General features: G+C 41.6%; 4 protein-coding genes across 4 annotated transcripts in view; 1 reads left to right on the forward strand and 3 right to left on the reverse strand.

The window, feature by feature from the left end:
- Window positions 1-20,380: 20,380 nt before the first annotated feature.
- On the reverse strand, window positions 20,381-44,253 carry LOC121317649 (ADP-dependent glucokinase-like). The gene is made up of 6 exons (XM_041253815.1): window positions 43,928-44,253; window positions 38,199-38,358; window positions 34,218-34,408; window positions 31,903-31,999; window positions 31,265-31,401; window positions 20,381-21,415 (listed from the first exon to the last, which is right to left on the reverse strand). Exons 1-6 carry the CDS (start codon window positions 44,127-44,129, stop codon window positions 20,745-20,747), a joined length of 1,458 nt encoding a protein of 485 aa, XP_041109749.1. The 5' UTR covers window positions 44,130-44,253; the 3' UTR covers window positions 20,381-20,744.
- A 5,579-nt stretch (window positions 44,254-49,832) lies between these two features.
- On the reverse strand, window positions 49,833-67,925 carry LOC121317651 (heterogeneous nuclear ribonucleoprotein U-like). Its single transcript, XM_041253817.1, has 14 exons — window positions 67,293-67,925; window positions 66,164-66,275; window positions 65,479-65,552; window positions 62,059-62,198; window positions 61,782-61,881; window positions 61,460-61,572; window positions 60,945-61,208; window positions 60,581-60,700; window positions 59,821-59,949; window positions 57,267-57,435; window positions 54,814-55,089; window positions 53,427-53,641; window positions 53,134-53,229; window positions 49,833-51,051 (listed from the first exon to the last, which is right to left on the reverse strand). Exons 1-14 carry the CDS (start codon window positions 67,771-67,773, stop codon window positions 51,001-51,003), a joined length of 2,340 nt encoding a protein of 779 aa, XP_041109751.1. The 5' UTR covers window positions 67,774-67,925; the 3' UTR covers window positions 49,833-51,000.
- A 1,133-nt stretch (window positions 67,926-69,058) lies between these two features.
- Window positions 69,059-70,276, reverse strand: LOC121317748 (extensin-3-like). Its single transcript, XM_041253892.1, has one exon. It carries the CDS (start codon window positions 70,274-70,276, stop codon window positions 69,059-69,061), a length of 1,218 nt encoding a protein of 405 aa, XP_041109826.1.
- An 849-nt stretch (window positions 70,277-71,125) lies between these two features.
- Window positions 71,126-72,089, forward strand: part of efcab2 (EF-hand calcium binding domain 2) — a 16,450-nt gene continuing 15,486 nt past the window's right edge. The window contains exon 1 of the mRNA XM_041253819.1: window positions 71,126-71,274. Coding sequence (XP_041109753.1) covers window positions 71,130-71,274 — 145 coding nt within the window. The 5' untranslated portion in view covers window positions 71,126-71,129. The remainder of the gene's footprint in view (window positions 71,275-72,089) is intronic.

The raw sequence follows: 72,089 nt of genomic DNA on the forward strand, positions 1-72,089 counted from the left end.
GAACACCGTATGTGCCCTACAAGCTGGAGCAAAGGACTATTCAATTAGCAGCAAGCAATCCCAGAATCAATGGAAATGCAAGATTGATACCTCCTCGTAAATAGATGCATTGTTTTTTCTCCACTAATAGAACTGTTTACAGGTATGTTTACAAACAGGCCAAGGAAATACAAGTTTGACCTGAAATCTATATTGGTGGCTGACACATACTGTGATTTCTGATGTCCTGTATTTTATAGATTTGAAAATATCCTAAACAATGGTAAGATCTGTGCAGCAGGACTATTATTAACATTACACAGATCAATGCTGATAATCACAGTGCTGTGTGTTCAATGTGATAGAACTTGCATGAACGAACACAAACACACTGCAGCATCAACCACAATGAACACAATCACACTGCAGCATGAACCACAATGCACACAATCACACAATCACACTGCAGCATGAACCACAATCACACTGCAGCATGAACCACAATGAACACAATCACACTGCAGCATGAACCACAATGAACACAATCACACTGCAGCATGAACCACAATGAACACAATCACACTGCAGCATGAACCACAATGCACACAATCACACTGCAGCATGAACCACAATGAACACAATCACACTGCAGCATGAACCACAATGAACACAATCACACTGCAGCATGAACCACAATGAACACAATCACACTGCAGCATGAACCACAATGCACACAATCACACTGCAGCATGAACCACAATGAACACAATCACACTGCAGCATGAACCACAATGAACACAATCACACTGCAGCATGAACCACAATGAACACAATCACACTGCAGCATGAACCACAATGCACACAATCACACTGCAGCATGAACCACAATGAACACAATCACACTGCAGCATGAACCACAATGAACACAATCACACTGCAGCATGAACCACAATGCACACAAACACACTGCAGCATGAACCACAATGAACACAATCACACTGCAGCATGAACCACAATGCACACAATCACACTGCAGCATGAACCACAATGAACACAATCACACTGCAGCATGAACCACAATGAACACAATCACACTGCAGCATGAACCACAATGAACACAATCACACTGCAGCATGAACCACAATGAACACAATCACACTGCAGCATGAACCACAATGAACACAATCACACTGCAGCATGAACCACAATGAACACAATCACACTGCAGCATGAACCACAATGAACACAATCACACTGCAGCATGAACCACAATGAACACAATCACACTGCAGCATGAACCACAATGAACACAATCACACTGCAGCATGAACCACAATGAACACAATCACACTGCAGCATGAACCACAATGAACACAATCACACTGCAGCATGAACCACAATGAACACAATCACACTGCAGCATGAACCACAATGAACACAATCACACTGCAGCATGAACCACAATGAACACAATCACACTGCAGCATGAACCACAATGAACACAATCACACTGCAGCATGAACCACAATGAACACAATCACACTGCAGCATGAACCACAATGAACACAATCACACTGCAGCATGAACCACAATGAACACAATCACACTGCAGCATGAACCACAATGAACACAATCACACTGCAGCATGAACCACAATGAACACAATCACACTGCAGCATGAACCACAATGAACACAATCACACTGCAGCATGAACCACAATGAACACAATCACACTGCAGCATGAACCACAATGAACACAATCACACTGCAGCATGAACCACAATGAACACAATCACACTGCAGCATGAACCACAATGAACACAATCACACTGCAGCATGAACCACAATGAACACAATCACACTGCAGCATGAACCACAATGAACACAATCACACTGCAGCATGAACCACAATGAACACAATCACACTGCAGCATGAACCACAATGAACACAATCACACTGCAGCATGAACCACAATGAACACAATCACACTGCAGCATGAACCACAATGAACACAATCACACTGCAGCATGAACCACAATGCACACAATCACACTGCAGCATGAACCACAATGAACACAATCACACTGCAGCATGAACCACAATGCACACAATCACACTGCAGCATGAACCACAATGAACACAATCACACTGCAGCATGAACCACAATGAACACAATCACACTGCAGCATGAACCACAACAAACACAAACACACTGCAGCATGAACCACAATGAACACAATCACACTGCAGCATGAACCACAATGAACACAATCACACTGCAGCATGAACCACAATGCACACAATCACACTGCAGCATGAACCACAATGAACACAATCACACTGCAGCATGAACCACAATGAACACAATCACACTGCAGCATGAACCACAATGAACACAAAACACACTGCAGCATGAACCACAATGAACACAATCACACTGCAGCATGAACCACAACGAACACAAAACACACTGCAGCATGAACCACAACAACACAAACACACTGCAGCATGAACCACAACAAACACAAACACACTGCAGCATGAACCACAACAAACACAAACACACTGCAGCATGAACCACAATGAACACAATCACACTGCAGCATGAACCACAATGAACACAATCACACTGCAGCATGAACCACAATGAACACAATCACACTGCAGCATGAACCACAATGAACACAATCACACTGCAGCATGAACCACAATGAACACAATCACACTGCAGCATGAACCACAATGCACACAATCACACTGCAGCATGAACCACAATGAACACAATCACACTGCAGCATGAACCACAATGCACACAATCACACTGCAGCATGAACCACAATGAACACAATCACACTGCAGCATGAACCACAATGCACACAATCACACTGCAGCATGAACCACAATGAACAACAGAAACACACTGCAGCATGACCCACAACAAACACAAACACACTGCAGCATGAACCACAATGAACAACACAAACACACTGCAGCATGAACCACAACGAACAACACAAACACACTGCAGCATGAACCACAACGAACAACACAAACAGACTGCAGTATGAACCACAATGAACACAAACACACTGCAGCATGAACCACAATGAACACAAACACACTGCAGCATGAACCACAACGAACACAAACACACTGCAGCATGAACCACAACAAACACAAACACACTGCAGCATGAACCACAATGCACACAATCACACTGCAGCATGAACCACAATGAACACAATCACACTGCAGCATGAACCACAACAAACACAAACACACTGCAGCATGAACCACAACGAACACAAACACACTGCAGCATGAACCACAATGAACACAATCAACACTGCAGCATGAACCACAATGAACACAATCACACTGCAGCATGAACCACAATGAACACAATCACACTGCAGCATGAACCACAATGAACACAATCACACTGCAGCATGAACCACAATGAACACAATCACACTGCAGCATGAACCACAATGCACACAATCACACTGCAGCATGAACCACAATGAACACAATCACACTGCAGCATGAACCACAATGAACACAATCACACTGCAGCATGAACCACAATGAACACAATCACACTGCAGCATGAACCACAATGAACACAATCACACTGCAGCATGAACCACAATGAACACAATCACACTGCAGCATGAACCACAATGAACACAATCACACTGCAGCATGAACCACAATGCACACAATCACACTGCAGCATGAACCACAATGAACACAATCACACTGCAGCATGAACCACAATGAACACAATCACACTGCAGCATGAACCACAATGAACACAAAACACACTGCAGCATGAACCACAATGAACACAAAACACACTGCAGCATGAACCACAATGAACACAAAACACACTGCAGCATGAACCACAATGAACACACAAACACACTGCAGCATGAACCACAACGAACACAAAACACACTGCAGCATGAACCACAATGAACACAAACACACTGCAGCATGAACCACAATGAACACAATCACACTGCAGCATGAACCACAATGAACACAATCACACTGCAGCATGAACCACAATGAACACAATCACACTGCAGCATGAACCACAATGAACACAAACACACTGCAGCATGAACCACAACGAACACAAACACACTGCAGCATGAACCACAATGAACACAATCACACTGCAGCATGAACCACAATGAACACAATCACACTGCAGCATGAACCACAATGAACACAATCACACTGCAGCATGAACCACAATGAACACAATCACACTGCAGCATGAACCACAATGAACACAATCACACTGCAGCATGAACCACAATGAACACAATCACACTGCAGCATGAACCACAATGAACACAATCACACTGCAGCATGAACCACAATGAACACAATCACACTGCAGCATGAACCACAATGCACACAATCACACTGCAGCATGAACCACAATGAACACAATCACACTGCAGCATGAACCACAATGAACACAAACACACTGCAGCATGAACCACAATGAACACAATCACACTGCAGCATGAACCACAATGAACACAAACACACTGCAGCATGAACCACAATGAACACAAAACACACTGCAGCATGAACCACAATGAACACAAACACACTGCAGCATGAACCACAATGAACACAAACACACTGCAGCATGAACCACAATGAACACAAAACACACTGCAGCATGAACCACAATGAACACAAAACACACTGCAGCATGAACCACAATGAACACAAAACACACTGCAGCATGAACCACAATGAACACAATCACACTGCAGCATGAACCACAATGAACACAATCACACTGCAGCATGAACCACAATGAACACAATCACACTGCAGCATGAACCACAATGAACACAATCACACTGCAGCATGAACCACAATGAACACAAACACACTGCAGCATGAACCACAATGAACACAATCACACTGCAGCATGAACCACAATGCACACAATCAACACTGCAGCATGAACCACAATGAACACAATCACACTGCAGCATGAACCACAATGCACACAATCACACTGTAGCATGAACCACAATGCACACAATCACACTGCAGCATGAACCACAATGAACACAATCACACTGTAGCATGAACCACAATCACACTGTAGCATGAACCACAATGAACACAATCACACTGCAGCATGAACCACAATGCACACAAACACACTGCAGCATGAACCACAACGAACACAAACACACTGCAGCATGAACCACAATGAACACAATCACACTGCAGCATGAACCACAATGAACACAATCACACTGCAGCATGAACCACAATGCACACAATCACACTGCAGCATGAACCACAATGAACACAATCACACTGCAGCATGAACCACAATGAACACAATCACACTGCAGCATGAACCACAATGAACACAATCACACTGCAGCATGAACCACAATGAACACAATCACACTGCAGCATGAACCACAATGAACACAATCACACTGCAGCATGAACCACAATGAACACAAACACACTGCAGCATGAACCACAATGAACACAAAACACACTGCAGCATGAACCACAATGAACACAATCACACTGCAGCATGAACCACAATGAACACAATCACACTGCAGCATGAACCACAATGAACACAATCACACTGCAGCATGAACCACAATGAACACAATCACACTGCAGCATGAACCACAATGAACACAATCACACTGCAGCATGAACCACAATGAACACAATCACACTGCAGCATGAACCACAATGAACACAATCACACTGCAGCATGAACCACAATGAACACAATCACACTGCAGCATGAACCACAATCACACTGCAGCATGAACCACAATGAACACAATCACACTGCAGCATGAACCACAATGAACACAATCACACTGCAGCATGAACCACAATGCACACAAACACACTGCAGCATGAACCACAACGAACAACACAAACACACTGCAGCATGAACCACAATGAACACAAACACACTGCAGCATGAACCACAATGCACACAATCACACTGCAGCATGAACCACAACGAACACAAACACACTGCAGCATGAACCACAATGAACACAATCACACTGCAGCATGAACCACAACAAACACAAACACACTGCAGCATGAACCACAATGAACACAAACACACTGCAGCATGAACCACAATGAACACAAACACACTGCAGCATGAACCACAATGCACACAATCACACTGCAGCATGAACCACAACGAACACAAACACACTGCAGCATGAACCACAATGAACACAATCACACTGCAGCATGAACCACAATGAACACAATCACACTGCAGCATGAACCACAATGAACACAATCACACTGCAGCATGAACCACAATGAACACAAAACACACTGCAGCATGACCCACAACAAACACAAACACACTGCAGCATGAACCACAATGAACACAATCACACTGCAGCATGAACCACAATGAACACAAACACACTGCAGCATGAACCACAACGAACACAAACACACTGCAGCATGAACCACAATGAACACAAACACACTGCAGCATGAACCACAATGAACACAATCACACTGCAGCATGAACCACAATGAACACAATCACACTGCAGCATGAACCACAATGAACACAATCACACTGCAGCATGAACCACAATGCACACAATCACACTGCAGCATGAACCACAATGAACAACAAAACACACTGCAGCATGACCCACAACAAACACAAACACACTGCAGCATGAACCACAATGAACACAATCACACTGCAGCATGAACCACAATGCACACAATCACACTGCAGCATGAACCACAATGAACACAATCACACTGCAGCATGAACCACAACGAACACAAAACACACTGCAGCATGAACCACAATGAACACAATCACACTGCAGCATGAACCACAATGAACACAATCACACTGCAGCATGAACCACAATGAACACAAAACACACTGCAGCATGAACCACAACAAACACAAACACACTGCAGCATGAACCACAACGAACAACACAAACACACTGCAGCATGAACCACAACGAACACAAACACACTGCAGCATGAACCACAACGAACAACACAAACACACTGCAGCATGAACCACAATGAACACAAACACACTGCAGCATGAACCACAATGAACACAATCACACTGCAGCATGAACCACAATGAACACAATCACACTGCAGCATGAACCACAATGAACACAATCACACTGCAGCATGAACCACAATGAACACAAACACACTGCAGCATGAACCACAATGAACACAATCACACTGCAGCATGAACCACAATGAACACAATCACACTGCAGCATGAACCACAATGAACACAATCACACTGCAGCATGAACCACAATGAACACAATCACACTGCAGCATGAACCACAATGAACACAATCACACTGCAGCATGAACCACAATGAACACAATCACACTGCAGCATGAACCACAATGAACACAATCACACTGCAGCATGAACCACAATGAACACAATCACACTGCAGCATGAACCACAATGAACACAATCACACTGCAGCATGAACCACAATGAACACAATCACACTGCAGCATGAACCACAATGAACACAATCACACTGCAGCATGAACCACAATGAACACAATCACACTGCAGCATGAACCACAATGAACACAATCACACTGCAGCATGAACCACAATGAACACAATCACACTGCAGCATGAACCACAATGAACACAATCACACTGCAGCATGAACCACAACGAACACAAAACACACTGCAGCATGAACCACAATGAACACAATCACACTGCAGCATGAACCACAATGAACACAATCACACTGCAGCATGAACCACAATGAACACAATCACACTGCAGCATGAACCACAATGAACACAAAACACACTGCAGCATGAACCACAACAAACACAAACACACTGCAGCATGAACCACAATGAACACAATCACACTGCAGCATGAACCACAATGCACACAATCACACTGCAGCATGAACCACAATGAACACAATCACACTGCAGCATGAACCACAATGAACACAAACACACTGCAGCATGAACCACAATGAACACAATCACACTGCAGCATGAACCACAATGAACACAATCACACTGCAGCATGAACCACAATGAACACAATCACACTGCAGCATGAACCACAATGAACACAATCACACTGCAGCATGAACCACAACGAACACAAAACACACTGCAGCATGAACCACAATGAACACAATCACACTGCAGCATGAACCACAACGAACACAAAACACACTGCAGCATGAACCACAATGAACACAAACACACTGCAGCATGAACCACAATGAACACAAACACACTGCAGCATGAACCACAATGAACACAATCACACTGCAGCATGAACCACAATGAACACAATCACACTGCAGCATGAACCACAATGAACACAAACACACTGCAGCATGAACCACAATGAACAACAAAACACACTGCAGCATGAACCACAACGAACACAAACACACTGCAGCATGAACCACAATGAACACAATCAACACTGCAGCATGAACCACAATGAACACAATCACACTGCAGCATGAACCACAATGAACACAATCACACTGCAGCATGAACCACAATGAACACAATCACACTGCAGCATGAACCACAATGCACACAATCAACACTGCAGCATGAACCACAATGAACACAATCACACTGCAGCATGAACCACAATGCACACAATCACACTGCAGCATGAACCACAATGAACACAATCACACTGCAGCATGAACCACAATGAACACAATCACACTGCAGCATGAACCACAATGCACACAATCACACTGCAGCATGAACCACAATGAACACAATCACACTGCAGCATGAACCACAACGAACACAAACACACTGCAGCATGAACCACAATGAACACAATCACACTGCAGCATGAACCACAATGAACACAATCACACTGCAGCATGAACCACAATGAACACAATCACACTGCAGCATGAACCACAATGAACACAATCACACTGCAGCATGAACCACAATGAACACAATCACACTGCAGCATGAACCACAATGAACACAATCACACTGCAGCATGAACCACAATGCACACAAACACACTGCAGCATGAACCACAATGCACACAATCAACACTGCAGCATGAACCACAATGAACACAATCACACTGTAGCATGAACCACAATCACACTGCAGCATGAACCACAATGCACACAAACACACTGCAGCATGAACCACAACGAACACAAACACACTGCAGCATGAACCACAATGCACACAAACACACTGCAGCATGAACCACAACGCACACAAACACACTGCAGCATGAACCACAACAAACAAAAACACACTGCAGCATGAACCACAATGCACACAAACACACTGCAGCATGAACCACAATGCACACAAACACACTGCAGCATGAACCACAATGCACACAATCACACTGCAGCATGAACCACAACGCACACCGAGATATCTGGCCCGACTCCTTCACCTTGAAGGGTTTTATGCACCAGCAATTTACATTGTTTTTCAAATTGCATTCATAATTTAAACAGTGTGTGTAATTTACAAAGAACTTCTTACTGACAGAACCTGTTCTCTGTGCATGTTCCCTTTGTTTCAGTTTAGAAACCTTCAAGACACCTTAGTTCTGTATACGATTCGCAACAAAGAGCTCGCGATTCACAGGTACGGAGGCGAAAAGAAAAGCTGTTTAAAGAGACGCAACAGGCAGTTTTACTAACTGCACTGAACAAAGATTACCCAGCCCTACCCGGAAGAAGCAGTGGCTGTCTGCTTATCAACTTTGACCTTTCTCACACATTGCTACAGGATAGGTCATTTGCCTTGATAAATAAAGAGAAATGTGATGAGCTGTCACGTCTGCTGCGTTAACAGATTCTCATCTACTCTTTTTATTTGGTCTTATTTATTTTCTGTTCACTCTGCACACACTCTTAACTCAGGGGAGACGTTAGGAGGACAGAGATGTTATAAACTCCTAGTGGTTTATGTTTGAGCACTGGACGAGCTGTAAGTATGTCCATATAACCTTTATTTAATCAAGAAAAAAACACTCAAGACTCATTCATTTTAAGTTTTACGAATCAGAGCAATGCTCTTTTGCTTTATTAAAATGCTTTTAATATTAGAAAGGTAGTTTGCGAATACCACCAAAATCCATAAACATGCCATAACAATTAGCATTTCTAAGTTATTTGCAAGTTCAGCATTAATACTTCAATTGGCAGGATACACCTCCGTGCATCAGTGCAGCCACCGGGTCTAAAAAAGAAAAAGCACCCACTTCTATATTTCAGTTCATTCAATATAACACTCTCTCAAAAACTAAAACATAGTTTCAATACCTTACAGCAATGCAACCAATACATGTGAGATATAATATTGTAGATAATATGCTTACCTCCTATTGTAAGGAAAAGTAGCGTGAACAAAGGAATCAGAATTGTCTTGTGGAGATCTACAAATGATGGACCGCGTCACTCTGACAAGCTGAGTCTTGATTGTGGTGCCTCATTGTAAAAGACATGAGTTTTTATATATTTTTGTATCCATTGAAATACATGGAGAGACTTAATCAAGTCCAATTATTAATTTGTTTAGACACTTCTTATCTTTCTTTGGCACGCATCAGCCTAAACATTTAGAGCCATAGGTCAACAACTTTTCAAGATAGGACACCTGCTCCAAACACTCGACCATGATCTCATCCGCTCATGTCTCCACCCCTCCTAAAAAGTTAGGTGAAATATAGTTCACAAGATTCTTGCTATCCCTCTATTTTATATGTGTATACAAAAAGAATAATGTTACTTTGAGTATATGAGTATTGTTTAAAATATATACAACACTATCAGTTATAATTATATTGATTATTTGTATTAATGTCTAAGTACATCTTCCCTTACACCATTTTATTTTTCAAATTAGTTTTCCTTCTCTCTTTACAGGCGTGTGCTTAGCAGATATTATAGGGAGCTTCCATCTTATGTTTTTCTAATATAGCGTTTCTCTTCATGGATAATCTATTTGTTTTTTATTTAACTGTAAGATTGTAATGTCTCTGTCCTATGAGTTTCTTAACAGCATGAACTCAGCTGAACTGCGGCCGACCTCCTATTTTTTCAGCAGCACACAAGCCAGCTAAAACTGGTTCGCTAGTGGCACACCAATCTTCCCAATTTCCAGCGATGAGCAATGTTCCCCCTTCTTCTAGGGTGAGAAGATAAATTCCCTCGTTAAATTCTAACCTTGACGTTATAATCTTTTTGATAAAAGAATTCTCGCTCTGCGTGCCAACTATGCCTCCCTTTACCTTTATGGTTTTCTCTAAAAAGCAGGCTCACAGAAAATTTGGGAAGAAAGTTCACATGAAGCTTACCTTCTCAAAACCTATCCTCTACTTTTAAAATTACTTTTTATTATTTAAGCTTCTTATTTTATATTTCAAACAACATCCCTTGATGTTGCATCATCTTTTAACTCAGAGTCAAACCAAACAGTTTATTCCCTATGGCACACAATTACTAACTATTTTAAATGTAAACTTATCTTGATGAGAAACAATTTCATGTATATTATTATAACAGGCAGTGTTAAGCATATGGTCTTACACACACAAATAGTTTTTAGTAAAAAGCAAGCATGTTAAACCTTATTTCAACATTTAACAACATGTTCTTAGGCTAAAAAGAGTGCTGTAAAGACTTAGCATTCAATTCTGGGAATCAAGCCTATCTTGATAAGAAACTGCCTAAAAACTGGCCACTTGTATCAAACTATACCAGTTTCTACTGCATGATTTTATATAAAGAAAATACATAAGTCTCGCATCACAGGTGTGAGTCGCCATGGCCTTGACTTCGTACCTACAAGACACTTGTACACGCTTAGCAGGGACACCTTCCTCACATTCTAATTTTCTCAGATGTGTCCATTTTACTAAGTGACCCTTTCACAACTCATGCATTCAATCCCCTTAATATCTTTTTGGTTACATTTAAATGAGAGAAAGAAACTCCTACAGAATCATTGCATTCAAACAAGATTCTACAGTGTTTAGCCAAATGACTGCATGTCAGACAAAGTCTGAGCCCAGTCACTGATGACTTGCTTTAGCACATATTACATGCACAATTAACAAGAGGATTATGTTTTAATTTATGTGTCAGGGTTACTTCTGCACCATGTACAATAGTTCTGGATCTGTACACATTGTTACTATACATTTCTTTGTGCTCACACAAGGTCACTTTAGAAGGGATGCCATTCATCCAGAATACAGCAGGGGGCCAAAACTCACTGTTATTCATATTTTCTGGTATCCAATTACTGTTCTGCCTCACATCATCAGTTGGCAGACACAATACAACTGAATCTGAATCAGCTGATGAACCATGAGCCTTAGCTACTGAAATTCTCCATACAAAAGGATTCAATGTTTTACTGACCAGCCTAGCTGATTCAGCGTTACTTGCGACAGAGGGAATGCTTTCAATTCAAGGGTTCCCAGTGACTCACCTAGTAAAATGCTCACGGGTTGCAAATGCAGGGCAAGGTTATGCGAGTGTCTCTTAAATTAAATTGTCTTAAATTATTGATCTTTTTTTTTTTACCTGCAGGAGGCAGTGTGCACATGCGGATGACTAGTGGAAATGTTTTGGGGGTTGTGCAACCTAACCTATTCCAGGTCTACTGCATTTGAAAGATAGTGAATAGTGAACCAGTCTACTGGTAGTGTATAGGATGTTCAGACTGGCAGCAAGCATCCAGATCTTGTCAATGGAATTGCTCACTGGCTTGTATGTACAGTGCCTATATATTCCACCCCCCCCCCCCCCCCTTGGATGTTTTCACAATTTGTTGTGTTATAATCTGAAATCTCGATGCATTTAAATGGGATTTTTTTCCCTTTGATTTAGACAACCTACTCAACACTTGGAAGAGGCAAGAGAATTTTTATTGTGAAACAACAGTTAATTAAAAATAAAAAAACCTGAAATGTCTTTGGTAAGATAAGTATTCACCCCCCCTGAGTCAATACTTGGTAGAACCACCTTTGGCAGCAATTACAGCTGTGAGTCTTTTGGGGTAAGTCTCTACCAGGTTTTCACATCTGGATCGTGCAATATTCGTCCATTCTTCTTGGCAAAATTGTTCAAACTCTGTCAAGTTGGATGGGGATCATTGGTGGACAGCAATCTTCAAGTCTTGCAACAGATTCTCAATCGGATTCAAGTCCGGATTTTGACTGGGCCACTCTAAGACATTCAGTTTCTTGTTTTTAAGCCACTCCAGTGTCTCTTTGGCTGTGTGCTTGGGGTCATTGTCCTGTTGAAAGGTGAATCTCCGTCCCAGTTTTAGATCTTTTGCAGAATGAAGCTGGTTTTCCTCAAGGATTTACCTGTATTTAGCTCCATCCATTTTGCCCTCTACCCTGACAAGCTTCCCAGTCCCTGATGATAAAAAGCATCTCCATAGCATGATGCTGCCACCACCATGCTTCACAGAAGGGATGGTGTTACCTGGGTGATGTGCTGTGTTGGGTTTGTGCCAGATATAACACTTTGCATTTAGGCCAAATAGTTACATTTTTGTTTCATCAGACCACAGAATCTATTGCCATGTCTTTCATAGTCTCCGACGTAACCTTTTACAAATTCCGAGCAGGCTTTTACATGGGCTTTTTTCAGAAATGGCTTCCTTCTTGCATACAGGCCAGATTTGTGGAGTACCTCAGCTAATGTTGACACACGGACAATTTCTCCCATCTCAGCCATGGAACTCTGTAGGTCTGTCAGAGTTGTCATTGGCCTCTTGATGGCTTCTCTGACCAATGCCCTTCTTACCCGGATGCTCAGTTCGGGAGGATGACCTGCTCTAAGCAGATTCTGGGTGGTGCCGTATACCTTCCACTTCTTAACAATCAACTTGATTGTCCTCCATGGGATATTCAATGCACAGAGTACAATTAAAGAGAACACGAGCAGTGGCTCTGTAGTGCTCTGAGCATCGAGACAGGAGCACAGAGTACAATTAAAGGGAACACGAGCAGTGCTCGATATTCTAAGTGTAGTTTAATGTAATCTATTGTAGTACCGTATTGTCATTTTTGTTCCACCTCTGTAAAACTCTTAACAGCAAGGAGAAAAGAATTAAGGCACAGAAATCCATAGTAATGTAACAGTCATATAGCAATATGAATATTTTATAGTCGTATAGCTATATCAATATTTTGGAGCAACAATAAAGTTGTCATATAACTGGAATCAAATAGTCTATGTTTTGTTTTTTCTCTTTATCCCAGAAAAAAACAAGCACTGGACTTATCTGTCCTTCAGGCTCATAAAATGAAATTAGGTAGGTTAAGCTATCACTCCTTCATGTCTGCTTCAAGGTTGAGCTCCAGGCTCGTGTGAAAGCAGTCCAGATGCAAGCCCAGTTTAATGAGCAGGTTCATGTGTTTGTTTGGAATTGAAGGTTGAGCTCCAGGCTCTTATGAAAGTAGATCAGATGAAAGCCCAGCTGAATGAGCAGGTTCATGTGTTTGTTTATAATTGAAGGACGAGCTCCGGGCTCGTGTGAAAGCAGTCCAGATGCAAGCCCAGTTTAATGAGCAGGTTCATGTGTTTGTTTATAATTGAAGGATGAGCTCCGGGCTCGTGTGAAAGCAGTCCAGATGCAAGCCCAGTTTAATGAGCAGGTTCATGTGTTTGTTTATAATTGAAGGATGAGCTCCGAGCTCGTATGAAAGCAGTCCAGATGCAAGCCCAGCTGAATGAGCAGGTTCATGTGTTTGTTTATAATTGAAGGTTGAGCTCCAGGCTCTTATGAAAGCAGTCCAGATGCAAGCCCAGCTGAATGAGCAGGTTCATGTGTTTGTTTATAATTGAAGGTTGAGCTCCAGGCTCGTATGAAAGCAGTCCAGATGCAAGCCCAGCTGAATGAGCAGGTTCATGTGTTTGTTTATAATTGAAGGTTGAGCTCCAGGCTCTTATGAAAGCAGTCCAGATGCAAGCCCAGCTGAATGAGCAGGTTCATGTGTTTGTTTAGAATTGAAGGTTGAGCTCCAGGCTCTTATGAAAGCAGTCCAGATGCAAGCCCAGCTGAATGAGCAGGTTCATGTGTTTGTTTAGAATTGAAGGTTGAGCTCCAGGCTCTTATGAAAGCAGTCCAGATGCAAGCCCAGCTGAATGAGCAGGTTCATGTGTTTGTTTAGAATTGAAGGTTGAGCTCCAGGCTCTTATGAAAGCAGTCCAGATGCAAGCCCAGCTGTATGAGCAGGTTCATGTGTTTGTTTGGAATTGAAGGTTGAGCTCCAGGCTCTTATGAAAGCAGTCCAGATGCAAGCCCAGCTGAATGAGCAGGTTCATGTGTTTGTTTAGAATTGAAGGTTGAGCTCCAGGCTCTTATGAAAGCAGTCCAGATGCAAGCCCAGCTGAATGAGCAGGTTCTGCAGTTCACAGCTGGCACTGAAGATGCAGGCAAAGCTCTCCTGGAGCAGCATTCCAATGTGCTGATCCTGACTCAGGAAGTGTTCTGGGTAAATCCATTACGGCTCTTTTAATTTGACATTTTCTCCTTAAACGCTTTGTTTACTGAAATTTTAAATGAAACCAATAGATATGCGGGTGTAAAACTAACAGGACTGCTGCATCATAATTCTATTTGGAACTCCTGGAAACCTGTCCCATTACCAGAGATGAAGGCATTTCTTTGTGTTCTGCTGAATATGGGACTGAATGTAAAAACGGACATAAAAAAATATTTCTCAGAGGAATGGGCCGACAGAATGCCATTTTTCAAAGATGTATTCAAGAGATCACGTTTCTTGCAGATCTTTTCGGTGCTATACCTTTGCCCTCCCCCACCCAGGTGCCTCAGGCTGCTTCTGTTAGCAGAGGACAAAAGGTCAGGAATGTGGTCAGCTACATAGACACAAAATGACGTGCGCGATTTATCCCAGGTAGAGACATTTGCATTGATGAGAGCACCACTGGCTTCAAAGGAAGGATTATCTTCAAGTGCTACAATCCTCAGAAGCCTACCAAGTGGGGGATGCGTGTGTTTGTTTTAGCTGACTGTGAAGTAGCAATTGTGAACAGTGCTGTCCTGTTCAATTTGATGAAGGTGGAATCAGGACAGCTACCTGATCACCATAAAACCTTCAGGAAAGCCTTACTGGTACAACTGGTGGGAGATGTGCGCAACCCTAACTCAAGAAAACATGGTCGTCCGTCATCAACAGACAGAGAAGAAAGGCTGAATGGAAAGCCACATTTCATTGCCAAAAATGAATAGAAGAGCACCAAAGACTGGGCAGTGTGCAGTGACAGAAACACAAAAGGGGGGAGAAGAGAGACTGTATGGTTCTGCAAAACCTGCTCAAGGCAGCCAGGGTTACACCCAGGTGACTGTTTTGAAAGATACCATACCATGGACACATACAGATCATTTCTGTCACTAAAGGCCTTTTTTGTTTGCAAACCTCGCCTGATGTAAATAGTTATAACATTGATGAAAAAGTTTTTAGTTAATTTTTTTGTTTGTAGTAGTGTGTAATTGACATTTTTGTAGAATGATTATTCTAAAGGTAATATAATCAAGCAAAAACTCAAATTTTGTGACATTTTGTGACATTTTTTTTCAATATTCGTATGATATATATAAAACAATTTGTTCAAAATTTTGGTCCTGTTGTCTTTGGATAGGGTACCCGTTGGACTTGCACTGCTTTGTTACTTGTTTTAAGCAAATAAAGTCACTTTATTTCAATTTAAACAGCACGTGGTCAAATTTTATTTTGTTCACAAAAATTAATTGGACCAGACCAGCCTGACAGCCACAGACTAAATGGACTGGTTAATAAACACCCTTGCACCTAGATGTCGTTGTCTGTCTGTTTCTTCTGCACTGCTTTATTACCTTCATATCCACCTTTTACCCACTTTGCACAGCTATTAGAACATTGTATTTGAGAAAGCAAGACAAAAACAAAAGTAGTATAAACTGTAACGAACAGTGAACTTGCTGAAGGAATTCAAATAAGTGTGTAACCTTGTTCTTACCTGCTTATAGTGAAAGCAGTGTTGAAGATGACGCATTAGTTCTGACCGATGAAGCAAGGTTTTTTTTTGATGGTCCAGCTCTAGCACAGCTCTGAAATGGAAGGCCCAGCTCTAGCACAGCTCTGAAATGGAAGAGCCAGCTCTAGCACAGCCCTGGTGCCGTGCAACCTTACAGCTCTGAAATGGAAGAGCCAGCTCTAGCACACACCTGGTGTCGTGCATCCTTACAGCTCTGAAATGGAAGAGCCAGCTCTAGCACAGCCCTGGTGTCATGCAACCTTACAGCTCTGAAATGGAAGAGCCAGCCCTAGCACAGCCCTGGTGTCGTGCATCCTTACAGCTCTGAAATGGAAGAGCCAGCCCTAGCACAGCCCTGGTGTCGTGCATCCTTACAGCTCTGAAATGGAAGAGCCAGCTCTAGCACAGCCCTGGTGTCATGCAACCTTACAGCTCTGAAATGGAAGAGCCAGCCCTAGCACAGCCCTGGTGTCGTGCATCCTTACAGCTCTGAAATGGAAGAGCCAGCTCTAGCACAGCCCTGGTGTCGTGCATCCTTACAGCTCTGAAATGGAAGAGCCAGCCCTAGCACAGCCCTGGTGTCGTGCATCCTTACAGCTCTGAAATGGAAGAGCCAGCTCTAGCACTGCCATGGTGTCATGCAACCTTACAGCTCTGAAATGGAAGAGCCAGCTCTAGCACAGCTCTGGTGATGTGCATCCTTACAGCTCTGAAATGGAAGAGCCAGCCCTAGCACAGCCCTGGTGTCGTGCATCCTTACAGCTCTGAAATGGAAGAGCCAGCTCTAGCACAGCCCTGGTGTCATGCAACCTTACAGCTCTGAAATGGAAGAGCCAGCTCCAGCACAGCTCTGGTGATGTGCATCCTTACAGCTCTGAAATGGAAGAGCCAGCTCTAGCACAGCTCTGGTGTCGTGCATCCTTACAGCTCTGAAATGGAAGAGCCAGCTCTAGCACAGCCCTGGTGTCATGCAACCTTACAGCTCTGAAATGGAAGAGCCAGCTCCAGCACAGCTCAGGTGATGTGCATCCTTACAGCTCTGAAAAGGAAGAGCCAGCTCTAGCACAGCCCTGGTGTCGTGCAACCTTACAGCTCTGAAATGGAAGAGCCAGCTCCAGCACAGCTCAGGTGATGTGCATCCTTACAGCTCTGAAATGGAAGAGCCAGCTCTAGCACAGCTCTGGTGATGTGCAACCTTACAGCTCTGAAATGGAAGAGCCAGCTCTAGCACAGCTCAGGTGATGTGCATCCTTACAGCTCTGAAATGGAAGAGCCAGCTCTAGCACAGCTCTGGTGATGTGCATCCTTACAGCTCTGAAATGGAAGAGCCAGCTCTAGCACAGCTCAGGTGATGTGCATCCTTACAGCTCTGAAATGGAAGAGCCAGCTCTAGCACAGCCCTGGTGTCATGCAACCTTACAGCTCTGAAATGGAAGAGCCAGCCCTAGCACAGCCCTGGTGTCGTGCATCCTTACAGCTCTGAAATGGAAGAGCCAGCCCTAGCACAGCCCTGGTGTCGTGCATCCTTACAGCTCTGAAATGGAAGAGCCAGCTCTAGCACAGCCCTGGTGTCGTGCATCCTTACAGCTCTGAAATGGAAGAGCCAGCCCTAGCACAGCCCTGGTGTCGTGCATCCTTACAGCTCTGAAATGGAAGAGCCAGCTCTAGCACAGCCCTGGTGTCGTGCATCCTTACAGCTCTGAAATGGAAGAGCCAGCTCTAGCACAGCCCTGGTGTCATGCAACCTTACAGCTCTGAAATGGAAGAGCCAGCTCCAGCACAGCTCTGGTGATGTGCATCCTTACAGCTCTGAAATGGAAGAGCCAGCTCTAGCACAGCCCTGGTGTCGTGCATCCTTACAGCTCTGAAATGGAAGAGCCAGCTCTAGCACAGCCCTGGTGTCATGCAACCTTACAGCTCTGAAATGGAAGAGCCAGCTCTAGCACAGCTCTGGTGTCGTGCATCCTTACATTCTCACATCATCCCAGTGATTTATTTTCTCACAGCAGAAAATAAGTCTATTTGTTCTGCCTTGTTAAATATACAGTACATATTTGTTTCACTTCATGGAAAGTTACAGTAAACGTGCTGCATCCACAAGCCAGTTCCACTGGTTGGGTTGTCCTTGCATGCAGCAGTGGGACTGTCCCCACTCATTCGCAGGGATACTTTGGTGTTTAACTCATTATCCCCATTCAGATACAGAATAGTGATCTTTTCTTTGAGGCCCAGGTGACTGGAAAAGGCTTTCCATGTGCTGAAACCCATGAGACCCTTCAAGGATAGTGTTACACGGCTATTTAAATGAGAGCTGCAATCACCTCAAGCTGCTAAAGCTGTACACCCTATTCTCATGAGGAGCTACTCTGTGATATTAGAGCTTTCTGTATTTTAGAGCATGAGGATTTTAATGTATCTTGTGTAAGTGAGCAAATTCACATGCTGTCTTGAGACAAGAGAAACCTCATGGGGCACTTCAAACAACAAGCAATCAGACTTTAATCTGAAAGAGCAGGAATGAAGCAAAAACTACATAAAAAAAACAGAGAAGAACAGAAATCCTGGCAAGAGAAAGCATGGAATGTTTGAAACACATGTATGTTTGTAAATGGCTTTGTGCACATTATATACATTACCCTTCCCTGTTCTCATTTCAACAGCATTCACATTGGCTTGTGTACATTTGAGTAGCCACGGACACGAACCAAGAGAAAAACATTCGCTTAATTATTAAACAACAAGCAAAAGTTTGCAGCATTCACAGCAAGTACAATGTGCAGCAATCCACATGAAACCCAGAGTAAAGCCCGGGACAGACAGGCTCTCAATGTCACTGCGGGACTAGTGGTATCGTCCCGCACTGATCTCTCCAACACCATATGAAAGCAATGGCAGGGATACATGTGACAAAATGCCACGCCTGCCTGCCTGCCTGCCTGCCTGCCTGCCTGCCTGCCTGCCTGCCTGCCTGCCTGCCACGCCTGCCTGCCCGTCCATAGCCTGTGCAAGACAATGCGTGAAGGCCTTCATTAAACAGCAATAACAGCACGTATTCACATTAACAATACCGTACCACTGCAACCCAGATCAAGGACTAGCATGGCTATACTTCATGAGCTGCACTTTCACTGGTTGACATTTTAAATAAGACTTCCATTTTACCATAAAACTAAAAAATAAATTTAAAAAAAAATCTGTTTGAGACTTTATCTGGGCTTTTGTCTATTGTTTTTTGTTGTTGTTTTTTTGTACCAAATACGACCCGTGGGTGGGGGGGGGGGGGGGGGGGGGGGTATCAGTTAACAGCTACATATACTTGGCTACAAAGCAACTGTAGTAAAAAACTTACCAGCAACCCCACAGACACCCAGAAGCAGGAACACTACACCCAGGTGTCCTGTACTCGCATGTGTTCTACATAATAAGCAGTAAAACAGAAAAAATGAAGCTGCAGTCCCACAACAGCTTATATGCATTTGATAGCTACCGTAGCTAGATGTGTTTAAAGATTGAAAAAGAAGTAAAAAAAAAGTGTTAAAAGAGAATACATTTTAAAAAGCACTTCACATAAGTGGGCACTGTCTTCCATGAGTTGAATAAGTTTCTAATTTTCCAGAGTGTCTCCTCCGTGTTAAATCTGCAGCACTAACCCAGCCGCTGAGACATTGTCCCCTCCTCCAGCAGTCTGGTACACGTCTGTGCACACCAGCACGGGGGCGACACACACCTCATAGTCAGCCTCCAACCAGCAGGCCACGGGCTTGGTCTCCAGCAAGGGCATTCTCTGGCTGCCTTCCTGGCGGCTGATGGAGAACGAGTCGTCCATGATGAGCTTGGCCTTGCCGGGGTTGATGTCGGGCGAGCCGCACACATGCCGGTTGGCGGTGAGGGAAGCCTTGGCCGTGGCTGACATGGTGTTCTTCCAGGGGGAGCCTGTAGTCACGATGATGGCCTGGAAGGCCAGGGTGTGGACGTGCAGCCTGGTGAGTCTGCGGCCCCCGGCCTGGCCCTGCCTCTCAGTGCTCAGCAGGCGGTACAGCTCCCTCATCTGGTCCAGGACGGTGGCCACGCGGGGGTTGGGGTCGGAGAGCACAGTGACGTTGCCTCCCTTCAGCAGGCTGAGAAGGTTGGGTAGCTCCTGCTCGTTCATGCCCAGAGAGCTGGCATGGGGCACCACCTGGCTCAGCAGCGCCCGCATCAAACCCTCGTCCACGAAGGAGGCCATCTCGAAATGGATGTCTGTCGCCTCATCTACCGACAGCATCATGGCATTCAGACGCTCCAGCCGGGCCTCGCGCACATCTGGGAAGCAAGCAGCACCAGTAAGACACTCATCAACGTGGAGGGCAATATCAGAGGACACAGGGCTGGATAAGAGGAGGACAATCTCAGAGGACACAGGGCTTGATAAGAGGAGGAGGGCAATATCAGAGGAATATCAGAGGACACAGGGCTTGATAAGAGGAGGAGGGCAATATCAGAGGAATATCAGAGGAAACAGGGCTTGATAAGAGGAGGAGGGCAATATCAGAGGAAACAGGGCTTAATAAGAGGAGGAGGGCAATATCAGAGGAATATCAGAGGACACAGGGCTTAATAAGAGGAGGAGGGCAATATCAGAGGACACAGAGCTGGATAAGAGGAAGACAATATCAGAGGAATATCAGAGGATACAGGGCTTTAACAACGGGATAGTTTAGGGTTTAAAAATATACTGTAATTGACTTTACCACAAATTGAATTGTAGCATGTTCTGAATATTGAAGATATTTCCTAGACATAAATATTGGACCCGAACCCGCCACTCCACGACAGAGTATTTCTTTCAATTGATATTTTAGGAGGCTCTGTTGAAAAATGACACCTGCTAGTTTTAAACTACATTTTAGTTATACCAATGACAACTTCTGCAAAATGTAATAGTTATGCTGGTATCTTTCGGTACTATATTTCTGTGGATAAGTAATACAGTTGCATCTCAGCCCATACATAAAAAAAAGTCACAATTGAGTGACGAGACATTGCCTGTTAATGACTTTCCTCAACTCATTCTGGGGAATTCACTAACTTTTAAACAGCCGACTAGTGTTTTTATTTAGAAAAATTCCAAGCATTACAAATGTCGGCCTGTTTTTGAACTCCACTGGAAGCCAGAAAAACATTTATCAGAACCCTTAGCATGCAATGTATTCATGGGAGGAGAGCCCAATCCTTACTGCTGGGACCAAGACATGCACCTGCAGTAAAACCTTGGTGCTAAAAACAACAAATGGAAATATATTTCGACTGGCTTTTAATCAATGTTTTTGTCAATGCCTTTTGCTGGCCTCAGTGGCTCAAGTGCTAGTTTTGGGTGGTGGTGGTGGTGTTGTTATGTGTCTTATTTCAGGGAGTTACTACAGTCAATATATCAAGTGATTCTCTCACAGAATTTGCTTCTCAAAGTACTGCACTGTGGGGACAGGACAAGCACAATGCAAGGCCCTGTATTTATTTTTGTCATGTTATGTTGATGATCAGACAGGTGAGATCATGTACTACAATATGAAAATCTGGGATACCAAGTTATTCAGCTACCAGAATGATTAACCCTTTTTATTTGTTTATTTAGCAGATGCCTTTATCCCAGACGACTTACAGAGACTAGGGTGTGTGAACTATGCATCAGCTGCCGAGCCACTTACAACAGCGTCTCACCTGAAAGACGGAGCACAAGGAGGTTCAGTGACTTGCTCAGGGTCACACAGGGAGTCACTGAGCGAGCTGGGATTTGAACCCGGGGACCTCCTGGTTACAAGCCCCTTTTCTTTAACCACTGAACCACACAGCCTCCTTTGACCTCACTGAGGAACCTTGCAATCTCGCAGGTGTATTTCGTGATTTTGTACATATGGTTTGCTTGTTTCCAAATCAACCTGGAAACAAACTCTGAAAACTTACTTTTGAACTCACACATACAGTAACCACAAGGTCACCAGTTCAAATCCCACCTCTGCCACTGACTGACTCACTGTGTGACCTGGAGCACTATTCCCCTCCCCGTGGTATGTTTAAAAGAAAGCAGTAAAGAAATAAAAAAGGAAAGCATGTACACTTCCATGCTGAATACAGTAATTACATGTGCTTTCTCTTGAAAAAACTATCAGCGTAGATTGCTTCTCACACCCCTTGCCTGGTTGCAGTTTGTGTGAAGATGACTGACAGGCAACATCATGCATGTCTGGTACTACAATAGGTCATCGTTGAATTAGCGTTATCTTTGAATTAGTCAACCATGGTCTTTGTTTTCACTGAGAGAATAACACACTTGACACTTTGAGATTGTTGTATCCGGGGCCGATCGTGTACGTGATCGTTCTAATGGGGCTAATTTCCAGTGAAAGAAAACATTTCTTGCTGTTGGGATCATTAAAAACGGGTGTTTGTTATAAGAAGGGTTCATTATAGTGAAATTAGCCTGTGTGGTGACCGAAGGGGATATGTTAGCATCTGGGTTTGACCACAATCTTGTCCACTGCAGGAACTCTGGCCTCGGAATGGTTGGACTAATAAAGGTCTACACTGCATCTCAATGAAATCTACACAGTATGCATTTGAGATTAAAGATTACCACAGGTCCCTAATGAACAGAATGCATCGACGCTCATTTTACCAGTTAGGGAAGTTTGTTCTTTCTTTTTGCTTTTCATTAATTCATAGCAGCCACTGTGGAAACTGGTCTAAACAGACATACTGAAGAGGCTTTAAAAACACAAGCGTTCTATTAAAACAGAGCTGACAAACTCTTCAGTGCTACAAGCTGGAAACACAATACATAGAAGCCTGCTTTAATGCTTTACATGCAGCCAGGCCTGACAGAAAATGAAAACACAAGATGAAAAAGTTAGACGCTGTGTTCCCATGTGAAAAACTTTGGGTGTATTTTGCATGTGCGACCGTTTCTATTTACTTGCGATTCTGACTTGCACGCAAAGCCAAATACAAACATTAGCGATGTGATCAGCAACATTTCTTTTTTTTTTTTTTTTTTTTTACTCTGGCACCATCAGTAAAACGTCAAACAAGTAAAGCCATTCTTCAAACACAGTGTCCCGAGACCCCGACCGAGTACAGGCATTCAGAATTGCAATTGTTGAAAAGGTCAAGGCGTAACATCCCGGAGCACATTTCCAGAGAACACCAAGACATCTGCTTCCCTGCCAGTGTATTATAATAATAATAATAATAATAATAATAATAATATACCACGTTTCATAGTGGACCACCATCACAAAGTGCTTTACAAGATACAAGACTAGGGTGTGTGAACTATGCATCAGCTGCAGAGTCACTTACAACAACTTCTCACCCGAAAGACAGAACACAAGGAGGTTAAGTGACTTGCTCAGGGTCACACAATGAGTCAGTGGCTGAGCTGGGATTTGAACCTCCTGGTTACAAGCCCGTTTCTTTTACCACTGAACCACACTGCCTCCTATGTGTTACTGCTCATAGCTTGAAAAATACAACATTGGAAATAAAGTTTATCACCAGTAAGTAGTACATATGCATACACAATGAATCATGAAGGGTCTGGTACAAACACACGGCTATCAAATAATTGACAGCAAGTTGTGAAGAATATGAATTCCACACTATTTCATATATATGGATGCATACAGTATATAGTTAAGGTGTATGATTTTTTGGGTGACTTTTTTCCAAATTCAGGTGAATTTTTTTTTTTTTTTTTTTTTTTTTTTTAAATTAGGTAGAATTCTTTAGTGAAAAAAATCAGGTGAAATAGGGTGGAATTTTTTTATATATAAAATCAAGAAAGAATAAACATTCAGGTAGAAATTGGGTTTTATTTAGAAAGAAATAAACAAATTCTTAAGCAAAAAATGTTGAAAACACAGTTGTCGACAACAATTTAAATCTCCAACGTATATATTTCCACACATATGGGTATGCAAACTTAACGAAATCAATCTCTCTCCCCTCTCTCTCTCTCACACACACTGTATATGGGGGCATCTCCCTGTTCCAATCCGTTTTATTTTGTAGTGGAGTTGCAAGTATAATTGCACACAGAACATACGGGAAAACTAAACAACTTTACTCCATGCTGCTTTACAAAGTGAAATGATCGACTTATGTCTAAATGCTCTTGGCTTAAACACACACTCAGAAAACAAACAACTGAGAAAAAATTACAGAAACTCACACTAAGAAGCCACATAATAGATAAATCAGCTTACTGTCATCGGTGCCAGTTCTGCTCAGTTGCAATTGAATCGCAGATAACTGCGCATGCGTTTATTCATATACGGGTGTTTTCGGGTTGAACCCAAATGCAGAAAAAAAACATTTGGAGCGGAGAAATTGAATCAGACGCCCTAAATATAGTGTACAATTCTGAAGCTTGATGAAATAAAGGGATTTAATCACAGAGGACTGCTTTAAAACGAGTGATTTAATCACAGGGGACTGCTTTAAAACGAGTGATTTAATCACAGGACTGCTTTAAAACGAGTGATTTAATCACAGAACTGCTTTAAAACGAGTGATTTAATCACAGGACTGCTTCAGAACGAGTGATTTCAACACAGGACTGCTTTAAAACGAGTGATTTAATCACAGGACTGCTTTAAAACGAGTGATTTAATCACAGAGGACTGCTTTAAAACGAGTGATTTAATCACAGGACTGCTTCAAAACGAGTGATTTCAACACAGGACTGCTTCAAAACGAGTGATTTCAACACAGGACTGCTTTAAAACGAGTGATTTAATCACAGGACTGCTTCAAAACGAGTGATTTCAACACAGGACTGCTTTAAAACGAGTGATTTAATCACAGGACTGCTTCAAAACGAGTGATTTAATCACAGGACTGCTTCAAAACGAGTGATTTAATCACAGGACTGCTTCAAAACGAGTGATTTCAACACAGGACTGCTTTAAAACGAGTGATTTAAAAACAGGACTGCTTCAAAACGAGTGATTTCAACACAGGACTGCTTTAAAACGAGTGATTTAATCACAGGACTGCTTTAAAACGAGTGATTTAATCACAGGACTGCTTCAAAACGAGTGATTTAATCACAGGACTGCTTCAAAACGAGTGATTTAATCACAGGACTGCTTCAAAACGAGTGATTTCAACACAGGACTGCTTCAAAACGAGTGATTTCAACACAGGACTGCTTTAAAACGAGTGATTTAATCACAGGACTGCTTCAAAACGAGTGATTTAATCACAGGACTGCTTTAAAACGAGTGATTTCAACACAGGACTGCTTCAAAACGAGTGATTTAATCACAGGACTGCTTCAAAACGAGTGATTTAAACACAGGACTGCTTCAAAACGAGTGATTTAAACACAGGACTGCTTCAAAACGAGTGATTTAATCACAGGACTGCTTCAAAACGAGTGATTTAATCACAGGACTGCTTCAAAACGAGTGATTTCAACACAGGACTGCTTCAAAACGAGTGATTTAAACACAGGACTGCTTCAAAACGAGTGATTTAAACACAGGACTGCTTTAAAACGAGTGATTTAAACACAGGACTGCTTCAAAACGAGTGATTTAATCACAGGACTGCTTCAAAACGAGTGATTTAATCACAGGACTGCTTCAAAACGAGTGATTTAATCACAGGACTGCTTCAAAACGAGTGATTTAATCACAGGACTGCTTCAAAACGAGTGATTTAATCACAGGACTGCTTCAAAACGAGTGATTTAATCACAGGACTGCTTCAAAACGAGTGATTTCAACACAGGACTGCTTTAAAACGAGTGATTTAATCACAGGACTGCTTCAAAACGAGTGATTTAATCACAGGGGACTGCTTTAAAACGAGTGATTTAATCACAGGGGACTGCTTTAAAACGAGTGATTTAATCACAGGGGACTGCTTTAAAACGAGTGATTTAATCACAGGGGACTGCTTTAAAACGAGTGATTTCAACACAGGACTGCTTTAAAACGAGTGATTTAATCACAGGACTGCTTCAAAACGAGTGATTTAATCACAGGACTGCTTTAAAACGAGTGATTTAATCACAGGACTGCTTCAAAACGAGTGATTTAATCACAGGACTGCTTCAAAACGAGTGATTTAATCACAGGACTGCTTCAAAACGAGTGATTTAATCACAGGACTGCTTCAAAACGAGTGATTTAATCACAGGACTGCTTCAAAACGAGTGATTTAATCACAGGACTGCTTCAAAACGAGTGATTTAATCACAGGACTGCTTCAAAACGAGTGATTTAATCACAGGACTGCTTCAAAACGAGTGATTTAATCACAGGACTGCTTTAAAACGAGTGATTTAATCACAGGACTGCTTCAAAACGAGTGATTTAATCACAGGGGACTGCTTTAAAACGAGTGATTTAATCACAGGGGACTGCTTTAAAACGAGTGATTTAATCACACGGGACTGCTTCAAAACGAGTGATTTAAACACAGGACTGCTTCAAAACGAGTGATTTAATCACAGGACTGCTTTAAAACGAGTGATTTAATCACAGGACTGCTTTAAAACGAGTGATTTAATCACAGGACTGCTTTAAAACGAGTGATTTAATCACAGGACTGCTTTAAAACGAGTGATTTAATCACAGGGGACTGCTTTAAAACGAGTGATTTAATCACAGGACTGCTTCAAAACGAGTGATTTAATCACAGGACTGCTTTAAAACGAGTGATTTAATCACAGGACTGCTTCAAAACGAGTGATTTAATCACAGGACTGCTTTAAAACGAGTGATTTAATCACAGGACTGCTTCAAAACGAGTGATTTCAACACAGGACTGCTTTAAAACGAGTGATTTCAACACAGGACTGCTTCAAAACGAGTGATTTAATCACAGGACTGCTTCAAAACGAGTGATTTCAACACAGGACTGCTTCAAAACGAGTGATTTCAACACAGGACTGCTTTAAAACGAGTGATTTAAACACAGGACTGCTTCAAAACGAGTGATTTAATCACAGGGGACTGCTTTAAAACGAGTGATTTAATCACAGGGGACTGCTTTAAAACGAGTGATTTAATCACAGGGGACTGCTTTAAAACGAGTGATTTCAACACAGGACTGCTTCAAAACGAGTGATTTAATCACTGCTTTAAAACGAGTGATTTCAACACAGGACTGCTTCAAAACGAGTGATTTAATCACAGGACTGCTTCAAAACGAGTGATTTAATCACAGGACTGCTTCAAAACGAGTGATTTAAACACAGGTGCTTCAAAACGAGCTGCCAACTACTTTTACAAAAAAAGCCCAAACCCGCCGGCTGGGAGTGTGAGTCGTGACGTCAGCCACCAGGCTCTGCAGCCAGTGATGCTGTATAGGTAATATCCTGGAGGACACATTCTTATTGCAAGAACGCCTGGCCAATAAGACTCACAAATCGCAGCTACATAAAAACCACACAAGCACAGTATCCAAGTGATGCGTAATATAAAACAATTTAATATCAATAACTTTCAAATAATAAAATAAATCCTAATAAAAATAAATACATAAAAAAGCATGGCACTAGGACTGAACTGATCACTGCTGTGCAGCTGCACGTCTTTGACAATCTCGCACAAGCAATCCACAGTGTGACGGCAGTGGGATTTGCCACTAGAATTGCTTGTTTCAATTCTGCCCTTAACCTCAAGCGCGGGTGCTGCTTGGAAGCAGATTTTTATTTTATTCAAAGGCAGAATGTGGAGGAGCACTGATAGTATGTTTAGTTGTTTTTGCATGTCACTATGGTGGACTCTTAGGGAGACTCTGCAGAAGCCTGGCTGTGTCTCCTGGATCAGTAATTAAACACTGTAAAATGCCACTTTGCATTAGCGCTGTACAAAAAAAACAGAGTAAGTTCCAGTTTTTTTGTTGTTAAATGAACCATTAAGAAACACACTATTCTAAAAAAGTATACTATATGAAAATGTGTTAAATATTGAAGTTGCTTTAAAAAATGATGGTGATTAAGTAGATTCAAGGCACTGGAGGTTTACAAAAAATTCAGTGAGCAGCAGCCAGTGATGCTGTATAGGTAATATCCTGGAGGACACATTCTTATTGCAAGAACGCCTGGCCAATCTTCAGCTACATCAAAACCACACAAGCACAGTATCCAAGTGATTAATTGAAATAAAATGCAGGGAAAATCATAAAAAAGTGGCACTAGGACTGAACTGATCAGTGACAAACAAGCAATCCACAGTGTGACGGCAGTGGGATTTGCCACTAGAATTGCTTGTTTCAATTCTGCCCTTAACCTCAAGCGCGGGTGCTGCTTGGAAGCAGATTTTTATTTTATTCAAAGGCAGAATGTGGAGGAGCACTGATAGTATGTTTAGTTGTTTTTGCATGTCACTATGGTGGACTCTTAGGGAGACTCTGCAGAAGCCTGGCTGTGTCTCCTGTCAGTAATTAAACACTGTAAAATGCCACTTTGCATCCTGTACCAGAGTAAGTTCCAGTTTTTTTGTTGTTAAATGAACCATTAAGAAACACACTATTCTAAAAAAGTATACTATATGAAAATGTGTTAAATATTGAAGTTGCTTTAAAAAATGATGGTGATTAAGTAGATTCAAGAAAATGCACAGAGTCCTTTTCTTCAATCAGTTGTTAGGTTTATTGAAATATGCAGGGAGTCTGGTCCCAGGTACAGGACAAACACAATACTCAACATTACAATGTTTGCATGACATTAAATACCCTTCTGTATAGATTGTCCACCTCCCCTTTCTCTGACACTTAACCAATGGTCAAGGTAATTTAATTTATTGTGTAAGTGTGTGTGTGTGTGTGTCTGTGTGTGTAGTCTAGTGTGACAACCTCTGAACTCAGTGCATTCTTCACACTCCTGGAGACAAAAGGTCCATACATCTGCCTTTTGTTATCTCCTTGCGACCCCCTTTGATGCCAGTGGCATTATCTCTTTCGATCTCTCTGAAGTCTTTAGAGCCTGTTCCCTTCTAGTCCACAGCATTGTTATCTCGTTAGCTTGCAGTCAATGCTGGGCAAGAAACTTGTAGACGCAATGTCTCTATCAATTGTAAGCAGTACATGGAATTTGAACCAAACAGTCTGCTATCTGCAATATTAGTCTCTTTTCAGAAAAGAACACCAGTATAGCTCTGCCAGTCCACATGCGTAGCAAACTGCTAATCAATTCTCAATCCATGTTTTCCAACAAATATGTAAATAATATATAGTTATATCTCCACTAGCAACTTAAATTACAACCATAAATACAACAATTTGAATATACACTTTTTTTTTTTTTTTTTTTACTTTGTATGTGTGTGTGTGTAGATATTGTTTAAACTAGGGATGGGCATTGATATGAAAAATGTATATCGATGTCGTGCATGTATTTCGACAGATAATATCGAAGTGTTTCAAAACACAGAAAAATACAATAACACAAATACAATATGAAACATGCATACATACATACATACAGTCGTTAACAGATATTTACATAAGAAAAGCAATACTTTACTTTAATTTAGTGGTGCTTTTACTATTTTCCTGTTTATGTTAAGTTTGTTTTTAGGTGTGCATCCCTTTAAAAAAAGACAATCCTGGTTCTAAATTAGTTGATGCGGGCACTTTTTGAAAACATGATCTAGTTTCCGGTAAGGGATTGGATGGTGAGAGGAAACAGGTGAAGAAACTGGAGTAGTGCACACGAGAGAGGAGACGCAGGTTGTGGTTTGTTGATTTTCTAGATTTATAGCTACTGACTATTTTAAATACATTTGTTAAAAATCGGGCTCTTAGAAAAAGAATAATACCAATCAATGGAATAAAATGGGTAAATAATACTTTGTGTGTGATGTTTGCCTACGAGACCGACAATGTATAAGGTTTGTTCTACCTTAATATAAAATAAACTTGATTATACTGCGTTTGTATTTTTAGCAGTATTAGCAATAAAAAATATCTGCAAGTGCACATGATTTATTTTTATCCCACGATATCAATATCATATTGAAATATCGATATTGGTGGCCACCCCTAGTTTTAAACGCTGACATTGCAAAGAGTTTAAATGTTCATAAAAAATTACCAAAATACCTTTTCAAATAGGAAGCTGCTGTCAATACCTTTTCAAATAGGAAGTTGTATCAATACCTTTTTCAAATGGAAAGTTATCCATCATCTGGAGCCCACCAATCACAAGGAGGTCCGGCCTGAAAGCCTGGAGCTGCTCCTCAAAGTCCTCCAGGGAATCCAGCAGAGGGTTGTGGTCATCACTGTGAACGATGTACCTTTGTGAAACAAATAATGCGTCTTTAAACAATCCATCTTTATTAATGGGAAGACTGCTTTTCATCGCAGGCGTATACAGTGCAAAGTTAGTTTGGCAGGTTCAACTGCTCCTTGAGATCTGTAGATCACAAGCAATTCCATAAACTCAATTATACATCTTGTATTGTTAACCAAGACATCTGTCTCAATAAGCCTTCATTTCATGAAACAAATACAATTAATAACGCTATTGAAAGAAATGTAGGGGGTGCGGGGGGAGACCTTGATGATGAGTGGGGACTGTGTGGTTTTCGGACTACCAACTGCCTGAAGATTTCCTGACAGGAGACCATGGAAATAACAAACACGGGTCAGGCTGAGTCTCTTTCTAGTGGAACTTTTCATTTTCTTACTTTCTTCATTTAAGGGCTGTTTTATTAGTGAAAAAGGGGAGCATGTTGAGCAAGTGAATCACAGCCTTTCAGAGACAAAATAAACAAAAGTAATTCACTGTTACAGACCTGTTTGCTCTCCTGGAGACGTACTCTCCCCATTTCGCCCCAGTGGGGTACTCTAGAATCAAGTGAATATCAGGGTCCTCTACTGGCTTCCCAGCCACTGTGAAGAGAAACCAAGAGTGTGAGTATACCTCAAGTGCTGTGCGCATGCCACAGATCAATAATCTTCTGCTAAAGTAATACTCAGATAAGATGAATACAGTGCCACTAAAGTCACTGACACCAAATACAAACGAGGGTCCCTTTCATGCCTAAAAATCTAAACGTTGAACAGAAAAAACTCAATATTAGAACATAAGAAAGTTTACAAACGAGAGGAGGACATTCGGCCCATCTTGCTCATTTGGTTGTTAGTAGCTTATTGATCCCAGAATCTCATCAAGCAGCTTCTTGAAGGATCCCAGGGTGTCGGCTTCAACAACATTACTGGGGAGTTGATTCCAGACCCTCACAATTCTCTGTGTAAAAAAGTGCCTCCTATTTTCTGTTCTGAATGCCCCTTTGTCTAATAGAGGAAGAAAAAAAAATAGCAAATATGTTAAATGATTACTTTTCACAAGTTTTTACAAAGGAAGATACTGACAACATGCCCCACATGTCATCCAGTTCCTATCCAGTTTTAAATAACTTTAGCATAACTGAGGCAGAAGTGTTAAAGGGACTAGGAGCTCTTAAAATAAACAAATCCCCTGGGCCGGACGAGATCCTCCCAGTAGTACTCAAAGAAATGAAAGAAGTAATTTACAAACCGCTAACCAAGATCATGCAGCAGTCTCTTGACACAGGGGTGGTACCGACAGACTGGAAAATTGCAAACGTAATACCGATCCACAAAAAGGGAAACAAAACTGAACCAGGTAACTACAGACCAGTAAGCCTGGCTTCTATTATATGCAAACTTATGGAAACTATAATAAGATCCAAAATAGAAAATTACCTATATGGTAACAGGGTCCTGGGAGACAGTCAACATTGTTTTAGGAAAGGGAGATCGTGCCTAACTAACTTGCTTGATTTTTTTGAGGATGCAACATCGATAATGGATAATTGCAAAGCATATGACATGGTTTATTTAGATTTCCAGAAAGCTTTTGACAAAGTCCCGCACAAAAGATTAATTCTCAAACTGAACGCAGTTGGGATTCAAGGAAACACATGTACATGGATTAGGGAGTGGTTAACATGTAGAAAACAGAAAGTACTGATTAGAGGAAAAACCTCAGAATGGAGTGTGGTAACCAGCGGTGTACCACAGGGATCAGTATTAGGTCCTCTGCTATTCCTAATCTACATTAATGATTTAGATTCTGGTATAGTAAGCAAACTTGTTAAATTTGCAGACGACACAAAAGTAGGAGGAGTGGCAAACACTGTTGCAGCAGCAAAGGTCATTCAAAATGATCTAGACAAGATTCAGAACTGGGCAGACACATGGCAAATGACATTTAATAGAGAAAAGTGTAAGGTACTGCACGCAGGAAATAAAAATGTACATTATAAATATCATATGGGAGATATTGAAATTGGAGAAGGAATCTATGAAAAAGACCTAGGAGTTTTTGTTGACTCAGAAATGTCTTCATCTAGACAATGTGGGGAAGCTATAAAAAAGGCTAACAAGATGCTCGGATACATTGTGAAAAGTGTTGAATTTAAATCAAGGGAAGTAATGTTAAAACTGTACAATGCACTTGTAAGACCTCATCTTGAATATTGTGTGCAGTTCTGGTCACCTCGCTATAAAAAAGATATTGCTGCTCTAGAAAGAGTGCAAAGAAGAGCGACCAGAATTATTCCGGGCTTAAAAGGCATGTCATATGCAGACAGGCTAAAAGAATTGAATCTGTTCAGTCTTGAACAAAGAAGACTACGTGGCGACCTAATTCAAGCATTCAAAATTCTAAAAGGTATTGACAGTGTCGACCCAAGGGACTTTTTCAGCCTGAAAAAAGAAACAAGGACCAGGGGTCACAAATGGAGTTTAGAAAAAGGGGCATTCAGAACAGAAAATAGGAGACACTTTTTTACACACAGAGAATTGTGAGGGTCTGGAATCAACTCCCCAGTAATGTTGTTGAAGCTGAAACCCTGGGATCCTTCAAGAAGCTGCTTGATGAGATTTTGGGATCAATAAGCTACTAACAACCAAACGAGCAAGATGGGCCGAATGGCCTCCTCTCGTTTGTAAACTTTCTTATGTTCTTATGTTCTTAATCTCCATTTGTGATCCCTGGTCCTTGTTTCTTTTTTCAGGCTGAAAAAGTCCCTTGGGTCGACACTGTCAATACCTTTTAGCACAAAGCACACCGTTCTCTAACCTGTCACGTGATCAGAAAGGACTTCAGTGACTTCTGGGCTGAAGCGGCCTCCCAGGAGCACGTCACACCCCTCCGAGGCTAGTCGGTTAGCCATGACTGCAGCGTTCCCTCCGAGAGCCCATCGATTCCCCTGGAGCCCTCGTGATGCTTCCACCAGCTCATTAAACAAAGTGTCATTGGACAGGAATCTCCTGAAAGGAAACACAAGCTATCTCACCACGCACTACACAGCTAATCCCAGTCAGGAACATCCTGAGATAAAACACAAGCTATCACACCACGCACTACACAGCTAATCCCAGTCAGGAACATCCTGAGATAAAACACAAGCTATCACACCACACACTACACAGCTAATCCCAGTCAGGAACATCTTGAGATAAAACACAAACTATCTCACCACACACTACACAGCTAATCCCAGTCAGGAACATCCTGAGATGAAACACAAACTATCACACCACACACTACACAGCTAATCCCAGTCAGGAACATCCTGAGATAAAACACAAGCTATCACACCCCGCACTACACAGCTAATCCCAGTCAGGAACATCCTGAGATGAAACACAAGCTATCTCACCACACACTACACAGCTAATCCCAGTAAGGAACATCCTGAGATGAAACACAAGCTATCACACCACGCACTACAAAGCTAATCCCAGTCAGGAACATCCTGAGATGAAACACAAGCTATCTCACCACACACTACACAGCTAATCCCAGTCAGGAACATCATGAGATGAAACACAAACTATCACACCACACACTACACAGCTAATCCCAGTCAGGAACATCCTGAGATGAAACACAAGCTATCACACCACGCACTACACAGCTAATCCCAGTCAGGAACATCATGAGATGAAACACAAACTATCTCACCACACACTACACAGCTAATCCCAGTCAGGAACATCCTGAGATGAAACACAAGCTATCTCACCACACACTACACAGCTAATCCCAGTCAGGAACATCCTGAGATAAAACACAAGCTATCTCACCATGCACTACACAGCTAATCCCAGTCAGGAACATCCTGAGATGAAACACAAGCTATCACACCCCGCACTACACAGCTAATCCCAGTCAGGAACATCCTGAGATGAAACACAAGCTATCACACCCCGCACTACACAGCTAATCCCAGTCAGGAACATCCTGAGATGAAACACAAGCTATCACACCCCACACTACACAGCTAATCCCAGTCAGGAACATCCTGAGATGAAACACAAGCTATCACACCACGCACTACACAGCTAATCCCAGTCAGGAACATCCTGAGATGAAACACAAGCTATCACACCACACACTACACAGCTAATCCCAGTCAGGAACATCCTGAGATAAAACACAAGCTATCTCACCACGCACTACACAGCTAATCCCAGTCAGGAACATCCTGAGATAAAACACAAGCTATCACACCACACACTACACAGCTAATCCCAGTCAGGAACATCCTGAGATAAAACACAAGCTATCACACCCCGCACTACACAGCTAATCCCAGTCAGGAACATCCTGAGATGAAACACAAGCTATCACACCCCGCACTACACAGCTAATCCCAGTCAGGAACATCCTGAGATGAAACACAAGCTATCACACCACACACTACACAGCTAATCCCAGTCAGGAACATCCTGAGATGAAACACAAGCTATCACACCCCGCACTACACAGCTAATCCCAGTCAGGAACATCCTGAGATGAAACACAAGCTATCACACCCCGCACTACACAGCTAATCCCAGTCAGGAACATCCTGAGATGAAACACAAGCTATCACACCACACACTACACAGCTAATCCCAGTCAGGAACATCCTGAGATAAAACACAAGCTATCTCACCACGCACTACACAGCTAATCCCAGTCAGGAACATCCTGAGATAAAACACAAGCTATCACACCCCGCACTACACAGCTAATCCCAGTCAGGAACATCCTGAGATGAAACACAAGCTATCACACCCCGCACTACACAGCTAATCCCAGTGAGGAACATCCTGAGATGAAACACAAGCTATCACACCCCGCACTACACAGCTAATCCCAGTCAGGAACATCCTGAGATGAAACACAAGCTATCACACCCCGCACTACACAGCTAATCCCAGTCAGGAACATCCTGAGATGAAACACAAGCTATCTCACCACGCACTACACAGCTAATCCCAGTCAGGAACATCCTGAGATAAAACACAAACTATCACACCACACACTACACAGCTAATCCCAGTCAGGAACATCCTGAGATAAAACACAAGCTATCTCACCACACACTACACAGCTAATCCCAGTCAGGAACATCCTGAGATGAAACACAAGATATCACACCCCGCACTACACAGCTAATCCCAGTCAGGAACATCCTGAGATCACACCCCGCACTACACAGCTAATCCCAGTGAGGAACATCCTGAGATGAAACACAAGCTATCACACCCCGCACTACACAGCTAATCCCAGTCAGGAACATCCTGAGATAAAACACAAGCTATCACACCACACACTACACAGCTAATCCCAGTCAGGAACATCCTGAGATAAAACACAAGCTATCACACCCCGCACTACACAGCTAATCCCAGTCAGGAACATCCTGAGATAAAACACAAGCTATCTCACCACACACTACACAGCTAATCCCAGTCAGGAACATCCTGAGATAAAACACAAGCTATCTCACCACACACTACACAGCTAATCCCAGTCAGGAACATCCTGAGATAAAACACAAGCTATCACACCCCGCACTACACAGCTAATCCCAGTCAGGAACATCCTGAGATAAAACACAAGCTATCACACCCCGCACTACACAGCTAATCCCAGTGAGGAACATCCTGAGATGAAACACAAGCTATCACACCCCGCACTACACAGCTAATCCCAGTCAGGAACATCCTGAGATAAAACACAAGCTATCACACCCCGCACTACACAGCTAATCCCAGTCAGGAACATCCTGAGATGAAACACAAGCTATCTCACCACACACTACACAGCTAATCCCAGTCAGGAATATCCTGAGATAAAACACAAGCTATCACACCCCGCACTACACAGCTAATCCCAGTGAGGAACATCCTGAGATGAAACACAAGCTATCACACCCCGCACTACACAGCTAATCCCAGTCAGGAACATCCTGAGATGAAACACAAGCTATCACACCCCGCACTACACAGCTAATCCCAGTCAGGAACATCCTGAGATGAAACACAAGCTATCACACCCCGCACTACACAGCTAATCCCAGTCAGGAACATCCTGAGATGAAACACAAGCTATCTCACCACACACTACACAGCTAATCCCAGTCAGGAACATCCTGAGATAAAACACAAGCTATCTCACCACACACTACACAGCTAATCCCAGTCAGGAACATCCTGAGATAAAACACAAGCTATCTCACCACACACTACACAGCTAGCCCCATCAAGGAATCTCCTGCCATGAAACACAAACCATCACATGGTAACAGTTTCTTAAATGTGATGGAGTTAAAACAAATGTGGCTGCAAATGAAATTATTTCATTGTAAATGGGACAATGCCAAATCAAAGCTGAACACAGCTGAGGCACAACCAGTCAAGACCACACCCTTTTACATTCCCATGATTCCACTTCTGCATATATTAGGCAGTGGTGAGAGTAGCGAGAGTCACACCCTTTGCAAATGATGGGTTGTCAGAGGCTGCTGTATTCAAATGCAAGATGGAAAGGGAACCAAAGCTGAACGCTGGATCACTGCCAAACACTGTAGTAAAAACACATGGCTGAACTACATATGTGGGAAATGAATGTGCACTACCCCCCCCCCCCACTTAATATTAGAAGGGCCTGTTAATTGAATGCTTATGTAGCTATTTAGTATTAGTATGATTATGATGTATATATTTGAAAATTGAGTGCATGCATTACAGAGCTGACAGCACTGCATGCTTTGTATTCACTTACTCTGAGGCTGCCCCGGGTGGAAAGAAGTATGCAAAGCTCTGGGAGAGCTGCTCCCTGCTTTCAATGCAGTCGTGATGAAAGGGGGTTTTGCTGGGTTTAAGACCAATCTCATTTAAGAGCTTAACGCCGTCCACAATAATGTCCACACAGCCGCCGAAACCTGAAAAACAAACATTCACTGAAGGAAGCGTCACAAGGCCTGACAGGCACCATGCTCTATAAATACATGGCCACATGCACACGAGTTTTACTATATATTTTTAACACAATCACAAGTGCTTTGGTATTGGTATTCACATCTTAGGCTATAAATCATCTTGAATGAAACTGAACCCGCTTAACAAATTATTCTCAGCAATGCAAACAAAATCAAACTGATAAAGGATGTCCACATAGTGCTGAATGAGCAGTTATAAAGATTCAAATAACAACATGAGTAAAATAAAGACCGACCACCAGGAGGCCACACTTGTGCAAGAACAGAGTCAGAACTCATGATGCTTCTTAAAGTCCAATGAAACCTGCTGAACATATTACATCAACATATTGAATTACATAATGGTTTCCATACACTTAATGAAAAACTGACAAAAGTAGAACAAAGTGACATTTCGAAATCTAACATAAAATACTATACTATTATTACGGCTTCCTGTAGACTTTTGCAATATCATTTTGTAGTGTTTCTTTGATTACGCATGTTAAAATAAAAAAAAAATCTAAATTATTTCTTTTTTAATTAATGTTTCAATCTTAACATTCTCTGGGATGGAAAAACTTTTGGCTACAGCTGTAGAATCAGCAAAGAAACAGGAGCAGCTTGATGGAGCCTCTTCTCAGTGTGTGCCGCTTCTCACCAGGTGCTGTTGAACTAGCAGACAGACCAGTGTTTGCAGTTTCTCGCTAGGTGCTGTTGAAATATCACAGACCAATGTTTGCAGTTTCTCGCTAGGTGCTGTTGAAATATCACAGATCAGTGTTTGCAGTTTCTCGCTAGGTGCTGTTGAAATATCACAGATCAGTGTTTGCAGTTTCTCGCTAGGTGCTGTTGAAATATCACAGATCAGTGTTTGCAGTTTCTCGCTAGGTGCTGTTGAAATATCACAGATCAGTGTTTGCAGTTTCTCGCTAGGTGCTGTTGAAATATCACAGATCAGTGTTTGCAGTTTCTCGCTAGGTGCTGTTGAAATATCACAGATCAGTGTTTGCAGTTTCTCGCTAGGTGCTGTTGAAATATCACAGATCAGTGTTTGCAGTTTCTCGCTAGGTGCTGTTGAAATATCACAGATCAGTGTTTGCAGTTTCTCGCTAGGTGCTGTTGAAATATCACAGATCAGTGTTTGCAGTTTCTCGCTAGGTGCTGTTGAAATATCACAGATCAGTGTTTGCAGTTTCTCGCTAGGTGCTGTTGAAATATCACAGATCAGTGTTTGCAGTTTCTCGCTAGGTGCTGTTGAAATATCACAGATCAGTGTTTGCAGTTTCTCGCTAGGTGCTGTTGAAATATCACAGACCAGTGTTTGCAGTTTCTCGCTAGGTGCTGTTGAAATATCACAGATCAGTGTTTGCAGTTTCTCGCTAGGTGCTGTTGAAATATCACAGATCAGTGTTTGCAGTTTCTCGCTAGGTGCTGTTGAAATATCACAGATCAGTGTTTGCAGTTTCTCGCTAGGTGCTGTTGAAATATCACAGATCAGTGTTTGCAGTTTCTCGCTAGGTGCTGTTGAAATATCACAGATCAGTGTTTGCAGTTTCTCGCTAGGTGCTGTTGAAATATCACAGACCAGTGTTTGCAGTTTCTCGCTAGGTGCTGTTGAAATATCACAGATCAGTGTTTGCAGTTTCTCGCTAGGTGCTGTTGAAATATCACAGATCAGTGTTTGCAGTTTCTCGCTAGGTGCTGTTGAAATATCAGACCAGTGTTTGCAGTTTCTCGCTAGGTGCTGTTGAAATATCAGACCAGTGTTTGCAGTTTCTCGCTAGGTGCTGTTGAAATATCACAGACCAGTGTTTGCAGTTTCTCGCTAGGTGCTGTTGAACTGTCACAGATCAGTTTTGCAACTTCTCACACAATTGCCACAGGAATGACAAAGTGGACTCCACCTTCACAAACTGATGAATGATTAGCAAATGCTGACCTGAAGCACCAAGAGCTAGCACTGCCAACTACACCTCAGGGCTAAAGTGCAACTGGAGATCCCTTTGAAAGAACGTAAACAACTTGCTCCAATACATTAAGCAGCAGTGAAGTCGCTCTGTGATGGTTGCTTTGATTTTCATGTGATTTCTAGATAAATGTGAACTTTATATTTTCCTCTACGGAGGTATTAAATGAAATGGTATCTCGCTGCCTGCATCTCCATTATTTATGTTGTCATGGGCTCAGCAGCTGTGTGTTCTACAGGTTAAATAGAACTGTAGATTTTAGAATAGTGAACTAGATCAGGACTGTACAAGCTAAAAGAATGAACTAGATCAGGACTGTACAAGCTAAAAGAATGAACTAGATCAGGGCTGTACAAGCTAAAAGAATGAACTAGATCAGGACTGTACAAGCTAAAAGAATGAACTAGATCAGGGCTGTACAAGCTAAAAGAATGAACTAGATCAGGACTGTACAAGCTAAAAGAATGAACTAGATCAGGGCTGTACAAGCTAAAAGAATGAACTAGATCAGGGCTGTACAAGCTAAAAGAATGAACTAGATCAGGGCTGTACAAGCTAAAAGAATGAACTAGATCAGGGCTGTACAAGCTAAAAGAATGAACTAGATCAGGGCTGTACAAGCTAAAAGAATGAACTAGATCAGGGCTGTACAAGCTAAAAGAATGAACTAGATCAGGGCTGTACAAGCTAAAAGAATGAACTAGATCAGGGCTGTACAAGCTAAAAGAATGAACTAGATCAGGGCTGTACAAGCTAAAAGAATGAACTAGATCAGGGCTGTACAAGCTAAAAGAATGAACTAGATCAGGGCTGTACAAGCTAAAAGAATGAACTAGATCAGGGCTGTACAAGCTGAAAGAATGAACTAGATCAGGGCTGTACAAGCTAAAAGAATGAACTAGATCAGGGCTGTACAAGCTAAAAGAATGAACTAGATCAGGGCTGTACAAGCTAAAAGAATGAACTAGATCAGGGCTGTACAAGCTAAAAGAATGAACTAGATCAGGGCTGTACAAGCTAAAAGAATGAACTAGATCAGGGCTGTACAAGCTAAAAGAATGAACTAGATCAGGGCTGTACAAACTGAAAGAATGAACTAGATCAGGGCTGTACAAGCTAAAAGAATAAACTAGATCAGGGCTGTACAAGCTAAAAGAATGAACTAGATCAGGGCTGTACAAGCTAAAAGAATGAACTAGATCAGGGCTGTACAAGCTAAAAGAATGAACTAGATCAGGGCTGTACAAGCTAAAAGAATGAACTAGATCAGGGCTGTACAAGCTAAAAGAATGAACTAGATCAGGGCTGTACAAGCTAAAAGAATGAACTAGATCAGGGCTGTACAAGCTAAAAGAATGAACTAGATCAGGGCTGTACAAGCTAAAAGAATGAACTAGATCAGGGCTGTACAAGCTAAAAGAATGAACTAGATCAGGGCTGTACAAGCTAAAAGAATGAACTAGATCAGGGCTGTACAAACTGAAAGAATGAACTAGATCAGGGCTGTACAAGCTAAAAGAATGAACTAGATCAGGGCTGTACAAGCTAAAAGAATGAACTAGATCAGGGCTGTACAAGCCTGGACTATATGGCACCCAATTGCAGCAGTACTCTCACTGAACTGCTCCATATTTTACCGTATTCTACTGCTCTTAATTAGAACTACTTCCTGGATCTTGTATTTACTCTTACAGGTCTCTGTATTCATGTTTTTGGTAATTGCTTTTATTCGATGTCATTATCATCCATTCATTGTACTGGACTTGACTCGTTTAAGCAAATATTTTGCTGCTCTTACATCGAACGCACTCTCCTAATCTCATTGTATTTTGGAACTGCTCTTACCTGTAATGTGATATTTTGAAACTTGTGATACTTTGGAATGTGATACTTTGTACTGTGATATTTTGTAACAACTGTAAGTCACCCTGGATAAGGGCGTCTGCTAATAAATAAATAAAAAGTGAACTAGATCTCATTTCAGAAGGTTGTCCAGCACGAGCATGTACAAGATGCTTCACAAGATGTTGTACCACCATTCTGCTTTTAAAAACCGAGCCTCAGCCCCTGATGGTAAATGTAAAAGATGTAAATTGGTGCTGGTTTGTGGTTGTTCATGAGTTACAGCAGCCTTTCCTGTCCAGCATTCTTCCCATGATACAGTGGGGGAATACGTATGGCACACTAAGTTTTACATTTATCTTGGCGATCCAATTGTGATTAAAATTTCCTACATTAGTATGTCCATTTATGTCATACTTGCAGTGTTATATCCTCCAATTGTGAGAAAATGCTTTAATAAATTGAGAGTATCAGTAAAATGGGTGTCTGGATGGTAAACAAAGCTGTAACACTCATTTTGTACCTCTACAGCCCCTTTCACACTGGCATGCTCTAACCGGGTCGCGACCCGGTGTCATGCGGTTCGGCTACGTGATTTCACACTGCGTTTGAAGCAGGGTTGCCCTGGGTGACAGGCGGGAGTACACAATGTGCGTAGCAATGCCCCGGAACAGCCTGTTACGACGCTTCCATCCAAGCTTCTCTGGTTTGAACCATCAGCCCAAGCGGTGCTTGGAGCAAATGTTTCTTCAACCCTGCTGCAATCTGGCTCATGTTGTGTCTCAATCAACACAAATCTGGCTAAACAGGACAAACAGAAATGTTCCTTGTGGAAGTGAAACCTTCATGCAGGCGAAGTTGTTTGTTATTGCGTTGGCTCACGATGGCAGTCTTGCATTTTGTCTCACTCAACCTGGGTCAAAGCGCGTCGACCCACATCCTGAGGCAGGTCGCTGCTGACCCGGGTCAAGCAGGTTCGACCCAGGTACGTGGTTTCACACTATACAGGATTGACTCGGGTAGCCAGAACCCGGGTCAGGGCCCAGGCAGCAGTGCCAGTGTGAAAGGGGCTTACAACTTTTCACTTCTGCAGTGCACGACTTTCTACTGTGCATGAAACATGGTCATTTAGAAAATGCGCTGACATTTCTCTTTGATATTAAAGAATCAAATGTCATAAAACACTGGAGACAGAGACACAAGTCGTTATTGCGAATTGTGATACTGTATAAACGCAATGGCAATCCTCTGAAAACGCTGCTATTCAAAATTTAAAAGCAGTTTTACCAGCAGAGTGGCTGATTACTGTAAAATAGCCCGCGAGTGGCCTCCTGGGACTTCTGTTTTCAGTATTCTATACAGCGAGTGTACGAAAGTATTTAATACAAAAACACACTCACAAAATACTACAACATTTACATTTTATTTGAGTAAGGGAATAAAGATTATAATATAGGCGGAAATGTTCTGTACTATTTAATAAACAAAATAAGAGTACATAGCACAACACATTAAACGAATTACAACTGACGGTGTTAAAATGATTCAGGTAATGTTACTTTGCATTTCGTGACAGCCGCGTCCTTTTCTAGATTCATCCTACCACGTAGCCCAGAATATTTATTTATTATTTAATTGTATGACATAACGTGCGCTACAGATTTTGAAAAACATTTTTAAATACATTTTATAATTGAACAGGAGTAATAATATTTGCTTACCTATGGCCACTTTGGGTCTGCGAAAGCTGTCGATGTCCACTTTACTCTCGGCTCTCAGCAGCGATGTTAAAACTGTGTCCAGCCTGTGGTCGAGTGAATGCTGGACCGGGGATCGGTACCACAAAGCCAACAGAATAACCAGAAGAGACGCGACGGTTCCGTATCTCAGAAGACTGCTGCTGGACTTCGGTCCATTCGCCATTTCAAACGCGACCGTAAACGAACAACAGTACACACCGAGACGAAAACAAGTACATGTGCTTGCAAAGACACAGAGGCAACCCACTGAAGCAGGAGCACACGCATACACTGCAGACAGTGACAGCAAAGCGGAAGTGAACTGCTCGAACAATGCATGTGCAAAACACTTCGCTTCCTGGCTATTGTTAACATGCATGCTGCGTTTTTAAGAATGTCAATATATGGGGTAACATTGAGGTAAAGTGCAAGAGCTTAATAATAATAATAATAATAATAATAATTATTATTACTGAGTGCATCTGTATGTCATTGCAGTGTGTGTATTATTATATATATAATATATATATATATATATATATATATATATATATATATATATATATATAACGCAGTAAAAACGACCATTGGTAATGTGGGAGACGGGTTCTGCAATGACATACAGAGGCTCTAAAATATTTATTATAATATTATTATTATATACATACACCTGCTGGGAATGTCCCGCTACCGTCTAATTTTACATAGAACATGAACCACATACTTAATGTAAAATGCCTAAATAACCCCCCAAATCCACTCTCAGTGTCAGCATTCAGTTCCACGCAAAAAGGAAGTGTTCGTTGCATTATAGTTATATTGTCGACTACACTGCGTGTGGAATAATGAGGCAGGCGATGGGAATGCAGTGCAAACTACGAGACAGCCAGACGATGTTCCAGCGTACTCAGCAGCAGGCCGTATTGATCAAATCAACATTACATCGGATGTGAGCTGTAGCTGAGGCGTGCTGTATTTTACACAGAGTGCTTCTGGTTCCCAGAGCTGTTGGAATGCTAATGAACCCATTATAAATGACAATCCTTCAGAATATGTACCGTTATCCCAGAGGTATGCCTAGGTCTGGCCAGTTTATTTGGTGTTTTTCACATGTACCCCTTAAGTAACAAAATTTAATGCGAGTTTACTGGCAGCAAACACAGTACAATATAACGGGAATGTCTCTCCAGTTTTATTAGAGCCTGTGGTGGTGGTGTTTGTAAAATACAGTTTTGCAGAAAGTTTTTTAATTAATTTAAACTGACAGTGTTTTAGTATTTGATCCATTGGTTGACAATAGTACAGAACTGTCTAGCTCTTTTGCCCTCTTGCGGAGAGATGAGGTATTGACATTTACACCTCACATTATGGCAGTAGAGACAGTACGGGGTTTAGAAACATCACTAATTCATCATAGCCCCCTTTATCTAAACGTTGAATTAAGAATATAAAATATTCGATGCGGCATATCTCCAAAAACACTTTCACACGACGTCTCTCAAACGACGCTATAGCAAATCGTCAGTGTTGCATTTATCTGAAACTTTTTAATGCTAAAAAAAAAAAAAAAACACGTGTGTAACAGAGGCATCCACCTGCATTAATACTGACTCCAGAATAAAAAACAACGCATCATTAAAACGGGGTGGTGGTTTGCTGTACAGTGCCCATTTTAATTGCCTGTAATAGCATTCCTTCACGTCTGTATTGTATAATTTTTGGAATGCACACATAATTAGCTGTGGAATACTGACGAGAGCAGTGTGATTGATGAAGTACTGTGACCTGATTAATATACAGACCTGAGCGGGGGCTGAAGCTTACTGTATTGACAATTGTTAGCAAACCATTACTGTTCTAGTGCTTTGCAGACCTAGACTCATCCATCATATAAACACAGTATTAGTACACATTAGAACAAACACTAACACCTGTATCTTATTTGATCCATTTTGTTACTTTTGTCACATCTTTGTATTACAGTCCTCTTTTTGTAATTAGATTTTTATTTTATTTTTTTTGTACACCAACTACAGGACTGGAGGGTAACATACACAGGGTCAGTGGCACAGGAAGAGAAAGACAGGCCTCGGTGCAGGACCTTATTGTGGACCCCAAACCTTCATGTAGTACTATCATAAACATACAGCAACATGAAAGACAGGTGTTCAATACTTTATTCTCAGAGTAAGCATGTATGGAACAGTATACCACTGCATGCAAGAAGCTTTTCTACTCACCTATTTGAATTGCATTTTGTGTGCACCTTGACTTCCAGTAGACACTCTTAATCACCAGTCCCTCCAGGATTCAGCAGAAATTCACTGAAATGTTAATGTTAATTTGCTTTCATTTATTTTGGTAGCCAGCAGCAAGCCGTTAGCAGCTTCTGCTTGACCAGGATGACTCGTGCTGCACACAGGATAGAGCTGCTAAACAGCACCCCCAAACCTTTCTTGAAGTCAGCAGGAAACTGTTCTGTAATACCAAGAGACCAATAGGCTAAAGAACAAGAGGTCCGCGGAGTTCGAAAAAGAGACGCCAACAAAACAAAACACAGTGCTTCCCACAGCCTCCATGCAAAGCTAGTTATGAGGGAAGAAAAGTTAGGAAGCTAATTTTAATTCAACCTTTAAAAAAAAAAAAAAACCTAAGAGAACAGCAGGAATGAGAGAGAATAGAAACTGAATTGCTGGCACTGGTAGCTACAATGATATGAATATGAAAGTATCCTCAAACATAAACCTGAAGGACATTAGCACTGATAAGTTTGTAGGGACCGTGCAGTTGACCCAGCTGCATCGACTATTCTCCCGCCACTGCGTACAGATGTTGCAGCAGGGCAGGACCCTGCATGTAAATGTGTGGCTGGTTACAAGTATGATGTATTGATGTAGGAATAGTTATTGTTGTATTAATATATTGTTTGGGATTCAAAAACACAATGGGTCGATTGCAGCTTACCAGTGACTTAGTCTGCATCAAATGGAATAAAAAACGGTCTACCAAATCCTGCAGCTCTGTACTAAATTAGTCCTGACTGCAGCGTACCAAAGAGCAAGTGGTTTAGCTGGACAAGAACAAGTGGAACAAGTTAGCCAGACAATGAAGACTAACCCATAATAAACCTTTACAAGTGCAGATGGAAACTCACAATTTAAAAGTGTAAAGACAAACTCAGACATCTTGTACGTCATCATTATAAAAATTTGATTAAAAACATTAAGGATATTGAAAGCACCAGCAAAAAAGTCAGAAATACGAAAGAAAAACAAATACAGTAATGCATATATTCCTATGAATGAAACAAGCATTTTTACTTAGCTACATTGGGCATGATTCGGGCCTAACTGTACTTACGTTTTGTGCACATTCCACACTAGTGGATCACACTTGCATTTTGGCTCGCTGGTACCCTATTGCTGCATTGACACTGGACGTTAAGTTCTACATTTGTTGTTTTTATACTAATACTAATTATACACATTACATTTCAGTGAGTTAAATTGAATACATCAAATGTGCATTTTTTTATTATTTAAATATTGGAGCATATTATTGTGTGTCACTGTACCAATGTGCCCCGCCCATGTGTATTTTGTGTTGTGTGTTAATGTTGGTGTATAGTCATTAGTACACGGGATATAAACAGGTCTGTGTAACACAAGTGTTTAAAATGTATATTTGTATTTAGGCACAAGGATTGCACAGCACTTCAGTGCAAGTTAAATGTAATAAAATGTGAGCACGGGGAATTGCACTTTATTAATTCACGTGCAGTTGTACCGCGACTCCAGTTGAATGATTGAGTAGCAGTTGAGTCTCGGTACAGCTGCATAAAAGCTACGTTTTCAGTCACTCGGGATTGTGTGTTCGTTGAGTGGAGAATGGGATTGGAAACGGAAGTTATAATAATAACAATAATAATAATAGTTAATAGTTAAAATATCAGCTCACCGTGTTTGTCTCTTTAATTTGGCAAAAGTGCAGTGTCCTGTGTTTTTGTTTGTTACAACCTTTTTATTTACTGTTCTGTTCATTAAATGCTGAGCGAAACCAATCACTCAGCTCCACCCAACTCCACCTTTCTATTTCCTGGTTCCTGTTTCTGGTCTGACGTCACCCACTGCAGCCATCGTTGTGACAGGCATGTACAATTTTTGTAACATTTGTATGAATAAAACAAAACCAGTCTTCACAATATTTTGTTCAACTATAATGAAAAAAGGTGCAGCATATTTAAATTATAGGCCACATTCTCAGTTTACCTAGAACATTTATAACTGCTTAATATTATGTACAAGGATACAAAGTAATGATATAACATACAGTGCAATTGTCAGTGATATATATAAAATATTTTATATTCTGTATTTGTTATATTTTAGTGATGCCTTTAACTTGAGACACTGGGTTATGCAGGTCTACAGTACTCTGCATTGAGCATGAAGCTCTTCATGTGACTGGGCATTGGCAAGCAAACCTTACTGAGCAAAATGCTTCAAAGGGCTTCGCTTTTCCTTTCAATAATTTTCAGACGTAATTTCAGAGAATGTTTTAAAATGTGCTGTATAAAACGTAAGACGAGCAAGTGTAGCAAGTTAGTTTTATACTTCACAGTACTTAGTCCACCTAAACAGGATCATCTCACGTCTGCTTTGGTACGCTGCAATCAGGATCTTTAGTCCAATTTAGCAGGTGATCCAGCTGTCATGATTATCATCTGGTACGCTGCAATCGGCACTAACACGTGAACTAACTTTAGTCCAAACAACCAAAAAGGGGGGAGCCAGAGTGTCCAGCGCTGCTCACGCCTCCACCGCCAGATGGTACCTGCTGCTCCTGCCAGGACAGGACAGCCTGTCTTGCAAACCTCAGCCCCCATTGCAGATGCTGGTGAGGGGAGCATGGCAAAAGCCAGACAACTGCCACATGTCAAGCTGGAGCTGCCGTCTCCTCCCAGGGGTCCGCTCGTGCCCTGGTCATCAGTCACCAGCAGCAGTTTCACTGCAGGAATTTCTGTTGCCCGAACCCAAGAGGGAAAACATGCTTAAGTTTATCACAATAGTGACAAAAATTCCAATCCCAAATAGCCCCAATATATAGTACTGTGAGAGCACCTCCAATAGCAACTGCTGTTGGTCACTGGGAAAATTCTACAGTGTTACTTTCCTGACTGCAAAGAATGCTATACAGCTACACCCATTTATTATTACCATTTTATTTTTCTTCTTTTAATGGTCTTGCCTAATGCAGGTAACACATTAAAATGAAATTGTTAGTTCTTAAATGCTCCACTATTCAATGCCATTTAATTTTAATACTGTGTATTACACATTAATCAACATACATCTTACTGTTATCAAATTTAAGTAAAATTATGCCATTTCTGTTTTTTCTGAAATTATTCACCATACATGTTAATGGCTGCCAAGAACATAAGTACATGAGCAGCAAATGTCATGTTAATTTGATATGATATTGAAAAAACTACAAAACCTTGTTAATTAAATTGTGGCACTACATATATCCTAATTTAATTCTTAATGATTGTTACATAACAAAACATGTATATACTTAACATCCACACATAACTTTCCTGAACAACTCTCCTAGGAATGGGTCTTAGTCCCACAGATACACATTGGGTTAGTTTGCTGGTCTGACTGGGCACTCTGATAAGTTGTTCTTTGCAAGACCTGCATACAGGTCGTGTAGGGAAAAAAGAAAACAAGGTATGCCAAACCAAGTGCAAGTTTCCCTTCCCCTAATTATTTCCAGCTTTAGTCACCAAAGAAGCTCTAAGAATTAATGATATGGGATGAGTGGAATGTGTTAATAAAAAAGGCTTGCATACACAATGGCAGAAAGCAGGAGGTTCAACATGTACTTGATTGACACATTTTATTTAAAAGGCTTTATTTTATAAAATTTCAAGTAACTTTCCACTTCAATGAGTGAACCCAAACAAATGCATGGAGCCATACCTTGTCCTGTGAAATTAAACTTCAAATAGGCTTTAAAAACTAAGAATAGCATTAAAAAGTGCTCCCCACTCCACCTAGACCTCTCCCCTGATGGGACGCCCTTCTGGAATGGATCTGTAACAATCTGGGCTTCACAGATGTTGTGGGCTGCTCCATCCATCTATGCTTGTGAAGGGAAGATAAAATGGGTCTCAAGTGGAGGAAGAGTGGGTTTAGACCACAGTAGTTTCTATTCTATAGTGCTCCCCAGTAGTTACATTTAAAAAGGGACCACCAGACACAATAGTTCAGATTATATTAAGTTAACACAAGTTGCAGTTTTGCTTTCTGCCCACATTGCAATTCAAACAGAAATCAAGCTAACTAACAAGGGTAGATGTTCCCTCACAACACAGGTTTCCAGGTCACATTCAAAAGAAACAACTAATCCTTTGGATGTGATTGTGAAACACACACACAAGCAATACAAGGAAAAAAGCAAAAAAAAAAAAGGCAAAAAAAAAAAGAACCCTTTATTGTAAACCTAGTTATTTGTTTACAAGTGGATGTCATCTTACCCAACAAATGAAGCTTTTTTTTTTGTCAACACAACGTAACTGTCAAAGCTTCACCTGTTAGTTCAGAACTCTAAACAATGCTGCAGGACTATGATACGACTACACACGTGGCTACATGCTTCTAAAAGGATCCTATTCCTCCCGATTAGATGTGAAAGTTAAAACACTAGAATAAAGACAACTGGTACTACGCAACAAAGAATCTGGTCATTTTACTGGAGTAAAAATCACATTTTACAGATAAAATGCAAAACCCTGAAATACTAAAACATCCCATCTTGCACAATGCCGGGGTTCCTTACATTACACGTTAAAGCATCGCAATTAAAAAATTTACAAAAATAAGTCAAAATGAACCCATAAAGCTTCCAAGAGAACCCACAGGCACTTCTCATTGTGGAATGTTTTCTCTTCTTTTCTGTATTTTGTTTTAAAAGTGAGACTAAATAAAAAAAAAAAAATCTGAAGGTTTGCTGAGCGAGCCTGCTGCAGCATCAGTCCATTGCAGCATTTAGTAATATCCTGGGTGGTATTGCTGACTCCAGGGCTTCTGACTCCAGAACTGCAAGACAGAGACATGGCCAGGTTACCACTGGTTTTCAGTGTGTCAAGAAATGCAGTCAATACACATAACATGTGGAGCCACTAACTGGGCTAAAGAATGTGCTAATCTAGAGTTATCAATTCAACGATTCTCCACATCTGTGTATCTATAGGTGTTAACCCACCTACGACATTCTGTAGTTTGATACTTAACCAACATGCTCATGTGTTCTGGTCAGCAATCTTGTCCCATTAAACACTTGCAACCTTCTCATACCAGTAATATAATCGAGTTTCTCAAATTCTGCTCATCTTAAGATACACTACCGTGAAAAAGTATTTGCCCTGTCTGATTTCCTGCATTTTTGCACATTTGACACCGAATGTTATCAGATCTTCAACCAAAATCTAATATTAGATAAAAAAGGGACCCTGAGTGAACAATAACACAACATTGACATTTATTTCATTTATTTATTAAAGAAAGTTATGCAACACCCAATGCCCCCGTGTGAAAAAGTAAAATCGCCCCCTTATACTCAATAACTGGTTACACCACCTTTAGCAGCAACCAAATGCTTCCTGTAGTTACAGATAAGTCTCTCTCACCACCGTGGATCAATTTTAGCCCACTCCTTCATGCAGACCTGCTTCAACTCGGTGACATTTGTGGGTTTTCAAGTATAAACTGCTCCTTTCAGGTCCTGCCACAACATCAACGAGGTTTAAGGACTTTGACTAGGCCATTCCAAAACATAACATTTCTTGTTCTTCACCCATTCTGCTGCAGGCTTGCTTGTGTGTTTCGGATCACTGTCTTGCTGCATGACCCAGCCGCGCTTCAGCTCACGGACGGATGGCCTGACATTCTCCAATACTGAGCAGAATTCATGGTTCCTTCAATGATGGCAAGTTGTCCAGGTCCTGATGCAGCAAAGCATCCCCAAATCATGACACGACCACCACCATGCTTGACCGTTGGTATGAGGATCTTACAGTGGAATGCAGGGTTTGTTTTTTGCCAGACATAACAAGGCCCATGTTGGCCAAAAAGTTCAAATTTTGACTCATCTGTCCATAGAACATTGTTCCAGAACTCTTGAGGATCATTCAGGTGCTTTTTGGCAAACTTGAGACAAGCATTCATGTTGTTCTTAGTGAGCAGTGGTTTCCACCTTGCTACTCTGCCATGAAACCCATTTTTGCCCAGTGTCTTTCCGATGGTGGAGTCATGAACACTGACCTTAGCAGAGGCGAGAGAGGCCTGCAGATCTTCCTGGATGATTAAGCCTTGCTCTTGCAGAGATTTTGGCGGGACGGCCACTCCTAGCAAGATTCACTACCATCCCAAACTTTCTCTATTTGGACAATATGGCTCTGACTGTGGTTTGGCAGAGACCCAAAGCCTTAGAAATGGCTTTGGAACCCTTTCCAGACTGATAGGCATCAACAACCACCCCCCCCGCCCCCCAGAGGTCTTCAGGAATTTCTTTTGATCGTGGCACTGTGCCTCTAGAACCTGTGTGCTGACAACTTCACTCTGATGGTAAGGGCCAAAGTTAGTCAGATTTATATTGGGCAGGGCTGGCCCAAATCTGGCCTAATCATTAACCAAAGTATTCAAACAGCTGACCCTAAATTATCCCTTTAATTGGGTTGAGTTAACTAGGAGGGGGGGGGGGGGGTAATAACTTTCACACCTGTTCGATTACCTTGCACACCAAACAAATGAAAGCACCAAACTGGTGTCATTTTTCTCTCAGACTCCCTCTATATACTACTACAACCCACAAAAAGGTCTGACCAAATTCAATGTGAAAAATGTGCAAAAATGCAGAAAATCAGAGGGGGCAAATATTTTTTCACAGCACTGTACATCTACAAAAGTGAGCTGCTAAAAAAAAAAAAAAAGTAGCCAGTATTTATCCATGCATTCAACACATTAGACATTTAGAAATACCAGTTTAGCAGACAAAGTTCTATGGATTACAAAACATGTGTCCAGAAATATCAAAAGAATGAGAGAAGTTCAACAACAGCTGCTGAATGCATGCCCTGGCCCTGAGGTGACGCAGGCCATGTTCCCCTGAAGCACCCCTACCCCTTGCTGCCAGCTCTGATTGAAGGCCTGAGCCTTGTCCATGTTGTAGTTTCCATTCTTGAAGCCACGGCTGTTTCCACCTCTGCCTCGGAATTTCTGCAAGCAGAATCAAAAATCAATAGATTAGTTTATATGGACACTACACAGGCAACTACAAATAAGATAAACCTTCTTAAACGGTTTTCATTTCAAAAAGGAGAAACCACAATCTTGTGTCAATATCTGCAACAAAATTCTAAAACACTTAAAAAATCAAACTCAAACTTCCAGCCTCGTTTCACAGCAGAACACACCTGGGTAAAGTTGCCTCGGTTTGCCCCCCCTCGGTTGCTGTTGCCCCTGCTCATTGCACCCCCTCCTCTGTTCATGTTGCCCCTTGGTGGTCCTCCTCGGCTGGGCATGCCTCCACCCCTGTTGAAGTTTCCACGGTTAGGAAAGCCCCCCCTGAAAGCAGGGGGAGGAAGAAACCCTCTGGGGGGCCTGTTGAATCCACCACGGTTTCCTGGAACTGAAAGATAAAACCCACAGATTGAGTCTAGACACTATTCCCCCCCCCCCCCCCCATCCATATTTAAATATAGTTCTACTCACATCCTTAATTTGGAAAATACCTCTTATTCTTTCTTAAGTTGATCCCACTTCCAAGTTACCCAGCAATTACCCATAACTATTTTACTAATAGTATTGAACAAACCCTAATTGAGAAACGTTTTAACAATGAAGACATTGATAAAACCTACAACATGTGTCCTGGAATACATTTTAGAATTTTCATACGGCAATTAACCCTTAGCAGTCCATTTATTCAGCGCTTGTCAGGTCCAATTTATTTTCACACGCACGTTTTTTTTGTTTTTTCCCCCCGCCACCCTGCCAAATTTAAAGTTTTTCCTTCCAGAGTACCGTGAGGTTTAGGGCACTGAACCACAAAAGGACACTCAGTACTACATCTCCAGCCAAGCCCCACCCCTTGTTCGCTGTATTTTCACATAGCTCTTTAATACTGATAAATCCTCTCCCGATTACTCGTTTTATCACCAAACTCCCCAATAATGCTATCCAAGTCATTTTATCACTATAACATCTCAAAGCTTTGTAAATGTCTGTGATACTCCAAGCACTGGATGCAGAAGCAGCTGTCTCCTTTGTGACCGTCTTGTCGCTGTGGTGCAGCTACTACTCTATTGATCAGATACGCCACCCCCACCCTTTTTTTTCAGCTTCATTTCGGCTTCCATCGGTCTCACTCGGCAATTGAAAGGTTTTCTCTGCTTTTTCCGGAGAAAAAAACGACTGGAGACCTGTGCTTTGATGGTGATGTCCGACATTGGACTGGAAAGGGAAAATTATAATGTCGGAGCTGGTCCAACATAGGACCGCAAAGGGTTAACCCAGTAGGTCAAAACAGTAGGTCATTTTCAGCCAAAACATAAGGGATGACAAAAATGTACCACTTTGTTCAACTAAGGTTGGTTTTACTCTTTGGTTACTGATCTTAATAAAACTGCAGGTTTATAGTGAGAAAGGTGAAAAAGCATTACTGCAGGCATTTCAGCACATGTAGCAGGATGTCACGTATGGAAATTCACTCACTCTACCGAACAATGATCTATTCTATTGAAGACACAGATTAAGATGTTAACAGCTCCTGCCAACCCATCCTTTCCCAGCAGTTTGTACCTCCTCTGAAGTTGCCCCGGTGGTTCTGGAATCCCCCGCGGCCTCCCCTCGGTCCTTGCCCTCCTCCACCACCTCTGTTGAACTGGTTCTTCACCCCTCTCCCCCGGTTTCCCCCTTTCTTGACAGGTCCTCCCTGGTTTTGCTTCTTCTCTGGTGGCAGTGTTGTTTTGCTCTCCTCCTTGTACTGTTCCAAGAGTTTCTTTGCCTCCTCCTTCTGCAGCTCTACGTAACTGACTTCATTAAAACACTCCCCCTCCTCTGGCAGTGTATAAATACCTGGGGGGGGGGGGGGGGGGGGGGGAAGCAAAAATCAGTCTAACTATATATAAAACACACAGAAACATAATGAAGCCCAGAATCTAATATGTAATTAAGCAGTACATGGATCCAAAGGGTACCAGCTTAATGCTAGACACATTATTTGATATCAACTATACAGCTGTGCTGGCTCCAGCTGCAAATCACTAAAATTTGTCACTCATATTTGGCAAGTTAACAGTATATCTGATAGTGTTGGACGATAAGGACATTCAGTTATTGATTACCAGGCGTACATTACCCTGATAATCATGATTATCAGCTGAAGAAATACGTAACACTACTTGTAATTTATCAAAGCTATGAGATTTTTTAGATAGGAAGGAGAGGGAGAGAGAGAGAGAGATTACACAAACAAACAACTTCTACAAGTCACTGAGTTTAGAAGAAATAAAAACAGTTTTCAAAAGACAAGCACTTTTAAAAACAATGATTGGTTAAATCAAAGCACAAATAAACATGTTTGGTAGTTTTTCAAATTTCTAAATATAGGGCTACTCATCACAAAACTGTTTAAAAACATTCTTTCTAGTCAATACAAATCCTAAACTGTTGAACAGTTCCAGCAGTGTCTCAACTAAGTTACGGGGTCACTGTCAATCCACTGAACAGCCTTTCAGATGGAAGCCTGTGGCTGGTGAGCACAGATACTGGAAAGCTAAACACGTTTCTATTTAGGATAAATTATCTAATTGAGACAAAAAAAGAAGATAAAACTAGTTTGCAATGTACATTTTATTTAATTAATTTTTTGTAATGAGAAATACAATTTAATGTATGTTACTGTCAAAATAAAAAATGCAAAAGGACCACTTTCTTGCAGTAATTTACAGTGGGCTACATATTATATACACTGCAAACTGCATATGCTTTACCTGCAGTACACATAGGCACTTAATTACTATTAGTTTTATTTTGTATTTCACATCACAAACAATATACAAAAAAAGTATTAATATTGTACTGTTATATACACATGTATTGCACAATAACAGAGCAAATTAAACATTCTTGCTGGAGCGGTTTTTCTTTCAGCCAACGAGCTGTTTACGTGTGGCAAAAGCCTCAAGGCAGTGAAGTCAGCTCCCTAGCTACACGCCTCCTATGTTGTTGTTGGGAATGGATTCTTTCAATGTAGCGGGTTTGTGCATTTGAGAAAGACTATGATTAGAAGCAATTAACCTCCGCTGTACGAATTAAAACTGTGTGCTGCTTTTTATACAAAAATGGAGAAAAAGCAAGTTGCGTAGAGGATATTATACTGGACCCTGACGCACCCAATAAAAAAAAAAAATGAGGGAGTGGTTACAGTATTTGTTAGTCTATTTGTTTTTCTATGGGTCTTTCGCTATGCCGCAGCCCTCGATATATAGCGGATTTATATTGCACCCCGACACCTGAGATATATCGAGTTGGTGATGTACCGATAATTGTGTTTGTTAGAAAACCAGTCCTGCAAAATTTCGGATCAAAATGAAACCATGACAAAGCATAAAAACTGATCAAAATCAATACTTAGACATAACTTGCATAAGCCTGATCTCAAAACAGGCAATGGCATTTGTAATTTGTGTTTTGGGTGATCCTTGTTATATTTTGATTCACGTTTCAGAAATTCAAGGTTATGTTTGAACTTCTCTGCTGAGATTTAGATTTTACTCTGCCTCAATCATATTTTGGCGTTTCAGAAATCCATGAATATAAATCTGTATGATCTTAGATGGATGAAGAGATTACAGGCTTATTACCTTGCAGATCACTTTCTGTCACTCCAAAAAACTTCCAGAGGACTGATGCTGGGTTTTTTTCTAAAATCTGTACAACTTACAACTTCCCACTCCATAGCACACGAACGCTACATGAGTTTAGTGCCACTTACTGCTTCAATGCAGACTTACCGTGACCCACAAACATATCATATGGGGTAACGGACAATATAATAGACCATTTTTCAACGTAACAAAATAAATCACTGTAAAAACATCGATAATATCTATTGTCCCAACCCCAGTGTCAGGTATATTTTGAAAATTGGAGCAACATGGCAGTGTTAGCTTCTGGTTTGTCTTATGAAAATGTACAAATCAAGTGTTTTACAAGCCAGCAAAACTCTTGAGAGGCACCAGAGCTCCTACCTTTCATTTTCAGCACTGCATGCTCAGGCAGGTCTTTGCCATCTGATTCTGCTTTTTTCTGTGTTCGCTGTTTGTAGTCTTCATCGGACGGACAGACCACAACTGCCTTGCGCTGGAAGCCAGCAAACAGGCACATCTTCCGTCTCTGTGCTGGAGCCGATACATTAGTCTGAAAAACAACAGGGTAGACAGTGTGTGTGTTTTTTTTTTGTTTTTTTGTTTTTTCAAACCTGCCAAAAAACACGGAAGGTGATTACAGCCATTTCACTACAGTGTAAGTTTGGATGCCGATATACTAGGGATGCACCGAATTCAGCTGAATATCGAACCCATCTCAAAAGATTCGGCCGAATACCTAACCTACAAAAACTGTCAAGAAACCTGAAGGAAACTGTTGCATGAAAAAACAGACGACTGGCAGCTATTAACAAGGGACGCACACAATCTATAGCTGAGCCTTTTAGTTAACAGTATTTATATTACCGAATGGAAATATATTCCTGAATAAAATTTCAGTTTGAAACTTATACAATCTACCGCTAGCCCCCTCCCCCACAATAGAAATGTCAAAATACAGAACTGTTTACTTTACCATTACAAGAAATGAGAGCAACATCGTTGCCATAACCAATGGTGTACAGGCAGAATCTTGACTTAACATTTACTATTTTTTTTTTTTTTAAATGAAAATGCTTGTATAGAGCCAGACCGTTCTAATTTTGGTGGCTGGGCATCAATGAAGCGATCCGTTTTCTATTTATCCATTGAATAAGCACTACGAACAAACATCAGTGTCCGAATCCCTACATACCAGTTTTGATGGTAGGTGAATAGCGTGTATTTTAAATGTTTGTAGTCAAAATCTCCCGCACAATTGTGCTTCAGTCGTCCTTGTGATGCACCGAAGGGAGCACTAGTACTTCTATGACAAACTACAGTACTACTTTAAAAAGGATAACACTTTTTTTTGTAAAAATACTGACGACAGATGACAGCAGAAGTGCATGCTACGATTGTGGCCATAAACACAGGTTTGTACATCGGCCACAGAGCTGGGGAATGGCGTGAACGACTGTCCTTGCATTTAAGATTTGTTATATATTACAAAACAATAAATAAGTGCTACACATTTAAAATAACACACTGGTAGGTAATGTTACTCAACTTACAACACCAGAACTGCTCTTATTTAATTTTATTAGCTAATATTCAGAATGCAGCGTACAATTAAATTGTTCAAAACTGTCGGCAAGTAGTCTTTCAAAAACTGTAATGATACAGTTTTTCAATTGGTGAAAAATAAAAATACTGAGCGTTAAGTGTGATTTGTAATTGTGTTGGATGCAGAGCTCCAGAAAAAAAAAAAAAAGACTGGGGGGACGGGACGTGATACAGCTACTACAGCATGATAATTGAAGTTCTGTGCTGGAGAGAACATAATAGAAAAATGCATGATAGAGCCAAAAAATAACCAACCCACCAAAGACAACATTAACCTGCTAGATGCTTTCAAAACAGGCCAAATTTGGCTGGAAAAACAGCACTCAGCACTGGGGGAGTGCCTCCCATGTGAGATGCACCCATTAAAGTAAATGTTCCCTCAAGTTCAATGTACAAATAAAAAAACGTGAATCTCAATCATGGTGTGTTAGAGAAATCTATATTTTAATTGGCGTTCCGGTACTTTAAGATTTAGGACAACACCACTGACCATAACCCACTATTTTCTTTGACGTTTCAACCTGTGTCACCTGATCTGAGACAGAGCTATGAGGAAATAATTACCATGATCAGTGACCTGAATGATCTCCCAGCAAAATAAAACCCACGTTGATTTAAATGCACTGTGTGTGTAACATATCAAATAGGCTACGAAATAGTTTTAGAAATATTTTAAATGAACATAGCAGTTCCCAAATGGTTCAACTTGTATTGGCACATTGCAATAATGTAAAATTTACTTTACTAAAGCACATATTATTCAAAAAACATCTTGTACATCTGACAGTTATGAAGTTACGCTATATATTATATATATATATATACACACACACACACACACACACACATACATATTTCTGTGCACAGATCTGTTTTTAATTTTTTCTCAGTATAATCTCTAGAACACGTTTCATAGACAAAGCACAAGTGTCTACAACAGTTGTTACTATATATTACAGGTTTACTGCATAACCATGAAAAGTGTGATGTGAATGTGCCGTTACATACAGGGGTAATTTTGCATTCAGCAGCTGAGTGTGTTTACTGTGTGCGCCACCAGTAATTTAGGTTGATAGCAGCGACAGAGTTCATAAAACGAGTTCCTGTTATTAAATACTGTACAAGAGTTACGTTCAGTACCGGATTCGTGTCTTATTTAAAGAACTGCGCACAATGGAGGGATGTATTAAAATGATGTATAGATGCAGGATTCTGTTCACCAAATCCTAAGTATTCGGCCAAATCAAAACCCTGCTCAAAAAGTATGAATTTGGGCCGAATCCGAATCCTGGATTCGGTGCATCCCTACAATATACAATCTCTCTAGCTGTACCTGATCCAGAATGTAGTTGCGCTTCTTGCGGGCTGCAATCTCAATGAATTTACCCAGAAACAGGGGAGCACGTTGAGAAATTGCAGTAAGCTTTCCAGTGTCCATCATCTGCCGTTTCAAACTTGAAATCTGGGTGGGGGAAAAACACTTAAATTATCCACTACCCACTGCAAACATCCAAGGAACTTTACAATTATTCAATCTGAACAACCTATTCATTAACATTCAACTTACAAAAAGATACCAACTGCATAGGCATCAGTGCAGAGATAATCCTGAGCAGCTGTATCATTTCAAAAGGAGTTCCACAGACAAGCACTGCACTGTCAAAGCACACAACTCATGGAGAATTTGGTCACCATTCAGATTCCAATACCCGTTAACTAGTGATAAGGAATGTTCAATACCGAGATGGCGATCTGTACAATTTGTTCACAAGCTATAGCTGCAGACGCAAGCATATCGCTGAACTACAGTCATGCTCCACATATTTGAATAAAAGGTCAGACTTTTTTAACAGAGTTAATTCTTTAACGAACTGGATAAAGCACAGGCAGACTATTACAAACATGAGAAACGGGTACATGCAACTACTTTTATTCACTATCTCATCTGATGAACTTACTCCAACAGTTTACCGTTCATTTTGATTGTCCTTTTGCTATAATGAACCCCTCGATATAACGATCAAAAGGCTTGGACCCCAACAGGTTTGTTATAGCGAGGGTGTTCTGTACTTGGATACTCCACAAGATCTTACCATCATTTTCTCTAGGATTGTGTTTGTGCCGAGAACATTGTACTTCCCAGGGTTCTCCTCTGTGTGCTTTGTGACCCAGGCCGTCTTTCCAGCGCCAGGCAGGCCGACCATCACGATAACCTTTAGAATAGAAAATAAAGCAAGAAGAGACCATCTGTGATCATTTTCAAAAGTTCCACGCTTTATATTATGGTTATGACAGCACAATGAACTTAATTCCACATGGATGGGGGGGGGGACATTTGACACGTAAAGTAAAAAAATAAAAATATATATATATATATTATTATCTCTAATATATATATATATATATATATATATATATATATATATATATATATATATATATATATTTGACACACACCTCACACTCCTGTTTTGTTTCAGGCCCCTTTGGACCACGCACTCGCTCCTCTACTGGGATCTTCTGAAGGAAGGTGTACCCCTCAGGGACAGGGAAGTATGGCGTCTCTAGCTGCCCAAAGTTAAAATCTACTGCACAGTTGTGGCACAGAACATGAGGGAACAAGGCCCTTTCAGCAAGGGCTTCTTTGCCGACTTTGAATGCAACTCCAAGATCCTGTCCGTTCTTGGAATAGGAGAGCTCCACTTCCTCACCTTCAAAATTCTGCAAAAGAAAAATTCAGATTAAAAGCTTGGCAACACACTGCTAAGGCTCGATGCATCTAATTTAAATTATTAAAGTTAGACTGAATGGAGGTGCAAAAACAAATCACTCCAATTTTAAATGTAACCAGCTGCAGTGAAACAAGCAGTTTTACACCATGGACAAGTTAAATGTTTACTTGGTTGCAAAACTATAAATAAGCCTAATAGATATTTAATACTGTTTTACTGAAAGAGGAATCCAAGTCTTACAATAAAGCAACCGATAACATCCTCTTCATCATACGTCTCCCCAAAGTCCTCTGTGACACAGTCAGTGGTCTTCTTTCCCTTTGCTGAATATGCATAGGAAAACTCTTCCTCGCCTGAAACAGGGAAACATCAGTACCAAGAGCAACTTAAAACAAGGAAAAGTCCTCAAATCAATCAGTGTGTAACATCTTTCTGAACAGGTTGGGAATACAATCAAGCACAGAGTTCAAGCCACCATTCTCTGAACCAACACCAAATGATTGTTACACAAGCCTCTCTCCAAGGTCAAAGCTTTTACTTCACAGCGATTAGTTAAACTTACCAAGCAGCAAGCTGCCATTTTGCAGAGACCAGCCAACCTGCACTTCATGAATTTCAATCCCCTTGCTTGACACATGTTTCACTGGAATTTTCTCTGTAAACTGACGAAGGGAAGAAATCATGATTAAAGAACCACTCGTACAATCATTTAGAAGGAATAGGCTGTCTGACTCTGTAAATACAGACTGGAGGTCTGCTCATAAAAACCCAGACAAAATTAAAATACACCTAAAACTTGAGTTTTGACTGTTTCAGTTGACTGGTTGGTTCACGGTTACCTTCATTTCAAAGCAGGCTTTTCCTTTTGTAACTCCGTAGGAACCTCTTCCTCCAGCCCAGAGATAGGCAAAGCTCTCCATGGTCAAAGAGGATGCGCTGTACCGATCTCTTGAGACTTTGAAGTGAAGGTCACTGTTATCTGAAATCACATTCAAACTGAAGTTAGAACAGGTACTAGAAGAGCAACTCAACATTCATGCTGTTTGACACACTTCTTACAACACATGGGCCTAATTCTTGAAATAAGCACCACTTTCTAAGAATCTTTGTGTACACATCCACTCACTGAAAGTCTTGCCTTTGTTTAATTTGTATGTATGCAGCACACCCTTTTAAAAACATATTGTTAATATATATATATATATATATATATATATATATATATATATATATATATAGATATATATATATATACACACACACACTACCGGTCAAAAGTTTTAGAACACCTCCATTTTTCCAGTTTTTATTGAAATTTACGCAGTTTAATGTCTGAATGTACTCTGAAATTAAAGCATAGCACAAAAACAATTGGAGATAAAAGAAATCATGGAATCATTTTGTTTAACAAAATTTAACCTAAATTTGACTCAAAGTAGCCACCTTTTGCAGATATGACAGCCCAACACACTCGTGGCATTCTTTCTACAATGAAAATCAAATATTGTTCGGAAAGTTCTTCCCAACACCGTTGCAGAAGTTCCCACAAATGTGTTGCACTTGTAGGTTGCTTTGCTTTCACCCTTCTGTCCAGTTCATCCCTAACCAGGTCGATGGGGTTTAAGTCTGGAGACTGTGCTGGCCATTCCATGATTTGAAGCTTACAGTCTTGTTCTTTTCTTCTAATGTAGTTCTGACATAGCCTGGAGTTATGTTTTAGGTCATTATCTTGCTGCAAGATGAACCCCTGACCAACTAGGCGTATACCAGAGGGTATTGCATGGTGCTGCAAAATGCTGTAGTAGCCGTTTTGGTTCAGGGTGCCACTCACTCTGTGCAAGTCACCGACTCTGGATCCAGCAAAAGAGCCCCAGACCATCACCCTTCCTCCTCCATGTTCGACAGTTGGTGTCACACACCGAGGAACCTTCCTTTCGCCTACTCGACAGCGTACAAAAACCCTGCGTAATGAACCGAAGATTTCTTCAGTATTCCCCTGGCGGTGCTTCATGGCCCAGGCAAGCCTCTTTCTTATTTTGCCATCTTAGCAATGGCTTTCTCACTGCCACTCGACCTGTCAAACCTGCAGCTCGAAGTCTTCTCTTCATAGTTGAAACCGAGACTTGCTTACTTCGACCAGTGTTAAGCTGTGTTTGAAGCTGTTGTCCTGTGAGCCGCCTATCACGCAAGCTGCTGACTCTCAGAAACTTGTCTTCTGATTCTGTAGTGGCTTTGGGTCTGCCAGACCTCTTCCTGTCAGAGTTTCCTCCAGTTTCCAAGTGCCTTTTGATGTTGTAGGAAAAACTGTACTCACTGACACCTTGGCTTTCTTTGCAATTTCTCTAAAGGAAAGACCTACACTTTTTTAAGGGTTATAATGGTCTGTCTGTCTTCCTTTGTTAATTGCCTTTTTTTCACCATTATGATAACAATATACTACTTCCTGCAGTACAATATTGTCCAAATAATGCTTAAGAGGGTGTAGTAACGCAGTCTATTCCAACACTGCTTTTATACAGACAGAGGGTTTGTAAGTAATAAACAAAAGTTGGGACATCTGTAGGAATTGTTAGCATCAACTTTCAAGGCTTCATTTACCTCCATTGCTGCAGAACAGCTGTAAGTTGTTAACCCATTAGTTTTTCCCTGAAAAAGGCCTTTTTCTAGAACTCTGAAGTATACATTATTTTTCAGTTTTTGGTAACCTAAACTTTTTTTTAACCTCTGGCAGTTTACCACTTACCTTTGTACCATTTCAGGTTATTCACTGGAATTGAACTGCTTAAATTTCAATAAAAACTGGAAAAATGGGGGTGTTCTAAAACTTTTGACCGGTAGTGTATATGATTTATTTATTTTTAAAAGAGCACAGCAAGTAGGCCTACAGGTGTATGCACACTTGTCTGCAGAGTGTGGTACACTTTTGGAAACATCCCAATGTAAACAAGGTAATTGGCTGACAGGTAAAGTGCTGATCCCAATGAGATTAATTTTACACCTGAAAACTATTTTCTAAAGGGTAACTAGCTCTTATTACATTGATGTTACCTTGTGGGCTTTCCCCTGTGTTCTACCCCTGTCCTTTTGCTCCTCCAACCTCTTCTTTCACTGTTCTGTCAGTGCCAAGCATCTCCCACTGTCTATAACTCATGCCAGCCCTGCTCTTACAGACCCTCCAACAGCCAACATGACCCCGGAATCTTTCAGTAGCTAGACACCATGGTAACGGGAGGCTGATCCCCTGCCTACAATGTTAAACACTGCATTGTCATTAACACACTAACTGCCAGGTTTTATTCTAGCAATCTACAACAATACACTGAGCAGAATCAGAAGAAATGCACTTTGTTTAAAAGGAGCATGCAATGCTAAATAAACAAAATACTACACTTCAAAACAGGACAACAACCTAAAACTAAATCAAGATTGATATTAGATCTTTAAGAACAAATACCAGGGTTCAAAAAAACCCAACGTTCCCCATCTCCACCTGTTGCTACAACTGTTTAAATAACGTACCTGTCGATTCTCTCTTCATTAACATCCAAACAACTTTTTACACTTAGAACTTATCAAATGTCAGCTCTAGTGCACTGATAGTGTAAGAATTATTGCCCACATTGTCAAACAGGTAACAATCCATGATGTGGTACAGAACAGAAAAGCCAGAGCACAAGAGATCTAATTAAGCAAATTCAGTTCAATTAAGGGAATAGTTAAGTAATTAAGAGCTCTGAATGAAAACCAGCAGACAGAAGAAATCCCAAGACCAGGGCTGGAAATCACCGATTTAAGAGGACAAATCAAACTTCAGTGCACTAGAGCTGCCATTTTCAAAAGAGCTTTGAAACATACTTTAAAAAGTTATAAATGTAAAAATGTGTCAAACTGTTAAATGAAAAGATTACTGGTACATTTAAACAGTTATAGCAACACGTGGGGAAGTAGAACACTATTTTTCAGAACCCCGGTAATTACCCTTTAAATTGAATACAATTTATGTCCTGTTTAATATTTTTGCACAATTCTGTTTCCACTTGAATATTAGGGAGTTGTGGGTGGTGGTGGTTCAATGGTTATACAGTGTTCCTTTTCATTCACCCTCCTTTATGAAGCTGTGCACATATTACATATTGGTCCAAAAAAGTGTTAACAGGCCTCACTAGCTTCTACAGAAACAGTTTTTGCACTGCGCATTAAAAGCAACAAATACACTCAGTTAAAAACACAGATTAAAAGGAGAGGGGGATGATACTGACAGGTGTCAAGGCAAACTGTTGTATCATCAAACTCTTCATCTTCCTCCTCAAGAGGTGGCTGGGGAGACTTGGCCCTGCAGAGAAAAAAAAAAAAATCACACCTTAGGAACATTCACCATTACTGCAGGGCAAGATCTACAGTACGCCAAGAGCCCGGCTCTCATTGTAAACACAGCCCACTGTTTGTATTGTACATGCATTTAATGGTATGTAGAATAGGGGCGTCAAAATAAAACAGTTATAGTTTGAAATTAAATATTGTTACTGAAATAACTTGAATAAAACACAAGTACAATACATTAGTCCATTTTATTTTTATTTATTTTTTTAATGTAAACAATTTTGGTACATTTGAAAAGCATCATCTACCTACATGTGTCTTCAACAGTTATCCTTGCCTACAACCACCCCCACATTACATAGTTTTACCTTGTTCTGTCATCACACCCTGCTTGCTCCTAGCTGCTTGTACAGCATTTATTTTGCAGATTTAAACTACAATATAGTTGCATCTGCCTCAGATAGTGCTTGCCCCACCTCACCGCTGTTACTTTTAAATGCTTGGCTGTTCCTTTGTCACACAGATCAATCAGCATCACCCCAATACCGCCTTAATAAATGAACCTATAAACCAAAACAGCCATAGTAATGTTGGCTCTGTAGACTGGTCTTACCACAACCTCACCTGCTATATTTGTTTTCTTCAATAAATTCAAAATAGCCTCTTCCATGCTCTTCCCGGCGTCGTTTTACCCCTTTCTTGTTCTGGTCAGCTTTCTGATCTTTCCCAGATTCTTCTATTAAAATAAATACAGCCATACATGTGGTACTTTGTCTTTTTTTTTTGGGGGGGGGGGGGGGGGGGGGGTGACCAGACATCAAAATGTTGCTGGTTAGAATACAGTCACAACCGTGGAAAAAGCGATGTATCATTCATTCCAAATTAACAATTCTTATTCATATTTCAAATGGGAAATGTTTAATCTCGGGTTCGATATAGATAAAGAGAAACATGTTATCTAATCGTAACATTGCGAATGACGAAGTGATCCGCGCTAATATTTACAATCACATTTTGCAAATGCTACAAAAAAAATCAATGCAATAATTCCTGTATTACTCTCCTCTAAGACAACAGTTGAGGGAAATGACGACAGGGGCCACGCCGCTTTAAAACAAACAGGGGCCACGCCGCTTTAAAATAAAAATAAAGAGGTTGGTAGAGAAGCCTACTGAACGCTGCCCTGGTAACTACACGAGAACAGAAAGCGGCTGTCCAAATGCACATTTCCTCCCGCAAGGCACAGCACGGAGGAAGTAGGCCCGACATTGTATTTATTACAAAGCCGTGTAGATGCAAAGCAAGCAAGCAAGCATGTTGCATAAATAAAGGAGTCGCAAACAAAGCCACATTGATGTGAAACCTGGTCAACAAAAAGCGATATTGAAGGCCTAGCTTTAAAAACCCTGCGGAGGGCCTTTCCTTCCCTTGAACAATGGGTCATGCGATATCCACTGGGAAAAGCAGCCACCATTTCATTAGGTATTCAATCTACACCATGTGCATCTTTGTCTGGCACCAAGATGCTACAAATAGCCCAACACGTCATTTACTAGAGAAGTGTGTGACCTCCGATTCAAACTAAGCATTTACACTGAGGACGCCCGTGTGTGTGTGCGACCGAAACACAATACAACCACCAGCACTAGCATTATAATTATACTGCACATTAACAAAAGCATGAATTTCACTGTGCTTAACCGGGAAGGCTATATGGGAACACGTGATTTCAGTGTTTTAAGACAGGACTAACCTTCGGTAGACTGTGATCCGGGGCCATCGTCTTCATCGTCAAACTTGTCCACCTCGATCCCAACATCCTCATCGTCGTCGAACTTATCCATTTCAGCACCGGCGTCTTCATCTTCCTCGCCTCCTCTCTCTCCCATCTCATCATCGATAAACTCCTGCCCTTCCCTGTCGGCTTCTGCGCTTGCAGCCGCGGTACTTGCACCCGCTTCACCCCCGCCTCCTTCCTCCTCAGCAGCCTCCATGTTTTCGCCGGCTGCTTCTTCCAGTTCCTGGCCCATTTCCTCGCTGCCGCCTGCCTCCTCCGCCCCGTTCTCTTCGCCGTCAGGCCCGGTAACCCCTCCGCCGGCTTTGGCCTCCTCGTCGAGTGCGGCCTGCAGCCGGTCCATCAGTTCGGCCTTCAGCCCCTTGTCGGAGAGCTGCCGCTTTTTCAACTCGTCTTTCAAGTCGTTCACTTTCAGCTTTTTCACGTTAATGGAACTCATTTTCTGTTGTCTCGTCACGCCGAATCCTGGGGGTTTGGACTGTAAAATAAAAAGAAAGCACGCCTTCCAGACGAGAATAACGAGTAAGAGCCGCCAATAATTTATACTGCGCCCCTCTGTGTCTCTCCGACTGTCAACAGCGCGGCCAGCGACCGCCCCACGCAAGTAATATACCCCTACCGTATTAAGGGCAGTATAGGGAAAACTGAGGGCGGTGACTACCGTAATTCTTCTTTGTACTTGGGTTTTACTCTAACACAAACAATCAATATACTACTGCTGTGGTCAAACGGTTTTTCTAAATCACCCAATAGAATCAACAAATCTTGCTTCATAAAGTCGAATGAACCCTGCTGAATAATGTTACGTTAACATATTGAATTACATACCGCTATGTAGTTACCCATATACTTGACGAAAAACTGACAACATTTGGAAAATGTGACATTTCTAAATCTAACATGATACAATGTACTGTGGCCAATACACACACACACACACACACACACACACACACACACACATATATATATATATATATATATATATATATATATATATATATATATATATATATATATATATATATATATATATTCTACAGTGTTTAAAATTTTAGGTGATGCAAAACATTTGACCATATCAAAAAGTATAGCCTTAATGATGAACACCCTCTCATAACATAAGTATTTTATTTAAGTTATCTGCAACAATTACACTGTGTATTAATATAGTGATCTATTTGCCAGTGTCATTAAGATTTACTACATAACATTTGAAAATATCAATACATACCAAATCTTTTTTTTTTTTTTTTGAAAAACACAAATATTTACCATATATGTATTTTTTAAAATTGAAATACCAGTATTGACATTAATTGTTATTGATATCTCAGATATTCAGCTGTGTTCGTATTATTAAGATTAGAATGTCTTCGTACTTGGGTTCACTAGGGGTGGGGGCAATGTCTATTACAGCGCAAGGCTCAATTCAGAAAGTTTCCAGTGGTTTGTACATCAGTGAAATCAGCTATAGGCAGTGCTGACGAGGGGGTACATTGTTTTTATTTACATGATAATTTGGGAAGTAAAATAATAATTGCAAGCTTTCTACAGACTCAATTAACAGCAAATCACCTAATCAGAACTGTAACACTATCAATCGCCCAGGAAGTTGAAGGTTACTGCTATGACCGGAAGACATGCCTGTTTGAATTACTAAACTACTTTTTTTCAGATATCTTCAAATTGGTTAATAAAATACATTTTTTTTTTTTTTCTGTTTAAATAAAAAAAAATACAATGAGGGGATAGGAGGCACCGTGTGCCGGGGTGTATGATGGGAGGCGCTGGGTGCCAGGGTGTATGATGGGAGGCGCCGGGTGCCAGGGTGTATGATGGGAGGCGCCGGGTGCCGGGGTGTATGATGGGAGGCGCCGGGTGCTGGGGTGTATGATGGGAGGCGCCGGGTGCCAGGGTGTATGATGGGAGGCGCCGGGTGCCGGGGTGTATGATGGGAGGCGCCGGGTGCCGGGGTGTATGATGGGAGGCGCCGGGTGCTGGGGTGTATGATGGGAGGCGCCGGGTGCCGGGGTGTATGATGGGAGGCGCCGGGTGCTGGGGTGTATGATGGGAGGCACCGAGTGCCAGGGTGTATGATGGGAGGCACCGGGTGCCGGGGTATATGATTGGAGGTGCCAGGTGCCAGGGTGTATGATGGGAGGCAGCGGGTGCCGGGGTGTATGATGGGAGGCACCGGGTGCCGGGGTGTATGATGGGAGGCGCTGGGTGCCAGGGTGTATGATGAGAGGCGCCGGGTGCCGGGGTGTATGATGGGAGGCGCCGGGTGCCGGGGTGTATGATGGGAGGCGCCGGGTGCTGGGGTGTATGATGAGAGGCACCGAGTGCCAGGGTGTATGATGGGAGGCGCCGGGTGCCGGGGTGTATGATGGGAGGCGCCGGGTGCTGGGGTGTATGATGGGAGGCGCCGGGTGCTGGGGTGTATGATGGGAGGCGCCGGGTGCTGGGGTGTATGATGGGAGGCACCGGGTGCCAGGGTGTATGATGGGAGGCACCGGGTGCCGGGGTATATGATTGGAGGTGCCAGGTGCCAGGGTGTATGATGGGAGGCACCGGGTGCCGGGGTGTATGATGGGAGGCACCGGGTGCCGGGGTATATGATGGGAGGTGCCAGGTGCCAGGGTGTATGATGAGAGGCGCCGGGTGCCGGGGTGTATGATGGGAGGTGCCAGGTGCCAGGGTGTATGATGAGAGGCACCGGGTTCCGGGGTGTATGATGGGAGGCGCCGGGCGCCAGGGTGTATGATGGGAGGCGCCGGGTCCCAGGGTATATGATGGGAGGCACCGGGTGCCAGGGTGTATGATGGGAGGCGCCAGGTGCCAGGGTGTATGATGAGAGACGCCGGGTGCTGGGGTATATGTTGGGAGGTGTCGGGTGCCAGGGTGTATGATGGGAGGCGCCGGGTGCCGGGGTTTATCATGGGAGGCGCCGGGGTGTATTATGGGAGGCCACGGGGTGTATTATGGGAGGCCACGGGTGCCGGGGTGTAAGATGGAAGGCATCGGGCGCCGGGGTGTAAGATGGGAGGCACCGGGCGCTGGGGTGCATGATAGGAGGCACTGAGTGCTGGGGTGTATTATGGGAGGCCACGGGTGCTGGGGTGTATGATGAGAGGCGCCGGGTGCCGGGGTGTATGATGAGAGGTGCTGGGTGCCAGGGTATATGATGGGAGGTGCCGGGTGCCAGGGTATATGATGGGGAGTCGGTTCTTCTGTATAGAGGTATCGGTGCTATGATTTAGTGTGAAAGGTCCCAGGTTCGCGCCCGCCCTCAACCTGTGTGATGTTCGTTACAATATCTTTCCATAAGCTCTCACTTGTTTGTGATATTAACTAAAGTATACTAGGCAACATTTTGTTTATTTTAATTTTTAAACAAGAAATAAACAACCTAGCAAATTAACGAAAGCCGTTACATTGCTAATACTTCAGCAACTTCAAAAGTGTGTTTTTCATTTGACTCGCAGTACTAGACAAAGGTATATTACTATTATTATAGGCATATATATGCCTATATATATTATTATAGGCATATATATGCCTATAATAATAGTAATATACCTTTGTCTAGTACTGTGAGTCAAATGAAAAACACACTTAAAGTTGCTGAAGTATTAGCAATGTAACGGCATTCGTTAATTTGCACATTTAAAATAAGCACATTTTCAAACTGAAAAATATAGTTTTTGTAATAACAATTGTATTTTTAAAGTTTACAAATGGAAATATAAGTTAAATACATAACAATTGAATAACATCACATTATATTTCTCAATGGGAAAGTCACAATGCAAGCAATCCTACATCACCACCAGCTTGTTGGAGCTCACCGGTAAGACCTGTGTAATTAGTGGGAAGGAAAAAACGGTTTCCTGGCAACGAGAAAAAAACAAAATGGCTGACGAGAAAGAAAGCGCAGGTTTGTAGCCACGATTTATACATTTTCATGTAAAACTGCAATGCATTTTTAAAGTATTTCGATGTTAGTTTGTAGTACTAGTTGTCGCTGACTAATACATCCCAGCAAAGCAGAAACGCAGTTGATAGCCTGTGCTATGAAACGTTGCTGAGTAGTGTGCAGTTGTCAATAACAGAACAAACATTATGTCGAGTTAGTATATCATTCAAAACCCAATTTAGCACTAGCATTGACATTTGCCTACAACAATACATAATATTAATAAGCCTGTTTTAGCTATTTTCGATTTTTATGTAAATATACTTGCACAATTAGTTGTACTTTCTTTCCTTTGCCTTCTCACAGCGAAATCGTCATGGTAACGGGTACATTCGTCTGGGGTTTTCTCAATTTGTAATTGTAATTTTGTTTTCAATCTCGCAAGCGGAACACAAGTGCAAGAAAGTGCTGCCACTCAGTTGGTGTAGGTTCAAAGGACTCAGAACGAGTCAATGATCGGTACAAGGTTTGGTTTGTTTTGTTTTTAATGGAAAGGGGGTGGTCAACGTGGAATTGAATAACCAATTCACTGTTTTCCCGGTGTTTATTCGCTATACACTGATTGTGTGTGTGTCGGGTGTTTTATCGGTTTTATCGATTAAAAACGAAAGTCAGAAGCACTAATTATAATGAGATATAAGGATTTGCTGACAGCGGTGGTAACCAGAGCTGACGTTCTACCGATGTCAAACCCAGGTTGCAAGCTATAGCTGGCAGGCAGTATTTATATGACTGCTTGGTATTTACTATTCAACCTCCAAATCTATGTTACACTG

The sequence above is a fragment of the Polyodon spathula genome, chromosome 6 (assembly GCF_017654505.1).
Source record: "Polyodon spathula isolate WHYD16114869_AA chromosome 6, ASM1765450v1, whole genome shotgun sequence".
Taxonomy (NCBI): Eukaryota; Metazoa; Chordata; class Actinopteri; order Acipenseriformes; family Polyodontidae; genus Polyodon; species Polyodon spathula.

Excerpts from the sequence above, each read along its gene's own strand:
- LOC121317748 (XM_041253892.1), bottom strand. The coding sequence starts at position 70,276 with ATGATAAACCCCGGCACCCGGCGCCTCCCATCATACACCCTGGCACCC.
- LOC121317651 (XM_041253817.1), bottom strand. The coding sequence starts at position 67,773 with ATGAGTTCCATTAACGTGAAAAAGCTGAAAGTGAACGACTTGAAAGAC. Across the intron at positions 59,950-60,580 it reads CAATCCTAGAGAAAATGATG|ATTTCAAGTTTGAAACGGCA; the intron begins GTAAGATCTTGT and ends TCCCCCACCCAG. Across the intron at positions 51,052-53,133 it reads ATCAGAGCTGGCAGCAAGGG|TTCTGGAGTCAGAAGCCCTG; the intron begins GTAGGGGTGCTT and ends TCTGTCTTGCAG.
- LOC121317649 (XM_041253815.1), bottom strand. The coding sequence starts at position 44,129 with ATGGCGAATGGACCGAAGTCCAGCAGCAGTCTTCTGAGATACGGAACC. Across the intron at positions 38,359-43,927 it reads CAGACCCAAAGTGGCCATAG|GTTTCGGCGGCTGTGTGGAC; the intron begins GTAAGCAAATAT and ends TTTGTTTTTCAG. Across the intron at positions 32,000-34,217 it reads CCTTTCTGATCACGTGACAG|TGGCTGGGAAGCCAGTAGAG; the intron begins GTTAGAGAACGG and ends TTCTCTTCACAG.